We start from the raw sequence: 72089 nt of genomic DNA, 5'->3' as shown, positions 1-72089 counted from the left end.
ATATTGCTTAAGATGACACACAAATGGAAGTTCAAGTTCAAAATGGCCATTTCAGACTCAGCTCAACACTGAACTTGTTACTGAACACACAACCTATGGACTTGCTTTCTCCTGTTAGTGCTGCTCTCCAGTGTTTTCTCCCTGGAAAAAAAGCTGATTGCCTTCATCTGCAGCTGATCAGAGTGAGATGTTTGTTCTTGCTGTGTGCTTGTTCTTGCAGAAACCTGGCTCCAGGACGCATCCCTATTCCATATCCAGATTGGAGTACATCACAGAATCACTTTTGTTTTATAATCCTTTGCGAGCTCTCAGGTCATTTTTTGGATAGACAGGGTCTGATTAGGAACAGTCAACATGGATTTGTGCATGGAAGGTCATGTTTGACAAATCTTATTGAATTTTTTGATGAGGTTATTAAGAAAGTTAATGAGGGTAAAACGGTGGATGTTGTCTATATGGACTTCAGTAAGGCCTTTGACAAGGTTCCACACGGAAGGTTGGTTAGGAAGGTTCAATCGTTAGGCATTAATATGGAAGCAGTAAAATGGATTCAGCAGTGGCTAGATGGGAGACGCCAGAGAGTAGTAGTGGATAACTGTGTGTCAGATTGGAGGACGGTGTGTAGCAGTGTGCCTCAAGGATCTGTACTGGGTCCAATGTTGTTTGTAATATATATTAATGATCTGGATGATAGGGTGGTAAATAGGATTAGTAAGTATGCAGATGATACTAAGATAGGTGGTGTTGTGGATGATGAGGTAGGTTTTCAAAACATGCAGAGAGATTTAGGACAGTTAGAAAAGTGGGCTGAAAGATGGCAGATGGAGTTTAATGCTGAAAAATGTGAGGTGCTACATTTTGGTAGAACTAATCAAAATAGGACATACATGGTAAATGGTAGGGCATTAAAGAATGCTTTAGAACAGAGGGATCTAGGAGTAATGGCGCATAGTTCCCCGAAGATGGAATCTCATGTGGATAGGGTGGTGAAGAAAGCTTTTGTTTTGCTGGCCTTTATTAATCAGAGCATTGAGTATAGGAGTTGGGATGTAATGTTGAATTTGTATAAGGCATTGGTAAGGCCAAATCTGGAGTATTGTGTACAGTTCTGGTCACCGAATTATAAGAAAGATGTCAATAAAATTGAGAGAGTACAGAGGAGGTTTACTAAAATGTTGCCTGGGTTTCATCTCTGCAGTTACAGAGAAAGGTTGAACAAGTTAGGTCTTTATTCTTTGGAGCGTAGAAGGTTGAGGGGAGACTTGATAGAGGTATTTAAAATTATGAGGGGGATTGACAGAGTTGACATGGTTAGACTTTTTCCATTGAGAGTGGGGAAGATTCAAACAAGAGGGCATGGGTTGAGAATTAGAGGCCAAAAGTTTAGGGGTAACATGAGGGGGGACTTCTTTACTCGGAGAGTGGTAGCTGTGTGAAACGAGCTTCCAGCAGAAGTGGTTGAGGCAGGTTCTATGTTGTCGTTTAAAGTTAAATTGGATAGATAGATGGACAGGAAAGGTATGGAGGGTTATGGACTGAGTGCAGGTCGGTGGGAATAGGATAGGGTAAGAGTTCGGCATGGACTAGAAGGGCCAAGATGGACTGTTTCCGTGCTGTAATTGTTATATGGTTATATGGTCATGTTCCGCCAATCTCATAAATTTAAACAATCTCCCTCAAAAGAAAATTTGCAGGTCAGCTTTTTTTTTGAGCTACACTCCTAAACGATGAAATTCAATACCTAAAACTATAAGGAATGCAGACTCAGTTGACATTTTTAAATGCCTGCTCAAAATCTATTTATTTAACCTTGCTTTTAACAAAAGTTTTTTCTGTCTTTTATTTTCATGCTTAGACCTTATCCCAATCATGACTGTGTTGTGTGCTTTCTGTGACTGTGTGTTCTGTGTTTGCACTCTGGATCTAGACGAAGGATATTTCACTTAGCTTTATATATGTCTACGGTTGAATGGCAATTAAACTTCAACTTGAACTTTCACGGACTCTACAACCCATGTTCTCAGTGTTATTTATTTGCTTATATATCATTTGTATTTGCACAGTTTGTCTTCTCTTGTGCATTGGTTGCTTGTCAGCCTTTGTGTGTAGTTTCACATCGATTCTATTTTATTTCTCTGTATCTGCTACGAATGCCCGCAAGAAAATTAATCTCAGGGTAGTACGTGGTGGCATATACAGTACGTATTTTGATAAAATTTACTTTGAACTTTATATGAACATGCTAGTGATGTACTGGAGCTAATTTTCAGACTTAGTAATCCAAAATCCTGAATTTACAGTCCAGGGATGTGGGTTCAAATACAACCATGGTAGCTGTGAAATTTAAATTCATGTCTGAAGGTTAGAAAAGGCTAATTAGTATTAACACAGACTGTGTAAAAAAAAACAATCTTAGTTTACTATTTCCCTTCAGGGGAGAAAACCTGTCATCCTTTCTAGATCTGCCCTAGGTGTGACTCCAAACCCACCAATGAGATAGACCAAAGAAACCATTCAGTTCAAGCGCAGTTCAGGCTGGGCAATGCATTCTGGCCTTGCCAATGATGCTTAGATCCTGAAAAATAACTTTCAGGAAGAATAAAGAATAACTAAGGAAAGTGTGCTAATATTGGGATCAAAGAAAGGAACTTCTGTGTGGAGGTGGAAGATGTGGATAAGCATTGTGATGAAGATGTGGTCATTGTTTTCACAAGAGGGGAAAGAAGTTGGTGGTGAATCTGTGTGAAAAATGGATGGGAACAACACTGAAAAATTTGAGAGGACTTTTTAGTTGGCTGGAGGGATGGAAACGGGCTATAGGGATGAGAATCAGCTTATTGAGGCTGTTGGTTTACAAAGAAAGATCTGCAAAGGGTTTTTTTTCGGTCTAATTACTGATACAGGATATGTGCTGCTGGCTTGAATGAACTAACGGCAGGGAGCAGTACTAATCCTTGTCCCAGGCTTCTCTATCCCCCTCGTCAATACATCCCTTAACAACAGTCACTCTCACACAGAGAGACAATCTTAATATCCACCATACTAACTTACACCAATCCTATTGGCAAAAGAATGCTTGCTCTCTGAGTAATGTTGCTGCTGACTTTGGTTTTATTGGTTTTCACCGAGGCTTGTTTATTTAGTGAAACAGTGAGAAGTAGGGCCTTCCAGCCCTTCAGGCCGCACCGCTCCAGCAACCCACAAACCCAATTGACCCTAACTGATTTCCCAACCCAGTACGTCTTTGGACTGTGGGAGGAAACCAGAGCATCCAGGGAGAGCTCACTACATATTGCACAGGGAGGACATACAGAGACTGCTTACAGAACAGCACCGGAACCGAACTCCAACCTCCGGAATGCCCTGAACTGTAATAGCGACAGGCTACCGTGGCCACCAACTACAGTGAAAAACAATGCCACCTGTTGCGGAGCATCTAATGTGGTAGTGTAGTGGGTAGTGCTTGTCGCTCTCACTTTCAGCTTCCTGGCTAGCAGTCTCGCTTAAAGGAGAGATGAATGTGTAAGTCTCTCCCTGCCATAACCCCTCCAACAAGCCTCAGGAAGTGCCTCATTGCTGGCGATTCATGAACTCCTTTTGGCCCCTGCACAAGGAGCACACAGGCCCACTGGCATGTATACACACCCTGGGCATGTGAACCAGATCCCTAGCTATAGTAAATAGCTCCACGACCTTGTGAGCAGTCTTGGGAGAGACAAGGTATACGGAAGTAAACCCAGACTGCAAATCCGGAGTGGAGCCCCTAAGGCAGCTGGACATCATTGAACATCCTTCCAGCAGCTCCTGCAGCTAACCTGGTGCCAGACATATTGCTTCATAAGCTTTCCTTTGGACAACACCGGTGAGGCTGAGGGAGGGATCTTGACAACTGGGCATCTCAGCATCTCCATACTTGTCCAGGTTTGTGATGGTCATCATCACCCATTGTCCTTTGAGACAAATGGATGCCACACAGATAATTTCACTACAATACGAAATTGAGGTGGTAAAAAGGGAAAAAAAATAATAGAATGAATTCTTACAGATACATAAAAAGTGCAGAGCTAACAGATAAAGTTCATAATGAGGTAGATTGTGAGGTCAACCGTCCATCTCCTTGGAGACAGGTCAATGGTTCAGAGCGATAGAAGTTGTCCTTGAAGTTGATGGTACCTGCTTTTAGCTTTGAATCTTCTACCTGATGGGAGGAGGACAAAAAGAGAATATCCAGGATGGGTGGGGTCTTTGATTATACTGAATGCTTTACTGAGACAGCAAGATGTGTAACAAATGCCTTGTATTTAACTTGTAGGATTAATAATGAATGGTCCACTTTAGGGTTTTTGAATCTGTAGACTGAGGACCTAGATGAAAAAAAAGCTGGACTGTCAACTTCCATGAAAGATTGAATAGACTGAATAATCAGCAACAATAATATCGAGGATGGAGGCCTCCTTTACATCAGTGAGATTAGGGGACCACTTTGTCAAGCACCTTCGCTTCATTTGCAACAAACAGGATTTCCCAGTGGCCAACCATTTTTATTCCAATCCCCATTTTCATTTCGACGTGTCGGTCTACTGCCACGATGAGGCCACTCTCATTTTGAAGGAGCAACATTTCATATTCCGTCTGGGTAGCGTCCAACCTGATGGCATAAACATCGATTTCTCTGACCTGTATTTTTTACTGATCCTTCTTCCCTCTTCCATTCCTCACTCAAGCTCCCCTTTTACCTTCTCTTCTCCTCACCTGTCTATCACCTTCCTCTGGTGGTCTTCTACTTTTCTTTTATCTCAGTCCACTCTCCTTTCTTACAAGATTTTTTTCTTCCTCAGCCCTTTCTTTACCTTTTCCATCTATCACATCCCTCCTCCACCTTCCCCCTCACCTGGACTCACCTATCACCTTCCAGCTTGAACTCCTTCCCCTCCCCTCACCTTCTTATTCTGGTTTCTTGCCCCTTCCTTTCCAGTCCTGATAAAGGGCCTTAGCCCATACAGTTGGCTCATTATTCCTTTCCATAGACACTGTCTAACCTGCCGAGTTCCTTTAGCATTTTGCATGTTGGGAAAGAAAAAAGTTCTTACGGAGGTACAAAATAAGGTAGATGCTGGAATCTGGAGTGAAAAATAAACTACTAGAGGAGCTCAGGCTGAGCAGCAGTTCACAATCATTAATGCCGAGTTCAAGGCCTTGTTTCAAAACCAGAATCAGGTTTATTATCACTAACATGTCATGACATTTGTTTTTTTTTTGTTTTGGTAGCAGTAAAGTGCAAGATATTCTTTGAATTAGCAAGTGGGAGATCGGCATCTTTGCAGGACAGGAGCTACTTGAAATGATCAAGTCTCGTCGGGAGACTGTTTTATTTGAGGCAATAAAGAGAAGGCAGCTGTAAGTAGAGCGGTCATTGTTGGAGTGGACCAGTGTTAGAGTGGTCAGGCTTTGGTTCAACAGTCTTCAGCGAGAACAGGCTCAAAGGTTTCAGAGGGATTTTACAGGTAAGAACATGTAAGCTTTTTTATTATCTGGAAATCTTTAGTCTTTAGCTCAGTTTAGGCAGGATGGTTAAGGCAGTGGAACGCTCCTCTTGTGAGATGTGGAATTTCAGGGTACCTGTCTCCCTGATGAATACATCTGCAGCAAGTGCACCCAACTTCAGTTCCTGACCAATAAGATCAACGAGCTGGAGCTGGATGCACTCAGGAGCATCTGGGAGGCTGAAAACCTCATAGATGGAACTTTAACTGGGGTATGAAGGCTTCAGGTAGTAGATAGGTGACCATCAAGAGAAGTAAGCAGTCAGTGCAGGCTTCCCTGTGGCCTTTCCCCCTCAACAAGTACCGTTTACGTATTTGGACAGCTTGCAGCTCCTGTCCTGCAACGATGGGGTGCTGGGGGAATAACTTATCAGGCCACAGCAGCAGCAGCCATGCCAGTGGCACTGTGACAAGCTCGTAGGCTCAACAAGAAAGGGTAAAGTCAGTCAAAGCGCTAGTGATAAAGAGACTCGATAATTAGGGGGATGGACAGTTGATTTTGTGGCCAAGAAGGAGACCCAGGATAGTGTGTTGCCACCCTGGTGCTTGGGTCCAGGATGTCTCAGAGTGGCTGCAGAATATTCTGAAGGGCGAGGACGAGTAGCCAGAGGTTGTGATACACATTGGCACCAATCACATAGGTAGAAAAGGGGAAGAGGTCCCACTCAGAGTATAGGAAGTTAGGAAAGAGGCTGAGGAGCAGGAACTCCAGGGTAGTAATCTCTGGATTACTCCCAGTGCCGCATGCTAGTCAGGACAAGAATAAGATGATAGTACAAATGAACGAGTGGCTGAGGAACTGGTGCAGGGGCAGAGCCACAGGTTCCTGAATCATTGTAACCTCATGTGGGGCAGGGGGAACCTGTACGAGAGAGAGGGCTTGCACCTAAACTGGAGAGGAGCCAGGTTTGCTGGTGCTGCTCGGAAGGATTTAAACTAGTTTGACGGAGGGATGGGAACCAGAGCACCAGGTCAGAAAGGATAGAGGCAAATGGATGTCAGGCCCACCAAAAATAGGCAGGAGCAAAGTAATAGATACACTAGGATGGCTGGTTTGAAGTGTGTGTATTTTAATGCTACAATATTATGGGTAAAGATGATAAACTTAGAGAATGGATCGGCACATGGAACTATGATGTGGCCAGATAGGAACAGGGGCTTAATGTCCCAGGATTTCAATGTTTTAGAGAAGATAGGGAGGGGGGTTGCACGACGAATCAGTGACAATGTCACAACTGCACTCAACATTAATGAAGGGCTTGTCCCCTGAGTCTGTATGGGTAGAACTCAAAATAGGAAGGGTGCAATCATTCTGATGGGTTTATACTACAGACAACACACACAAAATGCTGGACGAACTCAGCAGGCCAGGTTGCCTTATGAAGGGTTTTGGCCTGAAACATCGACTGTTCACTCTTTTCCATAGATGCTGCCTGGTCTGCTGAGTTCCTCCAGCGTTTTGTGTGTTGCTTTGGATTTCCAGCATCTGCAGATTTTCTCTTGTTTGTTGTCCTACAGACCCCCAGTAGCCACTGGAACACTGAGGAACGGATATGCAGGCGGATTAAGGAAAGTTGTAAAAACAGTCGGGTTGTTGTCATTCCCTAATATAAACTGGGACCTTCCTAATGCAAGTGGTTTAGATGGGGCAGACTTTGTTAGGTACATCTAGGAGGGTTTATTATATTGTTATGTAAATAGTTCAACAAGAGGAGGGGCTGTACTGGATCTGATGTTGGGTAATGACACTGGCCATGTGACCCAACTTTTAGTGGGTGAGCAGTCTGGGATTAGTGACTACAGCTACTAAATTTTTAAGATAGTTAAAGATAAAGATAAGTATGGACATTGTGAGAGAGTGTTAAACTGGAGTGGGGCAAATTACAAGAGCATTAGGCAAGAATTAGGGAGAGTTATTTGGGGACGGCTATTTTTGGTCAAGTCCACACCTGACATGAGGAGGGTGTTTAAAAACCAACTGCACAGATTACAGGGCAGGTAGGTCCCAGTAAGAAGGAAGGACAGGGATGGCAAGGTAAGAGAACCTTGGATGTCACGAAGTGATAAATTTAGTCAAGAAAAAAAAGGAAATGTATGCAAAGCTGAGGAAACTAGAATCAGAGCCCTTGAAGATTATAAAGAAGCCAGAAAAGAACTCAAGGAGGGAATTAGGAAAGTCAGGAGGGGCCATGAAAAGTCAGTCCTTGGCAAGTAGGATTAAAGAGAATTACAAGGCACCCTATAGATGTTTCAGGAACAAGAGGATAACCAGGGTGAGGGTAGGAGTGCTCGAGGAAAAAAGCGGGGACATTTGCTTCAATGCAGAGGATGTAGGTGAGGTCCTTAATGAGTACTTTACATTAGTATTTAACAAGTAGGACATGGAGGATAGGGAGATCAGTGCTGAGGGTATTGATGTGCTCTAGGACATTTTGAAGGAGGGGGTAGTGTTGGGTTTCTTGCAGATCTTTAAGGTGGATATACCCCAGGTTATTGAGAGAAGCAAGTGATCAGATTGCTGGGGCCTTGACAAATATTGTTGTGTCCTGTCTGGGTACAGGTGAGTAGCTACTGTTGTTTCATTGTTCAAGAAGGGAACCAGGGATAACCCTTGAAACTATAGACTCGTAAGTCTTACATCAGTGGTAGGTAAATTACTAGGGAGAGTTCTTAGGGATAGGATTTATGAGCATTTGGAAAACCATGGCCTAATTAGGGAGAGCCAGCATGGCTTTGTGAGGGGCAAGTCATGTCTTACTAATTTAAATGAGCTTTTTGACCAGATGACAAGGGTGATTGATGAAGGTGGAGATGTGGATGTTGTCTACATGGATTTAAGTAAGGTTTGACAAGGTCCCTCATGGGATTAAAATGCATAGGATCCATGGTGTATTGGCCTTTTGGATTCAGAGCTAGCTTGCCCATAGAAAATAGTAGGTGGTGGTCAAGGGTGCGTTTTAGCTGGAGGTCTGTGATTAGGGGTGTTCCACAGGGATCTGGACTGGAATCTCTGCTGTTTGTGATGTATATAAACAACCTGGATGAAAATTTACACAGGTGAATTAGCAAATTTGCAGAAGATACAAAGATTGGTGGTGTTGTGGGTAGCGTAGACGATCGGCAAAGAATGCAGCATGATAAAGATCATTTGCAGCTTATAGGTGGAGAAATCGCAGATGAAGTTTAACTCAGACAAATCTGAGGTGTTGCACCTCGGCAAAGAGACGGTACACTGTTAAGGGCGAGATTCTTAACAGTGTTGATAAGTAGAGGGATCTCTGGGTGATCGGATGGTCAAGAAGGCATATGGCATAATTGCCTTTATTAGTGAGGCATTGAGTTCAATAGTCAGGTTAGGTTAGGTTATAAAATTCTGGTTAGGCCACATGTGGAGCACTGTGCAGAGTTCTGGTCACCTCACTGTAGGATGGATGTTGAGGCTTTGGAGAGGGTACAAATCAGCTTTACTGGATGCTGCCTGGATTAGAGAGCATGTGCTATATGAGAGGCTGGACAAACTTGGGTTGTTTTCTCTCAAGCTGCAGAGGCTGAGGGAAGATCTGATAAAGGTTTATAAGATTGACAGATAGTATATTTTCCCAGGGTTGAAATATAATGATAAGACTCTTGGCAGTGTGGAGAATCAGAGGGATCTTGGGTTCCGAGTCCATAGGACACTCAAAGCTGCTAAGCAGGTTGACTCTGTGGTTAAGAAAGCATACGGTGCATTGGCCTTCATCAATCGTGGGATTGAGTTTAGGAGCCGAGAGGTAATATTGCAGCTATATAGGATCCTGGTCAGGTTCCACTTGGAATACTGTGCTCAGTTCTGGTCACCTCACTAAAGGAAGGATGTGGAAACCATAGAAGGGGTGCAGTTTTAACCAGGATGTTGCCTGGATCGGAGAGCATGCCTTATGAGAATAGGTTGAGTGAACTTGGCCTTTTTCCTTGGAGCAATGGAGGATGAGGGGTGACCTGAGAGAGGTGTATAAGGTGATGAGAGGCATTGATCTTGTGGACAGCCAGAGGCTTTTTCCCAGGCCTGAAATGGCTAGCACGAGAGGGCACAGTTTTAAGGTGCTCAGAAATAGGTACAGATGAGGTGGCAGAGGTAAGTTTTTTTTAAAACGCAGAGAGTAGTGAGTGCATGGAATGGGCTGCCAGTGATGGTGGTGGAGGCGGATACGATAGGGTCTTTTAAAAGACTCCAGGACAGGTACATGGAGCTCAGAAAAATAGAGGGCTATGGGTAACCCGAGGTAATTCCTAAGGTAAGAACATGTTTGGCACAGCTTTGTGGGCTGAAGGGCCTGTACTGTGCTGTAGGTTTTCTGTGTTTCTATATAATATCAGAGGGTACGTATTGAAGATGTGAACAGGTAATTTTAAAAGAGATGCGACAGGCAAGTTTTTTTTAAAGCAGAGTGGTGGATAGCTGGAGTGCACTGCTCGGGGTGGTGGTGGTAGAGACAGATACATTAGGGACATTTAGATCGGCACATGAATGTGAGGAAAATGGAGGGATATGGACATTGTGTAGGCAGAAGTGACTAGTTTGTTTGGCCATTTGATTACTAATATTTTTGGTTCAGCACAATACTTCAGCACTGTGAACTGAAGGGCCTAACCCCACACTGTATTGTTCTATAAAATATAACTGTTACAATTTTTTTTAAGTGCAAATGGGGGAACAGTGAGGAAGTGTTCAGAAATCTGACATCCTCGAAGACCCACAAAAGTCCCTACCCTAAATGAGCCAGCCGTACAGTAGATAGCTGCCCAGGGTCAACCAATGGAAACATCTGTGATGGGTGACCATGGACACTGGTGAATGTGCTGTCCAAGAAACCATGGTGGGAGCTGGGCTGCTTCCCCACGAGGGGCATCTTGATCTTGATCCCCTGTCCTGGTTACATTTGCAATATTCTGTTCCATGTTGGTCACCCTGCTATAGGAAAGATGGTATTAAACTGTAAAAGAGTGCAGACAAGATTTACAAGGATGTTGCCAGGAACCGAAGGACTGAGTTGTGGGGAAAGGTTGGCACTTTTTCCATTGTCCCCATAGGTTAAAGGTGAGAGGGGAGAGATTTAATAGGGACTGAGGAGAAACAATTGAATCCAGAGGTATATGGAAAGCTGCCAGAAGAGGTGGCTGAGACAGATATATTTGCAACATTTAAAAGACACTTGGATAGGGACTGTGGAAAGGCAAGGTTCAGAGGGATATGTACCAAATGGGACTAGATGGGAATCTGGGTCAGCATGGACCAGTTGGGCCAAAGGGCTTGTTTCCATACTACATGACTCAATAGCTCTATACCAGGAACTAGGTGAGCACTGGTGTAACAGTCTGCTGCAGCCAGTGAGCTTAACAGCTGTTTCCTCAAGTTATAGACTTAACTAGGCAGGCTTGCTGTAAAACTCAGTTATCTCAGGTCTATACATTCTCCCCTTTAGCAGGACTCTGATCACTGTCAAGAGGTGCCTGGTAGATGGGATGAAGTGCAAGGTGGATGAGGCGTGTGTGGCTGGTCCTTCCAGACAGAGTCCCCGCATATCACCAATAATGGAAGGATCGGATAGCGTGAACAGAGGGAGGGTGTTTCCACTAGAGATATACAACAAATTTCAGGACAGATGCCAGTGATATTAAGCCCGATTCTACTCCTGGTCTCAACCAATGTCAACAGTTTAGCAAGTAGAAATATACAATTTACCCCTCCCCTCACTTCCAGTGAATCTGTGACCACCTTGGTTTCATTCCTCATGTAATCAAGGGGTGCACTGACTCTAAGTGATGACAAAGAGGAAGGAAAATAATTACAACGTCTAAACAAGAGGATAAAATAATTTTGTTTTATTAGTCTTAATGAAATAACAATGTTAGTTACAATGAGAATAACTAGCAGTCTACAACAGTACAAAGCAAACATTACCTCTAAAATGTACTAAAGCGTACACACTTCCGTTAATCGCATAGCAATTAAGATAACTGGAAAATTAAAGGAAAAATCAACACCACCTGAGATACTTTAAAATACGATGCACAATGGCCCAAATATTGATGTATTTTCTATTAACACCCACATAGAGTATTCCACCTTATACCCAGAACATGTCCATTAACATGGCTAAGAATGAAACAGGCAAGTCAGAACTTTGATCACTGTATGTCTAATAGCTACAGTCAGTAGAATATTTCAAGTGAAGTCAGCCAATCAGATACAGGCCACTGCAGAAGGACATTCTTCTCAGATACCCAGGTTAACACAAGGTCATATTGAATTATCACTAACTTGGAAATATTCAGGCTAAAGTTCACTTTTAAAGAGACACAGATATATCCTCAAAGAGTTTTTGGAACTTCTTGTTAACATTCTCCTCCACAAACATTTTTCTTCCCAACTAATAGGTTTTACACCCTGCATATTGTCTCATTATTCTGATAAATTGGGGTTATAATATATTGAAGGCACACTCCTTTCAGATATTAAACTTATCGGTAGAAACATTCCAAAAATACATTCTAAAAGTTAATTTGACAATGCAGCATATTTATAAACTGCTCTTAAATTTATCATTCGAGACAAAAAGGAATAAGCTGCAAATTTTCTAGAAGTATACTAATCTAAATTATGGTTGCACTTAAAACCAGTGTCACACTGGCCACTGGGGAACTTTATAGTAGCATTAATTTAATAATGTAATCATTAAAAAAATGTTTGTTACTTGGCATTAAGGACAAGTCTTTAAAGTAAATGGCAGCACAGTTTGAATATTAATGACATCAGGCCCAAGGGAGATGATAGCATATTTCTCCCTTTTCCTTTGGTTATGTGAAGAATCATTGCAATCTCATTGCCCTTACAGATAAGAATATTAAATGACTATTATTGCAAAACATGAGAAATTTTGTATGTTTTCATTTGAAATGGCTCTTGTATCAACTCTGTAACAAAGAAAAAAATGTTAACTAGTCTATTCTGATAGGATTACCAAGATCTATATAGGGTTCCCACTTTGGTATTAATTTTCCTTTATAACATAAAATTCTTGACAATTGTATTACATGAAGCAAAAAAATGCTGTCGCAATAGGGACATAATGTATTGAAGTAAAGTTATCTATGATCACAAAGGTCAATATAATCCATTACAAATAACATGGCATTTAATTATTTTCCCACTGACAGATTATATAGTTGAAAGGCTTTGGATATTATAGACTGGTTAACTACGTATTCTCAAAAGCAGTTTGTTTATGGATCAAAGGCAAAAAAAAAAATCAAATTGTATTTAAGATTCAGCAAAACACATCAGATAAGTGTTAGGACAAAATAACCATTAATGTATGTACACAAGTGTAAAAATAGACAATATACATTATCCCATTAACTGTGCATCCTATGTGAAGTTATCTGATCAAGTGCTGCTTTTCATTTTTGCTTCAATAGTTTAGCAGATACTTTCCTTACTTAATCGTAGTTGAGAAATGTTAATTATCCATTTGGCTCATAGCCAAAGTGAGTTCAACTGTGTTGATGTAGCATTAAGGCAACATTACCTGTGGCACAAATTATGAAGCTCACTGGTCCTGCAGATTAAAGCTTTAGAGATCCCACTCAGCAATATTCATTATCATGAGCAAGGTGCATACAAATGATGAGAGTGGTGTAAAAGATACACTTCAGAAATAACAGCATATTTTGATAGGTGCGCTGTTAATCCAGCAATTTGACAGGTAGTGGGTACAATGGATTCTCCATCAGCAAAGGTTCCTGATGGAATGTACCTGGAGGGTGTGGAAAGGTTTAACAAAGCATCAATCCACAGCATTCCTCGTGATTTGACCTCCACATTCCCAGCAAACTGTCAGAAGTTCCTCAGGTAGCTTCCTGTTAAAGCCCATTCAATGGGCAGTTCCCTTCAAAAGAGTCTCTCCACTGTTGAAGCATTTCCTCACCTCAGACAACCCTGTGGAGATAATCTCAGCAGGATCGGAGCTTTAGTTGTGTCACCAACGTTCTTGAGTTTTGGCAACCCCTCACAATACTTCTACATCAAAATCTGTCAGGCTCTGAAGGGCATCATCGAGGAAGTTGCTCCCAATTTCCTGTGACAGGCTTAACGACGTCTGTAGCATATGCAAATTAATATCTGCCCCATGAGCCAGGAGGACATCTACAGTAACTGAATGTCCTGACCTCAATGCCAAGTGCAAGGGTGTAAACCCTTCATCATCCGTCACATTTATATTGACCATGCTGATAAGCAACTCCCTCACCACTTCACTGTGTCCTTTATCTGCAGCCAGGTGGAGAGCTGTTCTCTGAAGAGAAGCCCTGACCTCAACATTTGCCTTCTCTTCTATCAACATTTTTACGGTGGGCAGGTGACCTCGGTCAGAGGCCAGGTGAAGAGCGGTACACCCCTCCACCGTTGTGGCGTCAACATCCACGCCGTGCTTGATCAGAAGCCTGGAGGTGCTGGTGTGCCCGTTTTCGGCAGCAAGGTGCAGTGGCGTTCGGCAGCTCAAGGTCCTCTTGTGCACATTGGCCTTGGATTCCAGCAGGATACGAGCTGCCCTGTACTGGCCCCTCTGGGCTGCCAGATGAAGTGGGGTCCTTCCGTCAGCCGTCACCCCTTCCTTGTTTGCCCTGGCCTGCTTGATGAGAAGCTTTGTGATCATGTGATGACCTTGCCAGGCAGCAAAATGCAAGGGTGTCCAGTTGTCCTTCCCCTTGGCTTGGACATTAGCCCCTCGGCTCAGAAGAACACGCACCACATTCTCATGGCTGTGCTGGCAAGCAACGTGGAGTGGTGTCCGACCCTCAAAGTCCACCTCATTTGTTGAGGCATTCCTGTCTAGGAGAAGCCTCAAGAGAGTTTCTTCGCCACTCTGAGCTGCAAAGTGAAGTGGAGTCCACTGATCTTCATCCTTGGCATTCACGTTCGCTTTCTTCCCCAGAAGCAGCTCCACTATGACCTTCAGGTTCTTCTCGGAGGCCAGGTGAAGGGGTGTTGAGCCTCGCTTGTTGGCAACATTCGGGTTGGCATTGTACAACAGCAGCAACCGGACCGCTTCCTCATTGTCCAGCTGGACAGCGTAGTGAAGGAGGCTCATACCATCGTCCAAGACCAGGTCCACATCTTGAGGCTGAAGGAGTTTCATCAGCTTCCCGACATCTCCAGACACAATGGCTTCATAGAGTTTTTTCTTCGGTATGTTGGAGACTGATTGTTCTGGAAGGAAGATGAGATTACAAGACAAGGATTAGACCTCCTGCTTGAATTTTCATTCAAGTACAGAACAAACATACCATTTTAAAAGTGGAAGGTAGAGAAGGGAGCAATGACACCAAATGTCCTATTCATTGGCAATGAATGAGTGGAAAATACATGCAATTCTCCTGAAGGTATACACTCAGTGGCCACTTTATTAGGTACACTTGCTCATTAATCCAAATATCTAATCTGCCAATCATGTGACACCACCTCATTTCAAAGGCGCTCAAAAGGTTAAGTCCTTGTTCAGACCAAAGTTCAGAATATGGAAGAAATATCATCTAAGTGACTTGTATTGTGGCCGCCGCTGGATGGGCACTCTGAGCATCTCAGAAACTGCTGATTTCCTGGGATTTTCACGCACAGCCATCTCTAGAGGATACAGAGAAAGGCGCGATAAACAAAAAACATCCAGTGACCAGCCATCCTGTGGGCGAAAATGCCACACAAGTGAGAGAGGTCAGAGAAAAATGGCCAGACTGGTTCAAGTTGAAAAGAACAGTAACTCAAATAACCACGCATTACAACAGTGGCGTGCGAGGGGCATCTCTGAAATGCATGTTGAAGTGGATGGGTTACAGCAGAAGATCATGAACATACACGCAGTGGCCACTTTATTAGGTACAGGAAGTACATTTAATAAAGTGGCTACTGAATGTGGATGCAGCAATTTACTATAATTATACTTCCAGAGTAAAGATTTGAATTATATGACCAAGGCTGTAACTGATAATGAATTTAGAAAATCACAGTGTCTTGACATTCCATAGCCACTTCAAATGGTTGGAGCCCATCTGCTAATAGGGCAAAAGTTTCATGATAGAGATTGTTACTATGACAAAATAACAACAGCAACTTAAACTGTACGGTGCAAAGTGGCAGACTGATGAGTGTGATAAGATGACAGCACACACTGACGCAGAGGTCTCTCTGGGTCCAAACAAAGGTGTAATTGTTCACTCTTTATGTCTTTTTCATAATCGTGTGACACTGCTGGATGTTTCCAAGTACTACATGTCTACCCCACTAGTGAGTTGTTTGGTAGCGGTGGAGTTGGACTTGTGTGCCGCGTTGCAACCTGATTCGGCCACACGGGGAACAAGGCGTCAGTGGCAGTGTCTAGAGGCGGCGCACGATTCAACGGACAGTTCGGGGATTGTCTTGGACATTTTTGTTGTGGTCACAAGACTCTGTTGGACATCTGTAATGTAGAATACTGTGAGTCCAATTCACTGGTGAGACCAACGACAGGGAGAGCCGCATAGCCTCAGTTGTAGCAAATTTAGTGACAATTAAACTTGAACTTTTACTTTGCAAAGTCATATTGAGTGTTGCTCTTGGCCCAATGCCCAAGCTGTGAATTGTGCAAAGAAGTTTGCCAGAGCCATGTTACAGCTGTTGATACTGGTAAGAGTTAAACATCCCAAAGCATTAGCTTCCAGTCCTTTCATTTTGCACTGAGATGCTACAAATAGGCCATAGAAAGAGAAAAATAAAACATGCAACTCCAGCATTCAATTATTATGAGTGACCTGCCAAAATACAGTAACATGCTTATGGGCAAAGTGAATTGGCCATTTCCTTTCCAGTTGTCACTTTCCAGAGCAAACGCCAATACTCCTGGCTCAAGAGAAGTTTAGTTTCAGGAAGCAGCGTTCATCTTTGTTGATAATGGCTTCCAAGCCTTCGGTTGTCAGGCAATGCTACTGGTTCTGTCCAATTCATTTTCATCTCCCGATGAATTCACTATTGTGTCTTAGAGCACTGATCTAAGCTTCTGCTAACAAGGGCTTCAGCCATAGTTCTATCCTATGGTGATTCCTAAGGAGATTGAGCAAACAAGGCTCTCCCACTCCTCCGCCCTCCACCACCTTAACTGAATTTTACAGGAGCACCATTGAGAGCGTCCTGACAAATTGCGCCTCCGTCTGATATGGGAGCCGAACATCGGACCAGAAGTCCCTACAAAGGACCGTGAGAACAGCCAAGAGGATCATAGGGGTCTCCCCACCGTCCATCGGGGACATTTATCAGGAGCACTGCACGTGCAGGGCAGTTAGCATTATCAAGGATTTCGCCCATCCATCCAGCATCCTCCGACTTTCTACCATCAGGCAGGAGACTCCAATGCATAAAGACAAGAACGGTCAGGACAGGAAACAGTTTCTTCCCTCGGGCCATTAGGCTTCTGAACCCCCTACTGCATCGCATTCGAAGTGTCACTGGTTAATTTGTTCTGTACCCTACAATATTTAGTTTATGCACTTTATTTATGCGTAATTCATTTTCAGATTTTATTCTTACTTTCCTAAGTTATTGTGTGCTATGTGTACTACTGTGCTTTACACCCTGGTCCAGAGAAATGTATTCATGTACAGTAAATGTACAGTTAAAAGACAATAAACCTGACTTAACTATATGTTTTCGGATCCCTTGACATGCATTAGATGCATGGCCTTGGACATGCAGTTAAATGGTATATTCTGCACACGTTTGGGAATTAAATTTTGTGTAGCTAAGATTATGGCTGCAGAATCTTAGGCACACCGCATGAAAACAGGCCATTTGGCCTCTGAGTCCAATTATATCAATCCTACACTAATTCCATTTCTCAGCTGCACTCAGACTTGAGCTTCAGAGGATAAAATGAACCAACACTGAATACCACGAAAGAAGACCCATAGGAGCAGAATTTAGCCTATCGAGCCTAGTACACAGTATGGCTAATTTATTATCCATCTCAACCCCATTCTCCTTCCTTCTCCCCGTATCAGTTGACATTTTTACTAATCAAGAAGCTATCAACCTCTGCTTTAAATATACTGAGTGACTTGCCCCCCACGGCTGTCTGTGGTAATGAATTCTACAGATTCACCGCTCATAGGAAGTCTGGCTCTGCATAAGTGTTGTAGAATCAAACAAACTCACCACTTCCTGCAGCGTCCTTCCCGAAGGACAATGATATGGACCCCTGGGATGAGAACGCAGAATCGATGGATGAGATGCCCGACAGGCGCTTTTTGCTGTCGCCCATCTCCCCGCCCGATGGGCATTCGTTGCCAGCAGACTCGAAGTCCTGGGAAATGCCAGAGTCTAACTGGGAGAGCAGCTGGGAGAGGCTGCATTCCTCACTGTTGGACACCTGCTTCGACAGCCGCTTCTGAACGGGCTGCTCAACCTCTACCACGGACCCCTGAAATTAAGATAACGACCAAGTCATTTTGTGCATAAAGAAAGTCAGAGAGGCTGCAAATAATAGTTACATTCAACACACAAAAAAATGCCGGAGGAACTCAGCAGGCCAGGCAGCATTTATGGAAAACAGCTCAGTTGACATCTCAGGCTGAGACCCTTCATCAGCCAGAAAAAAAGATGAGGAGTCAGAGTAAGAGGATACTTACAGGGGAATAGTCTGTCTAGAAATAATTATACATAACAGGGCCACTATTTTTTTTAAAAGATAAAATAGACATTACTGATAGCATTGCCATGGTAACATATTTGGACTGCCCCCAGCACATCCTTGAACCATTGACCCAAATGACGAATTTCACTATATGTTCTGATGTATATGTGATAAATAAAGTTAATCTTTTAAATCTTTAAATATCTTAAAAACAATACTAGAATTATTGCTTGACTAAATGATGGAACAGGGATTGCAATTCTTCTGCTGGATGACAGTGTTCAATATGTACTTGTGTTGGTCGACCTATTTCTTAATTAAAATGTTTTGTTCCTCAGACCCAAATGAAACCTTTAAAACTACATCATCTTCTGCCTTATGTAACACAGTATTGTTTAAGCAACACTGTGCATGTCTGAGGAGGGTTGGAGAATAGCTAATGTTGTTCCGTTCTTTAATAAAGGGTCCAAGGATAAGCCGGGAAATTGTAGATAGGTGAGCCTGACATCATTAGTGAGAAAAGTTATTGGGAGGTATTCCAAGATACCAGCTGTACAAGTATGTGGATGGACATGGGCTGATTAGGGATCGTCAACATGCCTTGTGTACTTCTAACCAATCTCCCCTCATTCTCCTACGTTCCAGTTGCTTTATCATTCAAAAGAACTGTTCTCAGAAGACAAAGCCATAATGATTTCACACCTGTATTGTAGGAGATTTAATTCCTAAATTTCTGAAAATTACAGGACAACCCCAAAGGACTGGGAATCAAACGAGGATACGTCTAGGACAACGTGAAACACTTGGCAGCACTTGAATAGACCACATTACCTCTAGCAAACTTGCATTGTTATGAAACTCTTGGCACCCTTACACTCACCAAATCACTTCATGTCTTGCTGCTCTGATATACACTCAATGGCTACTTTACTAAGTACACCTGCTCATTAATGCAAATATCTAAATCAGCCAATCATGTGACAGCAACTCAATGCATAAAAGCATGCAGGCATGGTCAAGAGGTTCACTTGTTGTTCAGACCATACATCTGAAAGGGGAAGAAATGTGATCTAAATGACTTTGACTGTGGAATGATTGTTGGTGCCAGATGGTGTAGTTTGGTTATCTCAGAAGCTGCTGATCTCCTGGATTGTCACAACCGTATCTGCAGTTTACAGAGAATGGTGTAAAAAAAAATCCAGTGAGCGTCATTTAATGAGAGAGGTCAGAGGAGAATGGTCAGGCTGGTTCAAGCTGACAGGAAGACGACAGTATCTCAAATAACCACACGTTACAACAGCGGTGTGCATAAGAACGCACGACCTTGAAGTGGATGGGCTACTACAGAAGATTACACTGGGTTCCACTCCTGTACCAATGAGTGCAATTCACTGCGATCCTGTAGGGAAGTGCAAGTTACTTTATTTAGAGATACAGCACATTAAGAGGCCCTTCAGGTCCAAGGAGATCACACTACCCAATTACCGCTGTGGGACCAAATAACACACAAATCCGTATTGCTTTGGAAAGTGGCCAGAAACAAGAACATGGCGAGGAAATCCGTACAATGATAGGGAGAAAGTGCAAATTCCTTACCGACAGCGGTGGAATTGAACCTGGGGTGCTGGCACTGAAACAGCATTGCCCTAACTGATACGCTACTGTGCCTCCCATCTCCACACCAAAATCCGACACGAGATAATCAGTTAAATAGTCGGAAATGTAGTTTCAGTTTAAAAAAAAGTCTCAGGATACTGGAAAAAGGCCCTGCTTTTCTTCAAAAGAGTGCCAGGAGATTCCCTTTCTGCCTGGCTAAACCAGTTAAATATATTATCCAACAGAATTTTATTAGCACAGTCCCGTGTTGCCTTACTGCACAGTAACAGGTTTTTATTCTGGCTACAAGAAGGGGAATTTCAGGGAAGAAACAGGTCTAACAACACAAATAATCAATGAACTCTTCCTAGTACAACAAGAATCATAATTGCCTTTTCACTACTTCGTCAAGTCTTAATTCCAATGATGTTTTCATTATAGTCAAGGGTAGCTTTGTTTGTGTGGATAGTCAGAGGCTTTTTCCCATGGCTGAAATGGCTAGCACAAGAGGGCATAGTTTTAAGGTGCTTGGAAGTAGGTACAGAGGAGATGTCAGGAGTTAAGTTTTTTTTTACGCAGAGAGTGGTGAGTGCGTGGAATGGGCGATGGTGGCGGAGGTGAATATGATATGATCTTTTATGAGACTCCTGGACAGGTGTATGGAGCTCCAAAAAAAAATAAAGGGCTATGAGTAACCCTAGGTAATTTCTCAGGTAAGGACATGTTCGGCACAGCTTTGTGGGCCGAAAGGCCTGTATTGTGCTGTAGGTTTTCTATGTTTCTATGCAGCTCTTCTTAGAGCAGCCATTTTCATTCAAATTGTTGAATGGTCAATATGCTGAGTTCTGCCAGCATTTAGAGTGTATTACTTTGATTTCCAGCATCTGCAGATTTGTACTTGTTTGCATCTTCAAGGCGTGATGCCTCAAAAAGGTGGCACCCATCATTAAGGACCCCCATCACCCAGGTCATGCCTTGTTCTCATTGCTACCATCAGGGAGGAGGTACAGGAGCCTGAAGACACACTGAACATTTCAGGATCAGCTTCTTCCCCTCTGCCATCCGAGTTCTGAATGGACATTGAACCCATGAACACTACCACGCTACTTTTTTAAATTTTCTATTTTTGCACTACTCATTTAATTTAATTACTAATAATATACTTTTTAATTGTAATTCATGTTTTTCTCATCTCTATCAATATGTATTGCATTGTACCGCTGCCACAAAGTCAACAAATTTCACGACATATGCTGGTGCTATTAAACCTGATTCTGATTAACCTTGCAACCCAAACAGAAGTAACAATTCACTCTGTTACCTCCACTTGCAGAAGATTCTTAGGAATAGGACTTACACTTAGAAGAACATGGGCTAGTTAGGGACAACACACAAAAAGCTGGAGGAACTCAGCAGGTCAGAAGGGAAATGAATAGTTGATACTTTGTGTTAAGACCCTTCATCGGGATTGAAAATGGAAGGGCATAGCCTGTATAAAAATTTGGAGGGAAGGTTTACAAGGATGTTGCCTGGATTGGGGAGCATGCCATGAGAATAGGTTGAGTGAACTCGACCTTTTCTCCTTGAAGCAGCAGAGGATGAGAGGTGACCCGATAGAGGTGTATAAGATGATGAGAGGCATTGATCGTGTGGATAGTCAGAGGCTTTTTCCCATGGCTGAAATAGCTATCACAAGTGGGCACAGTTTTAAGGTGCTTAGAAGTAGGTACAGAGGAGATGTCAGGGGTAAGTTTTTTTTCAAAAACGCAGAGAGTGGTGAGTGCATGGAATGGACTGCCGGCAGCAGTGGTGGAGGCGGAAACGAGAGGGTCTATTAAGAGACTCCTGGATAGGTACATGGAGCTTAGAAAAATAGTGGGCTATGGGTAAGACTTGGTCATTTCTAAGGTAAGGACATGTTTGGCACAGCTTTGTGGGCCGAAGGGCCTGTATTGCGTTGTAGGTTTTCTATGTTCTATGTAAGGGGTTAGAGCTAGCAGGTGATAGGTGAATTGTGGTAAGGATACAATGGTGGTATTCATGAGGCTTTTGCATTCACTCATGGATCTGTGGGATGTAGATGTGTGCAAGCAGAAGGGATGAACTTGAATGGCATCGTGTTTGGCACTGAGATTATGGGCCAAAGTTCCTGCTCTATGTTCTCCCTCAGCCCTCGTGTTATTTTTTACCTCATGCAAGCCATATTAACTCCCAGCTTCCATGGTGGATGAAGTGACTGGGCTATTCTCCTCCAACAAGGCAATGAGAAGCTTCATAGATGAGCAACAATTAGTCCTTGGATCATAGTCCAGGCCATGTGTTATTGGCTGGGCTGAATTCCAGACATTTTGGTAAGATCGATGGAACCAAGAGTATAAACAGCAGCTCATTCTCACACCAGTAAGTGCTATTACCAAGCAAGGAACTTCATTCCCGAGGTATTTAGCTTAAACTCAAAGCATCTTCATTACATCTGACTGTTTTGACAAGAAACAGGTAAACACAAAGAACTAAGCATTTTCAAATAACATTAAATATCCATGTTAGTAAGCTTGCTTACTCTGGGTGCAGGAAAAAATGTTCCCAATCCCAGGTATTGACATAAATATGAATCTAATGTTGAGTGAGCTTGGCCTTTCTCTTTGGAACAAAGGAGAACGCGAAGTGACTTGATAGAGGGTGTACAAGATAATAAAAGGCATAATTGAACAGACAGCCAGAGGCATTCACCCAATGTCAGGAATGACTAATATGAGGGTGCATAATTTTAAGGTGTTTGGATGAAAGCATGGGGGGGTGCGGGGGGGGGGGTTGGCAGAGGTTCTTTTAGTTTCAGACAGAGAGTGATGGGTGTGTGGAATGTCCTGCCAGGGGTGATGGTAGTAGAGGCAGATACATTAGGGAGATTTAAGAGAATCTTAAACTAGGCAAATAGATTATAGAAAAATAGACGGCTATGTGGAAGGGATTGATCTTAAGAGTACTTTAAAAAGTCAGCACAACATCATGGACTACACAGCCTGCACTGTTCTAACCAGACACGGCAAATTATATTCAAGCAGATAAAACTAGGAATGAGAGGAAACCCATAATTTGTTTTGAAATTCAAAAAGCTTCATCAAGTCAATTGGTGAATGATGATTTCAGGTATTAATGAGCTACTCACTGCATGGAGGCCATGTCTGGTTTCCTCCCCAAACATGAAGCAGCATTTTGCAGTCTAAGTTGGTAAGTTCTGGGATTGCTTTCAAATTACACCATCAATAAAATGGCCACTATGTGTATGTTTGTGGCCATCTGCAGCTATAGCCCATCCACTTCAAAGTTCAACATGTTGTGCATTCCAAAATGCTCTTCTGCACACCACTGTTGTTATGTGTGGTTATGTGTGTTACTGTCTAGCCATCCTCCTCTGATCTCTCTCATTGACAAGGCACTTTTGTCCACAGAACTGTCACTCACTGGATTGTTTATCGTACCATTCTCTGTAAACTCTAAACCATGTGAAAATCGCAGGAAATCAGCAGTTTCTGAGATCTTCAAACCACCCCATCTGGCACCAACAATCATCCCACTGTCAAAGTCACTTAGATCATATTTCTTCCATTTTGGAGTTTGTTCTGAACATCATCTGAATCTCTTGACCTCACCTACATGCTTTTATATATTGAGATGCCACCACAAAATTGGCTGATTAGAAATTTGCATTAACGAGTTACAAACGTTTATCTAATAAAAGTGGCCACTGTGCAACAATACAATTTCAGATGTTGCTTTTATGAGCCATTATAACTGGAATCAAACCACCATTTAAAGCAAAAGTTTCAGTAAGCTTTACCTTTCTGGTTGCTTCATGTGTTTGGCCAGAAACTAAAGACTGTTCTGGTTTCTCTTGCGCTATTTCTTGTGGTTTGGTGCTAAGTTCTTCAGTTACTGATGTGATTTCTTTCAAAAGAAAATGATTTGCATCATTAGTCATCATTACAACATTGAAAATTTAGGCACTTAGTGTAAAACATTTACTAATTACAATAGCATGGTTAAAAGGCAGAAATGACAGAGGGATTATTCAAGGAGGTAGAATGGGACAACTTTGTGAATGCCAGGGTACTTTAGAATAGGTTAAAAACTCGGCACAACATTATAGGTCAAAGAGACTGCACTGTGTTCTAATGTTGTATGTCCTAACCCAATCCTCACACACTCACCCTCATACCCACTAGTTTTCACAGACAGCCTCCCCACACTGATCCATTAACAAGCAAGTACCCGGGATGGGAAAACTCAGAACACAGAATAGTTGTGCCAATCTTTTAACTTACTCCAAGATCAATCTAACTCTTCCCTTTCACATATGCACATCAATCCCAGCAAGCCAATGAGCATCACAGGTGGATGTATCTACGAGAACTTAGACCCAGGACCAGGACCATTATAGCCTCAGTGCTCAGCAGAACAGCATTCAACAGGGTTACAACAATGTCCCTTACTGGCACTGGTGAATCTGGATCACAGTGAGTAGCTGAGATTTTGGTAGCAGAAATTGCAACGAAAACATCTGTACAGCAAGGAGTAGACCCTTGTTTTAATTCAGTTCCAGTCTGCCATCATCACTGCAGCATTGAAAAGTGGGATAGCTTTCTCAGCTAGCGTAGAAACTTTGGACCAAAAGTTGTCCTTTTATGTTATAAATCAGCGGTCCCCAACCACCGGGCCGCAAAGCATGTGGTACCGGGCCATGAGGAAACAATACGAGTCAGCTGCACCTCTTCTCATTCCCTGTCATGCACTGTTGAACTTGAACATAGGGTTGCCAACTGTCCCGTATTTGCCGAGACATCCCATATATTGGGCTAAATTGGTTTGTCCCATACAGGACCACCCTTGTCCCGTATTTCCCCCGCTAAGGTAGAGCGTTCCTATGAAACCTTTCGTGCTGAAATGGTGTAAAGTGCAGAAGCAATTACCATTAATTTATATGGGAAAAATTTTTGAGCGTTCCCAGACCCAAAAAATAACCTAACAAATCATACCAAATAACACATAAAACCGAAAATAAATAACACTAACATATAGTAAAAGCAGGAATGATATGATAAATACACAGCCTATATAAAGTAGAAATAACTTATGTACAGTATGGTCGGGAAGATGAAGGCAAAACGGATTTGTGGGGAAAGAAAATCGGCACGTACGCACATGCGCACGACACGCATGCGCACACAGGTGCCCGCGCAAGGCATCATGGTCATGGTAGTCTTTCCTGGGGTAAAGTGTCCCGGGATTTGACTGCTACTTTTGTCCCTTATTTGGGAGTGAAAAAGTTGGCAACCCTAACTGTAAAAGACATGTTGAGGTGAGTTTAACCCTACTTGAACACCCCCCCCCCACCCCCGGTCAGCCGGTCTGCAAGAATATTGTCAATACCAAACTGGTCCATAGTGCAAAAAAGGTTGGGGACCCCTGCTATAAGTCACTGTGCAAGGGGAAGGGACTCCCTCTACCATATGAACAACAGTAAGACTTGAAACACTGAGCAGGTGAGGGAGCATCTTTGACAAGAGTTAATGTTTTAGGTCAGAGACCCTTATGATTATGACTGGCTGACATGCTGCACTTTCAAAAGTCAAAGTTGAGTTCACTGTCAGGTGCACAAGTATATAATGCACAGGTGCAATAATGAACTTACTTGCAGCAGCATCACAGAAACAGCATTCACAAAACACAACAAAATTAAACCGAAAACAGTTTCTAACAAAAAAGAACACATTATCATGTGCCATGTTGTAGGCGATCATGGTCTTGATTGTTCTTAGCAATTTTGTTTTTGAAAAAACAGAAGTGGTTTGCCATTGCCTTTTGGGCAGTGTCTTTACAAGACAGGTGACCCCAGCCATATCAATACTGTTTAGAGATTGTCTGTCTGTTGTCAGTGGTTGCATAACCAGGACTTGTGACCTACTCCCAGGGCATCATATGACCATGATCGGTGGGGCGGGGGGGTGGTTTGCTAAGCTGGTACAACACTTTGCCTAAGGGTGACCTGCAGACAAGCAGACAGAAGGAGTTGCTCTACCAATGGAGGTATAAGGCACATCTCCCACCTGCTACACTAAAGAACACAATTAGAACAAAAGAAAAGGGCCGTTTTTGGTCCTTGTTTCAGATTTCTGGAATTTTTGCTTTGTATTCCCTGCCCTGAGTTTATTCTGCATGCAGTGCATTGCTGTGAAGGACTCAAATGCACATTTGAAAGCAAGTTTTACCTTGAAATGTTGGGCGTTCACTTGGGGCCTCATTCCAGCATTGCTGCATCAGCTTTAGTAAACTCTTACATGCTGGTGGCCTGGGTTTCGGAATTGCTGATAACTCAGGACGAAGTCCACTGACGACTTTGACCATGATGTGCAGAATGTTCGTTTCAGCTGAAAATACAACGGCAACAGTAGTAGGCAAATAATCCCAAATAAAAGCAAATATGCAAGAAATGTTCAGCCGGTCACAAGGTAAACAAGCAAATAATCTTGCATCAGAACTGGGAAAGGTTAGAGATAAAGTAAATTTTAAGAGGTGTATAGATTTTTGTAAATTCTGTTGTATTTCTTTTCTCCTATAAATGCCTGCAAGGAAATGAATTTCAGAAGTCTGGCCACATTTGTGGGCTGAACCCCAGCAGAATTCTCGGTCTCGGTCTGTGTTGGTCACTGACACAGATACATCTCACTCTGTCTCGATGTACATGTGACAAACAAAGCTAATCTTTCTTTAATATATGTACTTTGGTAATGAATTTACTTTGAACATTGAAGAACACACAGAACATTCTTTGCAAGGAAGGAGAGACCAAATGACAAACAAGATAATGATAGCAAGATAAAGAGAAAAGTAAAGAAATAAAATCTGGTTCTATAGTCATAGTCATACTTTATTGATCCCGAGAGAAACTGGTTTTTGTTACAGTTGTACCAACCAAGAATAGAGTATAAATATAGCAATATAAAACTATAAATAATTAAATAGTAATATATATAAATTATGCCAGGAAATAAGTCCAGAGTACATGAGGTGCATAAAAATGTAACAGAATCCTTGTTTCTTTTTGAATTATTGAATCCAAATAAAACAATTGGAATCTACACCAATCCAGAATGCACCCAGTCAAACGATGTTCTGATTGGTGGAAGTGCAGATAAGAAACCATCTCATACAAGCCAGTCATAATAAATCTGATTCTGATACTCGAACTGATGTTGATCTGATTAGGGTCACAGAGATGAAGATGCAACAGAGGTAACGTCTCTGGCATCCCTAAGTAACACAAACAAAATGCTGGAAGAACTCAGCAGGTCAGGCAGCATCTACGGAAAAGTACAAACAGTCAATATTTTGGGCTGACACTTTTCATATGGTCTGGAAAGGAAGGGGCAAACAGCCAGAATAAGAACATGGGGGGATGAAAAGGAATACAAGCTAGTAGGTGATAGATGGTGCCAGGTGTGTGGAGGGGGTGGCGGGATGAAGTGAGAAGATGGGAAGTGATAGGTGGAAAAGGTAAAGGACTGAAGGAGGAATCTGATAGGACAGGAGAGTGGACCATGAGAGCAAGTACAAGGAAGAGGGACACCTGAGGGAGGTGATGGGCAGGTGAAGAGAAGGGGTAAAAGAGGAGTAAGGACAATGGAAGAAGAGTAAAGGGGGAGAGGGAAGAAATTACTGGAAGTTAGAGAAATCGATGATCATGCTGTCAGGTTGGAGGCTACCCAAACAAAATGAGGTGTTGCTCCTCCATCCTGAGGTATCCATAAGCTTGGGACAGTGGTTTGCTTTTTATAATGGTCACCCAGCCAGCATTTGGTGTTCATAACAACAAAACCCCACCCACATTCTCTTTTCTCCCCGTCCCATCGGGCAGAAGATAAAAAAAACCTGAAAGCACATAACACCAGGCTGAAGTACAGCTTCTACTCTCCTGTTATAAGACCATTGGCTCTCCGGTATATTAAGATAGACGCTTGACCTCACAATCACCCCATTATGATCTATAATTTATTGTTTACCTGCACTGCACTTTCTCTGTAGCTGTCACACGCTGTTCTGCATTTTACCTTGAGATACCACGTGGAACAGGCTCTTCCAACCTCACAAGTTGTGCCACTTAGCAAACCATCTGTTTAACCTTAGCCTAGTCACGGCTTTTCACTGTACCTTGGTATTTAATTTATTTATTGACATACAGTTCAGAATACACCCTTCCAGCTGTATGAGCCGCGCCCACTAGTAATCCCCAACTCTTTAGCCAGAGGGTGATGAAACTATGGAATTCATTGCTACGGAAGGCTGTGGAGGCCAAGTCATTGGGTATATTTAAAGTGGAGATAGGTCATTGATTAATAAGGTTGTCAAAGGTTACGGGAAGAAGGCGGGAGAACAGGGTTGAGAGGGAAAATAAATCAGCCATGATGAAATGGCGGAGCAGACTCAATGGGCCAAATGGCCTAACACTACTCCTGTAGCATACAAGACCATCAGATATAGGAGGAAAATTAGGCCACTTGACCCATCCAGTCTGCTCTGCCATTTCATAGAAACATAGAAAATGGGTGCATGTGTAGGCCATTCGGCCCTTCGAGCCTGCACCGCCATTTATTATGATCATGGCTGATCATCCAACTCAGAACCCCGCCCCAGCCTTCCCTCCATACCCCCTGATCCCCGTAGCCACAAGGGCCATATCTAATTCCCTCTTAAACATAGCCAATGAACTGGCCTCAACAGTTTGCTGTGGCAGAGAATTCCACAGATTCACCACTCTCTGTGTGAAGAAGTTTTTCCTAATCTCGGTCCTAAAAGGCTTCCCCTCTATCCTCAAACTGTGACCCCTCGTTCTGGACTTCCCCAACATCGGGAACAATCTTCCTGCATCTAGCCTGTCCAATCCCTTTAGGATCTTATACATTTCAATCAGTTCCCCCCTCAATCTTCTAAATTCCAACGAGTACAAGCCCAGTTCATCCAGTCTTTCTTCATATGAAAGTCCTGCCATCCCAGGAATCAATCTGGTGAACCTTCTTTGTACTCCCTCTATGGCAAAGATGTCTTTCCTCAGATTAGGGGACCAAAACTGCACACAATACTCCAGGTGTGGTCTCACCAAGGCCTTGTATAACTGCAGTAGTACCTCCCTGCTCCTGTACTCGAATCCTCTCGCTATAAATGCCAGCATACCATTCGCCTTTTTCACCGCCTGCTGTACCTGCATGCCCACTTTCAATGACTGGTGTATAATGACACCCAGGTCTCGTTGCACCTCCCCTTTTCCTAATCGGCCACCATTCAGATAATAATCTGTTTTCCTATTTTTGCCACCAAAGTGGATAACTTCACATTTATCCATATTAAATTGCATCTGCCATGAGTTTGCCCACTCACCCAAACTATCCAAGTCACCCTGCATCCTCTTAGCATCCTCCTCACTGCTAACACTGCCACCCAGCTTCGTGTCATCCGCAAACTTGGAGATGCTGCATTTAATTCCCTCATCCAAGTCATTAATACATATTGTAAACAACTGGGGTCCCAGCACTGAGCCTTGCGGTACCCCACTAGTCACCGCCTGCCATTCTGAAAAGGTCCCGTTTATTCCCACTCTTTGCTTCCTGTCTGCTAACCAATTCTCCACCCACACTAATACCTTACCCCCAATACCGTGTGCTTTAAGTTTGCACACTAATCTCCTGTGTGGGACCTTGTCAAAAGCCTTTTGAAAATCCAAATATACCACATCCACTGGTTCTCCCCTATCCACTCTACTAGTTACATCCTCAAAAAATTCTATGAGATTCGTCAGACATGATTTTCCTTTCACAAATCCATGCTGACTTTGTCCGATCATTTCACCGTTTTCCAAATGTGCTGTTATCACATCCTTGATAACTGACTCCAGCAGTTTCCCCACCACCGACGTTAGGCTAACAGGTCTATAATTCCCCGGTTTCTCTCTCCCTCCTTTTTTAAAAAGTGGGGTTACATTAGCCACCCTCCAATCCTCAGGAACTAGTCCAGAATCTAATGAGTTTTGAAAAATTATCACTAATGCATCCACTATTTCTTGGGCTACTTCCTTAAGCACTCTAGGATGCAGACCATCTGGCTCTGGGGATTTATCTGCCTTCAATCCCTTCAATTTACCTAACACCACTTCCCTACTAACATGTATTTCACTCAGTTCCTCCATCTCACTGGACCCTCTGTCCCTTACTATTTCTGGAAGATTATTTATGTCCTCCTTAGTGAAGACAGAACCAAAGCAATTATTCAATTGGTCTGCCATGTCCTTGCTCCCCATAATCAATTCACCTGTTTCTGTCTGCAGGGGACCTACATTTGTCTTTACCAGTCTTTTCCTTTTTACATATCTATAAAAGCTTTTACAGTCCGTTTTTATGTTCCCTGCCAGTTTTCTCTCATAATCTTTTTTCCCCTTCCTAATTAAGCCCTTTGTCCTCCTCTGCTGAACTCTGAATTTCTCCCAGTCCTCAGGTGAGCCACTTTCTCTGGCTAATTTGTATGCTACTTCTTTGGAATTGATACTATCCCTAATTTCTCTTGTCAGCCACGGGTGCACTACCTTCCTTGATTTATTCTTTTGCCAAACTGGGATGAACAATTGTTGTAGTTCATCCATGCAACCTTTAAATGCTTGCCATTGCATATCCACCGTCAATCCTTTAAGTGTCATTTGCCAGTCTATCTTAGCTAATTCACGTCTCATACCTTCAAAGTTACCCCTCTTTAAGTTCAGAACCTTTGTTTCTGAATTAACTATGTCACTCTCCATATTAATGAAGAATTCCACCATATTATGGTCACTCTTACCCAAGGGGCCTCTCACGACAAGATCGCTAATTAACCCTTCCTCATTGCTCAAAATCCAGTCCAGAATAGCCTGCTCTCTAGTTGGTTCCTCGACATGTTGGTTCAAAAAACCATCCCGCATACATTCCAAGAAATCCTCTTCCTCAGCACCTTTACCAATTTGGTTCACCCAGTCTACATGTAGATTGAAGTCACCCATTATAACTGCTGTTCCTTTATTGCACACATTTCTAATTTCCTGTTTAATACCATCTCCGACCTCACTACTACTATTTTCATGATGGCTGATCCAATTTTCCTCTCAGACTCACTCTCCTGCCTTCTCCCTGTATCCCTTCACATCCTGACCAATCAAGAATCTATCAACCTCTGCCTTAGATATACTAAAGAATTAGCTTCTACAACTGCTTGTCGCAAAGAATTCCACAGATTCACCACTCTCTAGCTAAAGAAATTCCTCCTTATCTCCATTCAAAAAGGACGCCTCTGTATTCTGAGACTGGGTCCCCTCGACTTAAAGTCTCCCACCATAGGAAACATCCTCTCCACTTCCAGTCTATCAAGGCCTTTCACCATTCGATTGGTTTCAATGAGGTTCTTCTGGATTCTCGGGAAAACAGGCCCAGAGTCATCAAACGCTCTTCATATGACAAACCATTCAATCCTGGAATCACTTTCATGAACCTCCTTTGAACCCTCTCCAGTTTCAGCACATAAGATAAGGAGCCCAAACCTGCTCACAATACTCCATGTGAGGCCTCACCATTGCTTTATAAAGTCTCAACATGACACCTTTGCTTTTAGATTCTAGTCCTTTTGGAATGAACGCTAACATTGCACTTGCCTTCCTCACCACCTGCAAGTTAACCTTTAGGGAATCCTGCACAAGGACTCCCAAGTCCCTTTACACCTCAGATTTTTGTATTTTCTCTTCATTTGGAAAATAGTCAACCCTTTCACTTCTTCTATAAAACGACATGACCGTACACTTCCCGACACTGTATTCCATCTGATGTTTCTTTGCCCATTCTCCTAATCTGTGTAAGTCCTTCTGGTTCCTCTCTACTTCCTCAAAACTACCTGCCCTTCCACCCATCTTCATATATCAATTCCATCATCCAAATCATTGACACATAGCATAAAAACAATCGGTCCCAACACAGACCCCTGAGGGACACCACTAGTCACCAGCAGCCAGCCAGAAAAGGCGGCCTTTATTCCCACTCTTTGCCCCCTGCCAATCAACTACTGCTTTATCCATGCTAGTATCTTTCCTGTAATATCATGGGCTGTTAACTTGTTAAATAACCTTGCGTGGCACCTTGTCAAAGGTCTTATGAAAAAAAATCCAAGAACACAACATTGACAACCTTGTCTACCCTGTTTGTTGTTTCTTCAAAGAATTACAACAGATTTGTTGGGTAAGATTTTCCCTTGAGGAAACGATGCTAAATACGGCCTACTTTATAGCATGTGTCTCCGAGTACCTGAGACCTCATCCTTGATAATCAACTCCAACATCTTCCCAACCACTGAGGTCAAACTAACTGGCCTATAGTTTCCTTTCTTCTGCCTCTCCCCGTTCTTGAAGTGTGCGGAGGGACACTTGCAATTTTCCAGTCCTCCAGAACCATTCCAGAATCTATTGATTACTATTGGCTCCAGAATCCCTTCAGCCGCCTCTTTGAGAACCCTGGGGTATCCACCATCTGGTCCAGGTGACTTAACAACCTTCAGACTTTTCAGTTTTGCAAGAACCCTTTCTAGTATTGGTAACTTTACATACTTCATGCCCCCGACACCTGGAACATCCACAATACTACTAATACCTTCCACAGTGAAGAGTGATGCAAAATATTTATTCAGTTCATCCACTGTTTCTTTGTCCCTCATTGCTACCTCTCCAGCATAATTTTCCAGCAGTCAGATATCGACTCTCACTTCTCTTTTACACCATGTATCTGAAACTTTTGATATCTTTAATATTATTGGCTAGCTTATTTCCCTATCCCATCTTTATCATCTCAATCACTTTTTGCTTAGCTTCGGTTGGTGTTTGAAAGCTTCCCAGTCCTCTAACTTCCCACTAATTTTTGCTCTATTATATGCCCTCTTTGGCTTTATGTTGACTTTGACTTTTCTTGTTAGCACTGTTGTGTCATCTTTCCTTTAGAATATTTCTACCTCATTTGGATGTATATATCCTGTGCTTTCCGAATTGCTTCCAGAAATTCCAGCCATTGCTGCTAAGTGGTCATCCCTGCCAGTGTTCTTTTCCAATCAATTCTGGCCAATTCCTCGCTCATGCCTCTAGAATTCCCTTTACTCCACTGTACCACTGATACATCTGACTTCTTCTCAAATTTCAGGGTGATTTCAATCATATTATAATCACTTTCCCCTAAGGGCTCTTTTACCTTAAGCTCTCTAATCAATTCTTGTTCATTCCACAACACCCATTCCAGAATAGCTGATCCCCAAGTGGGCTCAACCACCAGCTGCTCTCAAAAGTCATCTTGTAGGCACTCTAGAAATTCTCCCTCCTGGAATCCAGCACCAACCTGATTTTCCCAATCTACCTGCATATTGAAATCACCCATTACTATTGTAATATTGCCCTTTTTGCATGCATTTTCTATCTCCCATTGTAATTCGTAGATCAAATCTTTACTTCAGTTAGACAGTCTGTATGCAACTCCCATCAGAGTCCTTTTACCCTTGAAGTTCCTTAGCTCTATCTACAAATATTCAACACCTTCTGACCCTATGTCACCCCTTTCTGATGATTTTATTTTTTTTTTAAAACCAACAGAGCAACGCCACTCCCTCTGCCTGTCCTTTCAATACAATGTGTATCCTTGGGCATTAAGCTCCCAGTTGTAATCAGCTTTCAGCCACGATTCAGTAATGCCTACATTATATCTGCCAATCTGCAACTGTACTGCGAGTTCATCTACCTTATTCTGTATACTGCGGGCATTTAAATGTAACACCTTCAGTCCTGTATTCCCCCTTGTCCATCTTGTCAGCCTTTTATGTTGCAACTCATCCTGTTGACTGCAATTTTGCCCTACCAACAGCCTCTCCTCACTACCAATTGCCTCTGTTTGCAAACCAGCTACCTCACCTTCAGCACAATGGCCCGCCTCTTCTATGATACTTCTTGCATTGAAATATAGACAGCTCAAGACATTAGTTGCACCGTGCTCAACTTTTTGATTCCTCAATTCGTCTGATGTCTTACCAACATCTGCCTCCACAATCTCTCCGTTAACTGTTCCTGCACTCTGGTTCCCAACCCCCTGCAACTCTAGTTTAATCCCCACCATGCAGCATTAATAAGTCTTCCTGCTAGGATATTAGTCCCTCTCCAGTTCAGGTGCAAACTGTCAGGTCCCACCTTCCCTGGAAGAGAGCTCAATAATCCAAAAATCTGATGCCCTCCCTCCTACGCCAACACCTTAGCCATGTATTAAACTGTATTATCTTCCTATTTCTGGCCTGACGAGCACATGGCATGGCTAGCAACCCTGAGATCACAATCCTGGATGTCCTGCCCTTTTAACTTAGCATCTAATTCCCCGAACTCCCAATGCAGAACCTCATCATTTATCCTACTCAAGTCATTGGTACCTACGTGGACCACGACTTCTGGCTGTCTACTCTCCCACTTAAGAATGCTGACAACTTGATCTGAGATATCCTGGATCCTGACACCCAGGAGGCAACATACCATCCAGGAATCTCGTTCTCATCCACAGAACCTACTGTCCGTGCCCCTAACTAATGAATCCATTATCACCACAACATACCTCTTCCTCCCCGCCTTCAGAGTCACAGGGGCAGACACGGTGCCAGAGGCCTGACCATACTGACTTTCCTCTGTTAAGTCAACCCTCTGCCCCTCAAAGCAGCATCCAAAGTGATATGTCTGTTGTTGAGGGCAACGACCACAATGGTACTCTGTACTGGCTCCTCAACCCCTTTCCCCTTCTTGTCATCCAGTTTCCTGTGTCCTGCACCTTGAGCGTAACTACCTCTCTACATGTCCTATCTACCTCCTCCTCAGCCTCCTGAATGATCTGGAGTTCATTCAGTTCCAACTCCAACTCCTAATGGTCTTATATATAAACAGTAAATGCTGGAAATACTCAGTAAGTCAGGCAGTGATGTTCCATATTTTCTTGCCATATAGGAGGCTATTCAGCCCTTCTCTTACATGCCCACTCCCCCATTAACACTATGAAATCTATTCCTCCCACTTTTCCATTTTATGGGGAAGATGACAAATGTGATCCATGAGATGGCACAGAAGAGTAAAGAGCATGAAGTCTACTGAACTGTCATTAAGACTTAACTGACAAGAAAACTGCCTCTTGCTTCTGTGCCACATTCACACCTAGAGGACTTTTGTGTGTTTTCTGCTCTATTATCAGCATCCATTAGTCTCGTGAGACCATGGATTTGCACCTTGGAAGGTTTCCAGGGCGCAGGCCCGGGCAAGGTTGTATGGAAGACCGGCAGTTGCCCATGATGCAAGTCTCCCCTCTCCACACCACCGATGTTGTCCAAGGGAAGGGCACTAGAACCGATACAGCTTGGCACCGGTGTCGTCGCAGAGCACTGTGTGGTTAAGTGCCTTGCTCAAGGACACAACATGCTGCCTCAGCCAAGGCTCGAACTAGCGATCTTCAGATCACCAGACCAACACCTTAACCACTTGGCCACACGCCAACACTATGATAAAATTAGAATCAGAAATGAGTCCATCCTGGCCTGAAGAAAATGACATCAAGAAAGTAATGCAAGAAGGACTGAAGGCTGCATGTACACTGAAGTGGAGTTGAAATGGAAATGCAGGGAATGGAAAAGCTGGCTGGGTGGTGCCACAATAAAACCTCTCACTCAATGTTAGCAAGCCCAAGAAGCTGATTATTGACTTCAGGTACAGAAAACCAGAGGTCTACATCATCCAGGACTCCCATCACCCAGAACATGCTCTCCTCCCACAGGTGCCATCAGAAAGAAGGTAAAGGAGCCCCAGGACCCACACAACCAGGTTCAGAAGCAGTTATAACCCCTTAACCATCAGGCTCTTGAACAAGGGGGGATAACTTCACTCGCCACAAACTACAGGCTCACTTTCAAGGATTCTTCATCTTATTTTCTCGATATTTATTGCTTTTTTTTCCCCTCTCTCTTTTGTGTTTGCACAGTTTGTTGTGCCCCCTGCCCCCCGCCACACTGGTTGCTTGTCTGTTGTTTCTTGCATTTGCTGTGTATGCCTGCAAGAAAATTAATCTCAGGGTTGTGTATGGTGTATTATGATAAATTTACTCTGAATGGGGAAAGTGTATGGCAGATGACACACAGACCTGGTGCACCGAAGAGCCTCCTATATTGTAAGGAAATACGGAATACAAGCAAAGAACTGAATGCAGACAAATTATTGTCATGAAGTAGGAACCCAAAGGAGTCTGAGTAAAGGTAATAACTAATCTTAAATTAATGAAAAATAATAAAAGGGCTATCAGAGCCATATAACACTACAGCACTGAATTAGGCTCTTCAGCCCTTGCCAAAACTTTATTCTCCTTGTCCCATCGACCTACAGCTGAGCCCTAGCCCCACATACCTCACCCATCCGTGTACTTATCCAAACCTCTCTTAAATGTTGAAGTCGATCTCACATGCATCACTTCCACTAACAGCTCGTTCCACATCACACCACCCTCCGAGTGAAGCATCATCTTTCATCATTTCACCTTTCACCCTTAACTCATGACCTCTAGTTCTAGTCTCACCCAACCTCAGTGGAGAAACCCTGCTTGCATTAAAACCTCCATCAAATCTCCCCTCATTCTCCTACGCTCTAGGGAGTAAAGTCTTAATCCATTCAACCCTTCCCTATAACTCAGATCCTCAAGTTTTGTCTATATCCTTGTATCACTCAAGACACCAAAACAATGAGAAAAGGCACATTAACATAAAGCTCAGTGTTGGTACTAGGATGGCTGATAACATGGTTTACTTAATTATGCTTATTTTTATAAAGCTGATTGCCATGGGTGAATGAAAGGGTCTTTTATACTCAGAGATGCCTATGGGGATTGGGACCCATCCACAATACATACCTGCAAAGGGCTTCTTCTGTGCTAAAATTCCCCAGATGACGATGGAAAAACTGCAACAAATAAAGAGAAAATGATTGGAGAACTCCAAGAAGCACACAGAACTCTTAAGAATTTGGTGTTAATTTACAATCATCGAGGAGGCTCCATTTTTTGACTAGACTGGTGTGTTGTTATTGTACAGCACAAAATATTGTTACATACAAACTAGACAGATGTTATATTTCACCAGCTAAAGCAGAGGTGATCGAGTAATTTCACCATCTGTAAAGCGTGTCAACCATGCCACTGTGACACACAAATTTAACGTTACAAATAGGCTCCATTCCTGACAGTCACTCGTAAGCTGAACTGTCTAAGTCGGCACTGGCCAGAGACGGTGTGTAGGAGAGGATCAGAGAAACAGCTGTGGTGAGAAAGCCAAAGAGTGGCTGCCAGCCCGTATCACTGACCCGGGGAACAAACCTGCTCGGTGCTCCTGACTCCACTCGGCTCGATCCAGCACACAAGTGTTGTGGCTTGGGAAGGGATTAGAAGTGAAGAGGGGAGAGGGAGGTAATGCCCTGTTCCCACACAGCAGAAAATGCCTGCAGCCTCACTGCACCCTGCAAATCCAACCCACTGGTCTCCCAAACATAATTCACAGGTTTGTAATGTGGAAAAGACCTGTCTTCCTAATAACTCTTCATCTGGTGCAGTTTTCAGGAGAAATTAGTCTTGTGACAGGGAGGAGTTACTGTACTACGGTACCATACTTGGACTGTTGTGAGCAGTTTGGGGCCCCTTATCCAAGAAAGGAAGTGTTGGCAATGGAGAGTGATCCAAGAAATGACAACATTAACATATGAGGAGTATTTGATGGCTCTGGTCCTGTACCCACTGGAGTTTAGAAAAATGGGACGGTGGGGGGATGGGGGGGGGCAGGAGAGAGAAATCTCATTAAAACCCATTGAATATTGAAAGGCGTTGATAGAGTGGATGTGGCGAGGATGTTTCCTATAGTGGGGGAATCTAGGACCAGAAGGCACAGCCTCAGAATAGACAGATGCCCCTTTCGATCAGAAATCAGGAGGAATTTCTTCAGCTGGAGGATGTTGAATCTGTGGAATTAATTGCTATGGGTGACTGTGGAGGCCAAGTCACTGGGTATACTTAAAGTAGAGATTCTTAAATAATAAGGGTGTCAAAGGTCACAGGGAGAAGGCAAGAAAATGGTGTTGACAGGGATAATAAATCAGTCATTATGGAATGCCAGAACAGACTTGATGGGCCGAAAAGTCTAATTTTGCTTCTACATGTCATGGTCTTATAGCTTTTTTCACTACTCTTTATATAGATTTAATTTACTCTGTAAATACTTTGTTTGCAATAGAATCCATCTACCTCTAACTCAATTATAGGGATGTCATATAATTAATGGCAGACAGATTCAATGGGCTAAATGGCCTAATTCTGCCCCTATGTATTATGTCTTATAATCTCAAACTAAACTGGCATCTCTCAGTTAATTAATAACAACTCCATAACTTGTTGAGAAAGATTTAGTGGAATTTATGATGAAGTTTACTAAGGCCTACGAACAGACCCTTTGGAAAGTCAGGACCAATTTAAATATCCTTTTATTTGCAGTGGCCCTGCATAGGAGGCCCCTGTTGAATAAGTACTCAGCTCAACTGCAACTAGAACAATGAAGCTGAGACAAAGTGCCAGCACTGACATCCAAAATGCAGGAGAGCTCAGCAAATCAGGCAAAATGTATCGAGGGAAATAAACAGTCAAAGTTTTGGGACAAGACCCTTCCTGATGAAACATCCTAGCCCGAAATGTCAGCTATTTCCCTTCATACATTTTGCCTGACCTGGCAAGTTTCTCCAGCATTTTGTGTGTTGCTTAAGATTTCCAGCTTTTGCAGAATCTCTAGGGTTTATGAGCACTGACATCCAATTTTTGTGACCCACAGGTTTTATGCGTTTGTATAAAAATGTCTCACCTATAGACATCATGTTTAATATCAGAAATCCTCTTCTGTCGGAGACGTTCTGGAGGTAAGTATGCGATTGTACCACAGAAACCATCTATGCTGATGTCCTGTGAGTTAGACAATCCATTCCATCTTGCCAACCCAAAATCTGAGATCTATTCAGAGGAAAGAGATTAATGTATCAGAAAACAAACTCCCCATAGACTTCATAAAAAGTGAATGAAACTCATGGCAATCCTTCGTCATACATGAATGGAACTGGGTCACCCAAAAAAACAGTGATTAGAAAACGATTCGACTCGAATCAATCAAATCTGATCACTTACCTTGACGTGGTGGTGTGCATCCAGCAGTATGTTTGCAGGCTTTAGATCCAAATGCAACAGAGGTGGAGACATACAGTGAAGGAAGTTCATGCCCACTGCTGTCTCATGAATGATACGGAAGCGTAGTTCCCAGGGTAGTATTTCCGAGGCTAGCAACTTTTCCAATGAACCAGTTTCCATGTACTCCATGACTAGTCCCACTGGATCCTTGCAGATACCGTAAACTGGGAGCACGTAGCGGAACTTTGCCATCTCCATTTTCTTGGCTTCCTCCAGCAGTTCTGCATTCTCCCTATCAACACGAAGAGAGAAGAAAAATTGATCAGCAAGAGCTCCAGTGGAATCATGTCGGTAGAGCAGCAACTCACCAATTTTGGACAAAGTGCCAAGCTCCAAAGTCCCAAATCAAACTGAAGTGAACAAGTTTCCTTTGGTTTAACTTGTCTTGGTTAGTTTGGACAAGTACAACCCAGACTGTGACGTTCAACAGACTAACCCACAGGATGTATTGCCCAAAGGATGACGTGACTCAGATTGACTAGGATACTGAAGTCCTAATAGAGAAAGACAGGTCACAATAACATGGGGATACTCCCTAGATTAATGGTTAAGAATTGATCCACTTGAGATATTAAAGACGTTTCAATGACCAGATTGGACAAATGAAGAAAAAAACTCATTCAATTGGTAAAGCAAATGGTAACAAAAGACCTTTCAGGATAAGATCAGATTGCACATGGCTCCTGTGAAGAAATATTTCTTCCTCATTAAATCATTACACCATAGAAAGCAGCCATTTGGCCAATCAGGTTCATATCAACTCCCAACAGTTCAGTCCCATTCCACCTGTTCCAATTTCCCTGTATTCCTGCAATTTATTCTCACAGAATCACGTTTACTAAAACTGACATACACGGTGAAGTGTGTTGTTCTGCAGAGGTAGCACAATGCAATACATAATAAAAATACCACGTTACGATAAGAAATAAATAGTTCAAAAAGACAGCAAAATAGTGAGCTAGTATTCATGGGCTCGTGGACCATTTAGAAATCAGCAGAGGAGAAGAAACTATTCCAAAAATATTGAGCATACACCTTCAGGCTCCTGTACTTTCTTGATGGAGCAATGAAAAGACGGTGGTATGTTCTTCAAGATGGATGCTGTCTCGTTGAAGCATCGCTTTTTGAAGATATCCTAAATGGTGGGGAGGCCAGGACGCACGATGGAGCTTGCCGAGCCTATAACCCTCTGCAGCTTTTTTCAATCCTGTGTATTGGACCTTCATATGAGGAGGGGATACCATTAGTCAGAATCCCCTCCACTGTACACATGTAGAAACTTGTTAGAGTCTTTGGTAGCATGCTAAATCTCCTCAGACTCCTAATGAAGCACAGCTGCCGGTGTGCTTTCTTTGCAATTGCATTCCATACATACCCTTTTTATTCCAGGCAAGTGGCCAAGGAGTCAAAGTTAATTTACAGTGGTTAATTATACTCCTTACCAAGGTTCCGATATTAAGAGAGATTAAGAAAATGGATGCAATGACTTAATTCAACAGCACTAGTAGACACAAAATTAGATATTCTCAATGACACTCCTCTGACAGACTTGGAGGACCTCTTCCTCTACCGCACTGTTCACCATTCAGAGGATCACTGAAAATGTAACGCATGCTGGAATTCATTAATCTGAATGGATTACCAAAGACAGTATTAATTTGGATTTTGTACTGTGTAAACGTGCTTCTACTACAGCATACGTGACCTGTGGCTCATTGGGCAAGTACATTAAGCTGTGCAAAGCAGTGTATTCTCTCTTCTGCACTGGCCTGTGAGGGAATGTTCACTGTCAGGCAGCATTGCCTCTGTCGACATGGGTGCCACGCTAGTCTATCAGCCTGTCCAACGCTATTACAGCTCAGAGAATTGTAGTTCAGAATTCAATCCCGGTGTCCTCTGTAAGTGCTCCCCGTGGAATGCTTGGGTTTTCCTCGGGTGCTCCAAGTTCCTCCCATTGTCCAAAGACATACCGGGTCGGTGGATTGGTCATTGTAAATTGTCCCGTGGTTAGATCAGGTTGTCGGGGATGGCTGGGTGGTACAGCTCAAAGGGCCGGAAAAGCTTATTCAGCGCTACATCTCTAAGTAAATAAATAGAAAGAAAGAATGAGCCACTAAGATCGAAATGACTGTCAGGTCCTCCCCATTTAGGCGCATTCTAGGGGAGGTTAATGCTAGACTCTGCCAAAATATTGCTTACACTACCTTCGATTGGAATTGGTTTATTATTGTCTTATGTACCAAAGTACAGTCTTGTATACTGTTCATACACTACATTGTGGTAAAACAATAACAGATACAGAGTAAAGTGTAACAGCTACAGAGAAAGGGCAGTGCAGGTACAGAATAGGGTGCAAGGTCATAATGAGGTAGATTGTGAGGTCATGTGTATATCTCATCATACCAGGAAACTGCTTGATAGTCTCATAAGAGCGTGGCAGAACTCATCCTTGAGCTTGATGGCACGCACTCTCAGGCTTTGTAGCTTCCACCTGATGGGAGAGTGGAAAAAAGTGAACGTCCAGGCTGGATGAGATCTTTGATTATGTTGACTGCTTTATTGAGGGAGCGAGAAATATAGACAGAATCATGGAGAGGCAGCTGGTTTCTGTGATGTTCTGGGCTGTGTCCACAACTCTCTGCAGTTTCTTGCTGTCATGGGCAGAGCAGTTGCCACACCAAGCCGTGATACATCTAGTATGATGCGATCTACGGTGCACTGACAAAAATTGGTGGGCTCACGGAGACAGGCCGCTTTTCTCTAGCTTCCCAAGGAAGTAGCGGTGCCGGTGAGCATTTTTGACTATGACATATAGGACAAGCTATTAGTGATGTTCGTCCATAAGTACTTGAAGTTCTCAACCCTCTTCACATCAGCACTGTTGATGGAGATGACCAAGATAGATCACTTGGGTATAATACAACACAAAATGGCCTGCTACGTTTACGCAAGGAGACAGTCCCATGGAGTAAGAGAAATCTGTGGAAATTCAGAATGCCTCTCCACATTCAGATCTATTTATTACAACTAAGTAAAGAAAAATTGGTCACTATTTAATAAAACAAAAACAAAAATTGCTGGAAACATAGCAGGTTAGGCAAAATCTGTGGATGAAGCAGAGTTCAAAGTCATAGAACCCTAAATCACAGACACGAGCCCTTTGGCCCATCTAGTCTGTGCTGAGACATTATTCTGTGCTGTCCCATTGACCTGTACCTGGACTGTAGTCTACCGTATCCCTCCCATCCATGAACCCATCTAAATTTCTCTGAAATGTTGAAATCGAACCCACATCCACTATCTCCACTGGCAGCAAGTTACACACTCTCGCTACCCTCTTGAGTGAAGGAGATGCCCTTCATGTCCCCTTAAACATTTCACCTTTCATCCTTAACCCATGACCTTTAGTTCTCGTCTCATCCAACCTCAGTGGAAAAAAGCCCGCTTGCATTTACCCTATTCTATACCCTTCATAATTTTATATATCTCTATCAAATCTCCACGCATTCTCCTATGCTCTATGGAATAAAGTCCTAAACTATTCAACCTTTCCCTATGACTCAGGACCTCAAGCCCTGACAACATCCTTGTAAATTTCCTCTGCACTTTTTCAATGTTATTGATATCCTTCCTATAGGTTGGTGATCAAAACTGCACACAACACTCCATATTCGGCCTCACCAACATCTTATACAACTTCAACATAACATCCCAACTCTTTGATTTATGAAGGCTAATATGTCAAAGGCTCTTATTATGACTCCATCTACCTGTGATGCCACTTTCAAGGAAATATGGACCTGTCTTCAAAGATTCCTCAATTCATGCTTTAGGCAGAAAACTATTCCATAAGTTGGTTTTCTTTCCACAGATGCTGTTGGACCTGCTAAGAGTTTCTAGCATCTGCAATTCTTTCTAAATTTTCATTTCCGTCCCTATTTTATCTTCATAATACACATTCTCCTCAATGAACCCTTGAAAAGAGCAGATAAAGGGAATGGAGTAAAAATAGTGCAGAGAAATGGTCTGTAGGCAGAGAGAACAGCATCAAACCTCCAAGATATTGATTAGTATATTAATCTATAACATTCACAGCAACTGCAGCTGAGCACCAGAGTCAGAGTCTGATACACTCCTTTCATCATTACTGGGTATGTCAATGCAGAAACCTATACATTATCAGCATCTTGTGTTCAAACCTGTTCTGTAAGATTGAGAAAGTTATTCATTCCAATAAAAATATGGGAATGGCTATAACCACATTCCCTTGCTGCATTAACTGCTTGGTTTCCTGTTATGCATGCAATTTATAGAAACGAAAGTGCTATTTATTATCAATAACAATGTCCCCAATTCTCCCTCGGCCTGCCTCACCCTTCCTTTTGTTGCCTGAGGACTTGGCAACTAATCACTTCCCTGGTTCTACTTTAACTAAACAGAAGGTAAAGATTCCAATTACAGGTGTCCCCCGCTTTTCCAATGCTCGCTTTACGAAACCTCGCTGGTATGACAGACCTACATTAGTTACCTGTTTTAGCTAACAGAAGATATTTTCGCTGTTACAAGAAAAGGCGGCGCGCGCCCAAAGCAGCCAAGCTCCTCCCCCAGAACTGCATTCTAGCTGGCATTGCTTAAACACATGCCTGTGAGCAGCCGTTAACAAGATGAGTAGTTCTAAGGTATCGGAAAAGCCTAAAAGAGCTCATAAGGGTGTTACACTTAGCGTAAAACTAGACATAATTAAGCATTTTGATCGTGGTGAACAAAGTAAGGACAAAGTGAGTTTGGCTTGTGGAAGTTGACGAGATGATGTTGAAGAGGTTTTGGCATCCCATGACCAACAACTGATAGATGAAGAGCTGATGCAATTGGAAGAGGAAAGGATAACAATTGAAACCGAATGCAGTAGCGAACGGACCGAAAGTGAAGTCGTCCAGGATCTTAACGTGAAGCAACTGTGTGAGATTTTCGCTGCAATGATTGCAGAAAAGTACGACTTTAATTTTGAAAGGATACGTAGGTTTAGGGCATACTTGCAAGATGGTTTGAGTGCTTACAAAGAACTGTATGATAGAAAAATGCGTGAGGCTAAGCAGTCAAGCATACTGTCGTTTTTCAAGCCTTCCACATCAGCCACAGCAGAGGATGAACCTCGACCTTCGACATTGAGGCCGGCAGACATAGAAGATGACCTGCCTGCCCTGATGGAAACAGACAATGATGAGATGATACCCCAGTGTCCCACCACCCCGGGCCACGGACCGATACATTGCTACAGAGAATGCAGTGGTAGCCAGGACGCGCCCAACACATCTTTAAGAAAAAAGCCAATATAAACAAGCTAATTAATTACGTGCCCGGCAGCACCTAATTAATTAGCTTGTTTATTTTGGCTTTTTTCTTAAAGATGTGTTGGGTGCGTCCTAGCTACCGCTGTACCGCTGCACCGCTGCATGCTTCGCGGATCAGTATCGGTCCACTGCACCACCCCAATCTCCGACAACTCAGCCTAACACACCATCATCAGTGTGCTCGACGCTGTCTTCCCGATTCCCATAAGTGATACTACACTGTACATACATTATTTCTACTTTATATAGGCTGTGTATTTTTATGTGTTACTTGGTATGATTTGGCAGCTTCATAGCTTAAAGATTACTGGAGAGAGTGTTTCTGCTGAGAGCGCTTGCGTGAGATTTTCGCTACGGAGAACAGTGCGGCAATGATTGTAGAAAAGTATTTCTGCTTTATATAGGCTGTGTATTTATCATATCATTCCTGTTTTTACTATATGTTACTGTTATTTTAGGTTTTATGTGTTATTTGGCATGATTTGGTAGGTTATTTTTTGGGTCTGCGAATGCTCACAAATTTTTCCCCATATAAATAAATGGTAATTGCTTCTTCACTTTACGACCTTCCGGCTTACGAACCGTTTCATAGGAGCACTCTACCTTCGGATGGTGGGGGAAACCTGTATTTAAAGATTAACATTATTTGTTACATATATATCGAAACATCTAAGCATAGTGAAGTGCATTGCTTTGTGTCAACAAGAAACACAGTCAAGGACTGCAAGTGCCGCCACAATTCCAGTGCCAAAATAGCATGGCCGGAACTCACTAATCCTGTCCTTGGGATATTGGAGGAAACTGGAGCATCCGGAAGAAAGCCATACAGGCGCAGTGAGAATGTGCAAATTCCTTACAGAGAGCGGCAAGAATCGAACTCCGATCAGTGATGGCTGGAGTTGGAAAGCAATTCTATTAACCATTATGCTAACTCCGCTGACCAGCCCTACCGACACCTAGTCCGGCTTACCTTCATCCCATCTGCTTGTAGAAGCACATTGCCACTGTTAAACAATGCCTTGATTTTAAACTTTGCAACTCGTTTCCAAATTGTCTATGGTCTTAGTCCTCCCAATTCCACATTGTGCTCCAGCTTAGTCAAATATCTGCTCTATTCTGTCCTCCTGATCACTACATTGATGGATTCAAAGTTCAAAGTAAACTTAATGTCTAAGTGCATATATGTCACCATATACAATCCTGAGATTCCTTTTCTTGCAGGCATACTCAATAAATCCATAATGGAATCAATGAAATACCACACCAATGGAGCAACAATGGATTGTTCCTCCATTGGCAGCCACGTTTCAGCCAAAGCTCTAAGCTCAACTTCTTTCCGAAGCATCTCTGCCCTTAAAACTTACTTTGATGATCAAGATTTTAGTCATCAGTATTAATTGCAAGTCAGCATCAAATTTTGTTTGATCAGACTACAGGGAATACTTCTGCGATTACTTCCTTTGGATTGAAAACCCTAACTAAATACCAGTTGGATCCAGAGTCCTTGTTTTAAATGGAAATTATATACAATCAATGATATTTATTTCCTACAAATACTAAACAGTCCAAAATTAGGGACTTACTTTCGAGGACTCTATAACTTGTGTTCTTAATATTATTTATTACTTATTTATCATTATTGTTTGTATTTGTACAGCAGTTGCTTGTCCATCTTTGTTTTTGTATATTTTTCATTGATTCCATTGTATTTCTTTGTATCTACAGTGTATGTCCACAAGAAAATGAACATCAGGGTAGTAAATAGTGACATATATGATCTTTGATAATAAATTTACTTTGAATCCTGAAATTCCACAAAGATAGAAATGGCGATTCCATTATCACCCCCACACCAACTACCCCAACGTTTCCAGAATTTGAATCTCAAAGGTCAAATTATAATTTTCCCTTTAATGGCACTGATGAAAACTCCAGCATATTAAACCAATCTTTCATGAACAGGAGCAGTCTGTTTAAACACCCTTGAACTTCCCTGAATGCCTGGTTGTTCTGCTATCATACATTCGGCTTAGTTCAACATTACGTAAGAGTGTTTAAATTCTCATCCTTGATTTCAAATATTTCCAGGGCCTTGCCAATGTGTAACACTAATCTCCTCAAGATTCTGAGGGAAAATGGTCTTCTGCTGATGTAACCCATCCATTTCAAGGTTCAACGCGTTGTGCATTGAGAGATGCTCTTCTGCACACCACTGTTGTAATGCATCATTATTTGAGTCACTGTCACCTTCCTGTCATCTTGAACCAGTCTGACCATTCTCCTCTGCCCTCTCTTATTAACAAGGAAATTTCATGCACAAAACTGCCATCCTACAGTTAAAGTCACTTAAATCACGTCTTCCCAATTCTGATGTTTGATCTGAACAGAACTTGTTGACCATGTCTGCATGCTTTTATGCATTGAGTTACTGCCACGTGATTGACTGATTAGATATTTGCATTAACAACCAGGTGTACATAATAAAGGGGTCACTGTGTATACACTTTTTGACTGGACAGTTTAAATCTACTACCCTCCTCTGATGTTTTCTACAAAGGGCAGACTCAACTCAGGCTGAAATTATGAAGCAGACTAGACTATGCCACACATGGATCCTTGCAATAGTGGGTTCTGTTAGATATAATGTATAACCAAGAATGATTTTGCTTTGTTTGTAATACGTGCAAGAACCAACTAAAAATTTAAATTAAATAATTGAAGCCACTCTTCAAATCAGAAACATAATCTTCAAATGAATTTAATGAATCAAATTAATCTTTATGATGGTACTAGGTTTGCTGACCACGAAGTTCTAAACTCAGACCTTAAGCCCTATCAGATATAAATCGCCATGTGTATTCTCACTAAACGGAGATAAACTAGTCTTTGAAGAATGGGTAGTTACAGTATTAATTCCCTGTTTATTCTCCATGGTGAGCTTAACTGCCAACTCCCAACATTTGAGTGGTAGGACCCCTCTCCCTACCAAGGAAAATATACAAAAATGAATACTTGTGAAAGGTTTTATTGGGAAAATTTATAATTTACTATTACAACAGTATAATTATCCTTTACTTAAGATTAAGCAAGATTGGGAAATAGAGCTTAACATGACCTTGCTAACAGAGGATTGGTTGCAAATTTTGAAGTTGGTTAACTCTTCTTTGATTTGTGCCAGTCACTCTCTAATTCAATTTAAAATTGTACATCGTTACTATTTGACAAAGGAGAGACTGTCTAAAATATTTCCTAACATTGATAGTCAGTGTGATAGATGTAAAACTGAGACGGCTACATTGACACATATGTTTTGGTCATGGTCGTGTTCTGTATTGAAAGAGTTTTGGAAATCTATTTTCTCTATAATTTCTAAAGCTTTAAAATTAATTTACAACCTAATAAATTGTTAGTTTTGTTCAGTATAATTCCTCAATATATTCATGGTATTTCTACATCAGACCAACATGTAATTGCATTTGTTACATTATTGGCCAGAAGGGCTATTTTATTGAAATAAAGATGCCTCTGCTCCCACTTTGATACAATGGTTCTCTCAGGTGATGTTATGTCTTAGTTTGGAGAAAATTAGAAGTTGAACTTTTGATCCTCGATTTGACTTTGAGAAAAGGTGGGGTTCTTTTGCCCGCTACTATCATTTGATTTGAGTTAATTAAGATGGTCCCCTTCTGATTTTTGTTTAAATGGATTTGGTTGGCGGATTGATGTTTTTCTTTTATGGAAGCTTGTATGGCGTATAGCTCCGGGGTTGTGCTCCCAATGGGTTTTTTTTCTCGTTTTTTTTTTGTTTTAGTTAGTAGAGGTTCTTTTTCCCTTTTTTCCAAAAAAAAGTTTTAACATTTTGTTTTTTCTTATTATTATTGGTATACTGTTTAGCTTGGTTAATCAGTTATTTGATAGTCTAACTCTTATTGTACATATTGATATGTTAATTTGACTACTTTAATGTATTTTTTGTTGGTTTTTAATAATAAAAAGATTTAAAAATGGAAAATATACTGTACTTTCAGCTAACAAAGTAATTTAAAACACAGTTCATTTCTCAGTGATAAATACTCAAATAAAAAAAAACATTCTTAAAGCACATTTAAAAATCAGAGGATTTTCATCTTAATTTCCAAATTATATACCATTTCTAAAACACAAAAGATTTCCAAAACACAACAGGTTCAATTCCTGTAAACTAGAAAGACATGATAATGATTCAGACAACCGATTCACCCAACACAGAAACTGAAGCCAGAGGAATGGATTCTAGCTCACCCTGTGTTTGTTTCATAGCTTCTTGATGCTCCTTGCACCACTAAGCCTGAACTGCCCTCTATCCAACTTGGGTGACTTCACACCTCATTTCCTCAGATGCCCTTTTTACACAAAACATCTAAAAAAGCATCATAGAGAATATATATAGTGCAAAGTCTTAGTAACTCTAGCTCTATGATATTTGTGACAGGGGTACAGACACACCGAACCGCGAGTCTCCAGACAAGGTCATTTGATTCCAAACAATTACAGATCATTACAAAATGTCTCTCAGGTGCTTCCCACACCCTCCCCTCTTCCTTCCCCTTTCCCACTCTCAGTCCAAATAGAGACCCATATCAGAATCAGGTTTATCATCATTCATCTATCATACTTGTTTTTTTTGTGGCAAAAGTGCAATGCAATGCATAAAATTACCATGTTGCTGTGCAAAAGCCTTAGGCAACCTAGCTATTTATATGTTCTTAAGACTTTTGCACAGTACTGTACATAAGTCTCCAGCATTAATTGATCAATTATTTGATACTAAATGATATTATCCACCTGGTCTGCAAGCTTCTTTGAAACAAGCAACATAGTCAGCTTTGTCTGTTTTGAAACAAGCCAAATTAAACAACCCCGTTGTCTTATACCACACTCTAGAGCAGCAATAATTCAAGTGGTACTGAGCAACATCCTACTTCACACAGACAGAGCTTGTTTGCAAAGCTATGTTTTCAACTTCAAGCTGATTACTGCTTGCCATTTACTTTTTAAGGACTGAAGACTGAATCCCATTTATGACCAGGAAGTTAAACACCATATTGGTTGGAAGTTTACTTCCAACTGTTTTTGATCATATTAGTGTCAGCTGCTACGTTTAAAAAGCAAGCTTAGCAACCATGAGCAAGGGGCATAAGAACTGAATAACCATCACAATTCATTTCTCATATTATGGCACGAACTTGATAGATTGGTGTGCCAGTTTTGCTGCTGTAGCATTCTGGGAACTTATGACTCTATATTTAATTTGAAAAGAGTGAGAAGTTCAAAGTTCTGTTTGCTGGGCCTGGAAGTGGAGCCGCTGAAGCCTAAGGCAAGGATCTGCTGGAAGAAGTCAGTGGGTCAGGAAGGAAATGGGCAGACAATACTTCAGATGGAGAACTTTTATCTGGAGCACAGGGTTGAGAGAGATAATAGACAGCCATGAATGAATGGCAGAGCAGAATGGGCCGAATGGCCTAACTCTGCTCCTGCATCTTGTGGTCTTACAGTTTAACGAGACTCAAAGAAAATGCACCTCAGTGACAGGTCATCCCAGATCACTTGATAGCACAGTCACTGAAACACTTTATGAATTGCAGTGTCTATTGTAGGAAACTCAGCAATTGGTGTGCACACATCGAGCTCTTTAAAAACACAAAGTTACCAGGTATTGATTTCTGTGATGCTGGCTGAGGAATGAAGGTTTGATATCACTCAATATAGTGACACTGTTTTCTTTACATGCATTCTAAGGCAGAAAACGGGGGTCAGGTTTAACATTCAGCCAGACAACAGTTCCTTGCTCTTAGTTGGACCAAGTGGCCTAAATCTGCTATGTCTTAACATCTAAATGAAGAACAGAATGACACGAAGAAATAAGAAAGAGCATTGATTGTAGGTGATCAATCCCAGGTGTGATGCTCAGAGGCTAGATGGTACGTGATCCAGTTCTATATCCAAGGACATTATTTCTCTAGCCCTGGACTCAGTGGTCACTCCAGTCATGAGTCATGCTTCTGCGTGCGTGCTTTTATGCACTGAGTTGCTGCCGTGATTGGCTAATTAGCTATTTGCATTAACAAGGTGTACAGGTGTACCTAATAAAGTGGCGACTGAGTGCAAGGTACCAACCCAGCCTGAACACAGGAGACTGCAGTAAACCCTCCTGTCACCTTACAGCTCCATCTGTGTTACACAAACATCTTCCCATTACAAAAGAGGATCAGCCACACACGCATCCCACCCACAAGCAACTGTTGCCACGGGCAGGTCAGGAGTATTGCAGAATCTGATGCAATTGCCTCTAATGGCTTTTCAGAAATACGCAAGTAGAGCAGTCAACAATAGTCACGCACACACCGACAGATTTCCTGCTCCAACTTGCCCACTCTCTCAATCATTCCTGTTAAGTGTTGGCTGTGGTTTCCTTGACTCAGTGTGGGTGGGGCACGACTTCACCATAACCAGCAGGGACTTGGTGATGAGGTGCAAGGTACTTGTGTTATTACACTGTGCTATTGAATTCTGGTCCATTTCCAATAAAATCTTTGTCACAGTCATGGGAGAGACCTGCCACATAGTCTGCAGATACAGGTCAGATGCATCTGGAAAGAGAGAAAAAAAAATCGAAGTGGGGTGGTGGGGGTGGGGGGGGGCAGTTTTCCCAACATTGCAACAATCTTCATGGCCATCTTTGTATGGGTCTCTCTCAGGAGTGCACACAACACCACCATGCAGCAGGAAAACATTGTTAGGCTGAGATTCTATCCACCATCCATTACAAAGAAAACCTGAGCCTAACTGGGCTGGTTGAACATACTCACAATATCCTGACAAGCTGGACTATACTTACAGCAACATACAAAATGTTGGAGGAACTCAGCAGGACAGGCAGCATCTACGGAGGTAAATAAACAGATACTCCATCACACTGAAACATTAACTGTTTCCCTCCATAAATGCTACCTAACATGCTGAGTTCCTCCAGTATTTTGTGTGTGTTCCTCAAGATTTCCAGCATTTGTGTCTGGACTAAATCTCCTCACACTTTCCAAGTGAGGCCACTCCTAGGGAGCAAACCTTTCAAAACAATCCCAAAGGATTGTCAGTTCAAGGTGTATTCAGAATATTTCGGAGGGAGAAGAGGATGGACCCAGTTGTCTTTTCCTCATCCAAATGGCGAATGCCATTTTGCAAAGCATTTCATTGTCCAAACAGTTGAATGGGTACAAGGACACAGCTTGGAGCTGGCAGAGTTAATCCTCTGCAGATTTTGGCACACACCTGAAGACTCAAAATCACCATGAACAAGACGGTCACTGTGCCATTCCTCTGTCCAAATTAAATTAGCAAGGGATAAATATAGGCCAGAATACAGGCAGAAGATACAAAAGACTAAAAGTCTTTACCACCATGCTCAAGGACAGCTTCTATCATACTGTTGGAAGACTACTAAATAGTTACCTAGTACGTTAAAATGGAATCCTGATCTCAATCTTCCTTCTTATAATCATTCATCTTATTGTTTACAGGCGCTGCACTCTCTCAGCTGTTATTTTACTCTGTACTGTTTTACCTTGTTCTATCTCAACACACTTTGTAATTACTCGATCTGTATGAATAATATTCAAGGCAAGCGTTTGACTGTATTTCGGTACGTGACAATTACTGTGATGATTATTCACTTTCCAGGGGCCGAGAGGCTTATTGGTAAACTCAGCTTTCTAGTACAACTGCATAACCTTCCCAAGGGTCAGAGTTGTTGGTGATAAAGTTAAGTTTTTAACAAATGCTCTTTGCTCAGCTTTTTGTTGTACAATCAATCCCAAGTTCATAATGTAAATTGCAAGCAACAACCAGTTTAAAGTAAGAGGCACAGCTTTGTAAAGTCAAGTGATCAGGAGACTTGTCTCTATTAGCCAAATTTAAGACAATAGGAGTTATGTCACTTAGCACAGTGGTCCCCAACCACCGGGCCGCAAAGCATGTGCTACCAGTTCTGTGAGGAAGCGATATGAGTCAGCTGCACCTTTCCTCATTCCCAGTCACGCACTGTTGAACTTGAACATAGGGTTGCCAACTGTCCCGTATTTGCCAGGCTAAATTGGTTTGTCCCTTACGGGACCACCCTTGTCCCGTATTTCCCCTGCTGAGGTAGAGCGTTCCTATGAAACCTTTCATGCCGAAATGGCGTAAAGTGAAGAAGCAATTACCATTCATTTATATGGGAAAAATTTTTGAGCGTTCCCAGACCCAAAAAATAACCTACCAAATAACACATAAAACCTAAAATAACACTAGCATATAGTAAAAACAGGAATGATATGATAAATACACAGCCTATACAAAGTAGAAATAATGTATGTACAGTGTAGTCAGGAAGATTAAGCCAAAACCGATTTGTGGAAAAGAAGAATCGGCACGTATGCATATGTGCACGTCACACATGCGCACACAGGTGCCCGCGCAAGGCTTCATGGTCATGGTAGTCTTTCTCGGGGTAAACAGAAGTATCCCGTCAACACACACAAAAAATGCTGGTGAACGCAGCAGGCCAGGCAGCATCTGTAAGAAGAGGTACAGTCGACATTTCAGGCTGGGACCCTTCGTCAGGATTTGACTGCTACTTTTGTCCCTTATTTGGGAGTGAGAAAGTTGGCAACCCTAACTGTAAAAGACACGTTGAGGTGAGATTAACCCTATTTGAACACCCCTCCCCTCCCGCCGGTCGGCCGGTCCACAAGAGTATTGTCAATATTAAACCGGTCCGCAGTGCAAAAAAGGTTGGGGACCCCTGACTTAGCACATCAAACATAGTAACAAGTTGGGATGTTACGCAGGGGGTCAGCCCTCACAGCATTAAGTGTGTATACTTGGGATCTCTCTCACAAGAAGCCCTTAAGACCATCTATGTAAGTTACTTTGTCCTAGTAAAGGTATCTGAAAAGTAAAACATGCAGATTATGTCATCTAGTAGAAAATAGTTTTAAGTATCAGAAAGACAGGGGGATTGTTAAGAATGACAAGGAGAATGACAGAAAGGAAAACTAGAATTCATTCCTCAACCTTTGCCATCTGCGACAGGCAACTTGTTGGTATGTATGTTATTCTACTTCATAAGAATTGTACCTGTGTTTGGAAATCTTTTGTAGTTTGTAATTCTGAAATATTTTATAAATTAAAAATCCTCTGGAAGTGTTAAATGTGTGTAAAGAATTATTTGTCTGAATTAAAAATAAAACAATCTGTGTTTAAACTACTTTGTTAGCAGGAACTATCTCCTTCTTGGTGGGGGGGGGTGTCTTCACTCAAGCTGTGAGTATTCACAACTAAATCTACCCGTAGATTTGAACCTACAACCTACTGCCACAAAGCCACAGCTTTATTTTTAATCAATTTTCAGGATCATTGGCCAGGCCAGTGTTTAATAGCTCTATTTGTCCTTGAAAAATTGATAAGCTATCACCTTGCCCTGCTGCAGTCTGGAAGGTGAAGCTATTTGCAGAGTACTGTTATTGTGAGCTCTAGGAGTCTGAACCAATCCCCGTACGCACGTGGTATATTTCCAAATCAGGGTCAAGTCAGGGGAGGCACAGTGGTGGTGTAGTGGTTAGCACAACGCTTTACAATACTGTACCAGCAACCCGGTTCAATTTCCACCACTGTCTCCTCCCACAGTCAAAAGTACTGTCTGTAGGTTAAATGGTTATTATAAATTATCCTGTGATTAGGCTAGCATTAAATCAGGGGTTGATGAGCGGTGCAGATCAAGGGCTGGAGGGCCTATTCCGTGGGGCGTCTCAATAGGTAAGTTTAATGTCATGTGCACACTGAGGTAACGGGTCCAATGTAAAACTTGCAGGAAAACCATAGGCATCTGATTGTTCGAGGGTTTGGTTAGTGGTTAATGTTTGTACACTTTTGCCTGTCTTTTCTGAGGGGAGGGCTTGCAGGTTTTAGAAGCCGTGCCACATGGAAGCTTTGGTGTGTAAGTGCAGTATGTTTGCAGAGAGCAACAGTGCAGCCATGAATGCAAAAAAAAAAGGACTGCAGATGCTAGAATCTGCAGAAAAATACAATAAACTCCTGTTAACTCTCAGGGGTTAAGCAGCAGCTGTAGTGACAGAGGGTTGCTCGATGTGTCAGGTCAAGACCCTGCATCAGGGCTGAGGACATAGAGGGAAAGTAATCGATATATCGAAGTGAGACGGAGGCGTGAGACAGAGGGTGGTAGGTAAAAGGTGAAAGGTGAACCAGATTAGGGAGGTGCAGCCAGGAGAGACAGGGAAATGGCAGGAAATGTGAAGCAAGAAAAAAGAAACCCCTGGGTTGTGTATGCGGGTGGTGGGCATATGGAAGTAGCTGGGGGGGGGGGTGTAAAAAGGGAGGAATGGATGGAAAAGGAAACAGAGAGACACCTGAGGTGGGAGTGGGAAAGAAACAAAGGTTCCTAGCAACACACATAAAAGTTGCTGGTGAACGCAGCAGGCCAGGCAGCATCTCTAGGAAGAGGTGCAGTCGACGTTTCAGGCCGAGACCCTTCGTCAGGATTCGTCAGGTTCCTAGCAGTTTATTTGCCAAGGAAAAAGTGTGTAATCTGGCACTGTAGGAACTACAACTTGTCCTGGCAATTTATTTTGCCTTAAGAGATTGAGAATGAATTGGAATAGAGCAAAACAAGGTTAAATATTGCATACAACAGGAATTCTGCAGATGCTGGAAATTCAAGCAACACACATAAAAGTTGCTGGTGAACGCAGCAGGCCAGACAGCATCTCTCGGAAGAGGTGCAGTCGACGTTTCAGGCCGAGACCCTTCGTCAGGCCTGAAACATCGACTGCACCTCTTCCTACAGATGCTGCCTGGCCTGCTGCGTTCACCAGCAACTTTTATGTGTGTTGCTTAAATATTGCATACTATGCTTTTCTCAATGAGTTCTGCTCAATTCTCTGACTTCCTCAGAGCAAGAGTTCGGAGTGTGAACTTCATATCATGCAGGGATAGGGTCATCTCTGGGACTAGTGACAATCACATTGAGGGAGAGGAAATAATGTTCTAGACCTATCCTTTCCCCCAATCCCCTCAGCTTGTGTTTGGCTGCAGCACCCTGTGCAGAATCAACACTGTGATGCCTGGACTGTACAAGGATATGGACCTTTTTCTTCTGTATATATTTTAGTTTAATTTAGTGGTACAACATGGAATAGGCCCTTCTAGCCCAGCAAGCCGCACCACCCAGCAACCCACTAGCCTAATCACAGGACAATTGACAATAATTAACCTGTGCATCTTACCGGAGCACTAGAGGAAATGCACACGATTGATAGGGAGAGCATACAAACTGCTTACAGGCGGTACCGGAATTGAACTCTGAACTCCGATGCCTCAAGCTGTAGTGGTGTTGCGCTAACCCCCCCACTACTGTGACGCCCGCTGTACACATGTGATAAGATGAAACGATGGTCTGTCTTTCCCTGTCACCTTCTGAAGTCTGCTACCAGTAAATTTAAAAGCTCCCCCACCATTACTCGGAATATTGTTCTTTTCACATTTTAGGAAGGGTATGGAAGTTTTAGAGAGGGTATAGAGGAGATTTACCAGGATTAGGGAGCTTATCTTTGGAGGGAGGTAGAGTGAGCTAGTGTTTTTCTCTTTGGAGCAAAGGAGGATGAGATGTGACTTGATCTCATGCTGTATAAAATGACAAGAGGCATTAATAGAATGGCCAGCTCATACAAGAAAGCATAATTTAAAAGTGATTGGAGGAAAGTATGGGGGGAATGTCAGAGGTACATTTTTTGTTACAGAGAGTTGGGTGCATGGAACACACTGCTGGGATGGTGGTAGAGGCAGATACATTAGGGATATTTCAAAGACTTTTGATCGGCACATCAATAAAACAACACTACAAGACTACGTGGGAGAGAAGGGCTAGATTGATCTTGGTGTAGGTTAAAAGATCAGCACAACATAGTGGTTTTGCACCTTGGTCCCAAAGAAACATTGTTCCATTTAGCTGTATACATGTAAATGGTTGAATGACAATAAACTTGAACTTGAACACATGGACTACAGACAGCAGTAATCCCTTTTCTGTACACAATCTCTCCCCAGGTAATGAACAGTTCCATATTTTATAAATGCCTTAAGTTGATTTTGTTCATAAATCAGAAAATATACAAAAAAATACTTGATATCGTAAATCACATGTCCACAGTATTGTAACGGCGACAAAGAACGAATATTTTTCTAAAAGTGGAGACAAAGAGGAAAATAGGTCCATCATTTGTAGGAATAAATGTGTGGACGTACATTGGACTTGTGAATTTAATAATATTACAAGAGCTCGATTGTATCTACAACAACTTTGGTATAACGTGTGCATATATTGGAGATTTAGACTAATTGTGGTAGGCACTTCAAAGCACTGGAAAAATAACACAACACTGCTTCCAAAATGAATTCCATCCATAAGAACCTCCCAATCTACTAGAAGGATTAGAAAACTAATCTTAGTGTCCACTTCAAAGTTCAAAGTAAATTTATTATCTAAGTACATAGAGTGTATATCACCATGTTACGACCCCAAGATTCACACAAACCTCCCTGGCACTGAACCCTAATTACATTTAATGAGCTCCAATGGGCAGGCCACATGGTTCACATTCCCAAAGCTAGATTACAAGAAAAGAGATTACCAGGTAGACAGAGGAAAATTTTCATGGATGCCCTTGAAGTCTCTTTGAATAACTGCAACATGCTGACTGCCTTGCCCAGCAAGCTAACCATATCTGCCTGCAGTTGGCCCATAGCCCTCTTAACCTCTCCTACCCATCCACATACCCATCTAGATAGCTGTTAATTGTCTCTAATGTGCCTGCCTTAACCACTAATTCTGGCACCTCATTCCAAATACCAGCAGCCTTTGCATAAAGTAACTGCCCCTGATCTCCCTCTTAACTCTCTCACTCCTGATCTTAAACTATGCCCTCTCATTTTTAGCACCCCTCCCTGGGAAAAAGACTATGTACCTCCACCCTGTCACTGGCCCTCATGATATCATATCCAGAGACTACAATATAAAAGCAAGGATGTGAAGCTGAAGCTTTGCAAGGCATTGATTGGTCAGACCACATGTGGAGTATTGTGAGCAGTTTTGGGCCCCATACATGAGAAATGAGGTGCTGATGTTAGAAACAGTCCAGACAAGGTTTACAAGAATGATTCCAGAAATGAACAGATTAACGTATGTGAAGCATTTGATGTCTCTGGGCCTGGCCTGTGTGCACTGGAGTTTGGAAGAATGAGAGAGGATCTCATTAAAACCTACTGAATATTGAATGGCCTGATGGAGTGGACAGGGAGAGGATGCCTCCAATTGTGGGAGAGTCGAGGACGAGAGGGACAGCTTCAAAATGGAAGAACGTCCCTTTAGAACAGAGATGAGGAAGAATTTTTTTTAGGTAGAGGGTGATGAAACTGTGAAATTCCTTGCCACAGGTGGTTGTGGAGGCCAATTCATTGGGCAGTTGATAGTAAGATCGTCAAAGGTTATGGGGAGAAGGCAAGAGAATTGAGTTGAAAGGGATGATAAATTAGCCATGATCAAATGATGGGTCAGATTTGATGGGCCAAATGGCCAAATTCTGCTCCTATGCATTAAGATCTTATGTACCCCTATGTTTACCCGTCAAACCACACACAAAGAAGGAGGGCCTTGACAACTGGGAATCCCTGGCCCATGTTTGCTCCAAGAGAAGGAACATTTTGGAAAGCACTAGGAACACGCAGGAGTCCAGTGTCAATGCTGAAGGGAGCAAGAATTTTCCAGTCCTCATCAGGTACCTCCTGTCTCATCTGTGAAGAGTTCATCAGCCATCTCAGAACCCATAAACCATCCCAATGTGCTGACAAAAAAAAGAGTATAGCTACACAGGTAGAGATGTGGGTCGAGTCTGTCAGCACTGATACGGGTAGACTCTTCTCCCTCTGTGACAGACCATCCCTCAGTCTGTCCAGCTGAAACACCCTTCCGTTTCTCTTACACCCTGCCATTTTACCCCTGTCCAAGCACTGATCGGTCCCCTCCCTCTTTCTTCCCCCTCCCTTCTTTGTGATTTTTCACTCCTCTCTCACCCCTTCTATTCTCCTCACCTGCCTATCGTGTCCCTCTGGTTTCTCTCCTCCTTCCGTTTCTGCCATGATCCACTGCCCTCTCCTATTGGATTCCTTCTTCATCCTTTTACCTTTTCTACCAATCCCATCCCAACTTCATGCTTCATTCCCCTCCTCCCCTACCTACCCGCCTTACCCCACACCTGGTCTCAACCTGCTAGCTTATAGTCCTTCCCCTCTCCCCACCTTATTCTGCCTCCCTCCCTTTCTCATTCTGATGAAGAGTCTCAGCCTGAAACAACTGACTAGTTATTCCCCTCCATAGAAGCTGCCAGATTACTGAGTTCCTCCAGCAATTACTCAGGATTTCATCATCTTTATTTAAGTGATACAGTACGGATTAGGTAGGCCCTTCCATCCCTTCCAGCCAGGCCGCCCTAGCAGCCCAACAACCCAAACTTAACCCTAACCTATTCACGGGACAATTTACAATGACCAGTTAACCTACCCAGTGCACCTTCAGACTGTGGGAGGAAACCAGAGTACCCTGGGAAAACCCACACATTCCATAGGGACGATGTACAGAGACTCCTTACAGACAGACGGTGCTGGAACTGAATTCCAAAATCCTGAACCCCACAGGTTGTAATAGCGTCTTGCTACCCACTGAGCTATCCTGTGCCCACTTCTGTAGAATCTCATATTTATGATTTGCCTCTCTGTCTTTCCCTCTCCACACACCTCACCCCCCCCCAACTCCATCAAAACTTTCCACAGCCCTAACCAAAGCCGTGAGTGACAGCTTTCAATAAGGAAATATTCTTGGCCTAGTATCAGCCTAAGGTGACATACCCATCCCAATTTCCCCAATTCCCTCCCTCATCCCAGCCCCACCATCCCCTGAAATTTCAGCCTACAGATCCCAGAGCTGGCATTCGCTCAGCAGCAGTATGGAAAGGTGACCAGGTCTATCAGAAATCCACCCGTTTACTTTATACTTTATTGTCGCCAAACAATTGATACTAGAATGTACAATCATCACAGCGATATTTGATTCTGCACTTTCCGCTCCCTGGATTACAAATATTAAATATTAAAAATATTAAACATCAGTAAATAATCAGAAGTTAATAACTTCTGAAATGCCCGGTTCGCTGCCGCTACTGTGCGATCGAGAATAATAATAATTAATAAATATTAAAAATTTATATTATAAATGATAAATGATAAATAGAAAATAGAAAAATGGAAAGTAAGGTAGTGCAAAAAAACCGAGAGGCAGGTCCGGATATTTGGAGGGTACGGCCCAGATCCGGGTCAGGATCCGTTCAGTGGTCTTATCACAGTTGGAAAGAAGCTGTTCCTAAATCTGGCCGTAGGAGTCTTCAAGCTCCTGAGCCTTCTCCCGAAGGATAGAGGGACGAAAAGTGTGTTGGCTGGGTGAGTCGTGTCCTTGATTATCCTGGTAGCCTACCTGCCTATAGCTAATTCTGGTCACTGAATTCAATGTTCATGTGGAGATAATCTTCTGAAAATGAGATGGTAACTTGATGCAATTCTCACATACTTGCTTTCCTGTGTTCTATTTTATTGTAAAAACTGGTAGTAATTAATCCCATTATTGGGCTCTCTCTTCACATAGAAGCCATTCTCTTCGAATAGGTCTACTTCACAACACTAACTGTTCCCACTCCTCACACCCAGTCCTGATCCTCTTGTCCCATCCTCCTCCTCACCCACACTCACTGCTCTCCACCTCTCTCTCTGTGCCCATTGCACACACCACACTGCTGACCCTCTGCTCCCGCTCGCATATCTACCCCCCAAAACCAACCCGACACTCCACCCAGATCTTCTCCACACCAGATATCAAACTGTCTCACCCATCACACCCCCTAATTTTAAGGAACCTCAAACAGAGGCACAAGAGGCTTTAGACCATAAGATGTAGGAGCAGAATTAGGCCATTTTGGCCCATTAAGTCTGCTCTGCGGGAGGCGGGAGGAGAAGATGGTGGCGCGATGCAGCACGCGCAGCTCTCCAGTGAAATGATATCGTATTTGTAAGTAGAATGCTGCGCACAATTCTGATTTGATGGAGACAGACATGAGAAGCACGGAGGAACACCTGGAGAAACTTCTGAAATGCCTGGTTCGCTGCCGCTGCTACTGTGCAATCGAGAATCTCCGGAGGGAAGGCCCCAAAATCCCCGGCTTTGCCTGCTGCTGGCAACCAAGGCTGAGGTCGAAGCGTTCGGATAGAGATGGTGCTCGGTACTCGGTGTTGGAGGCTCGAAGTTTTCGGACAACTCAGAGTCAGACTGTGGTCGGGCATGGCAGGGAGTGTTTTCTTCCTTCTCCCGTCTGCGTGAAATGTGGGATTTTTGAGAGACTTTTGAACTTTTTTACTGTGCCCATGGCCTGTTCTTCATCAAGTTATGGTATTGTTGCACTGTTGTAACTATATGTTATAATTATGTGGTTTTTGTTAGTTTTTCAGTCTTGGTCTGTCCTGTGTTTCTGTGATATCACACCGGAGGAATATTGTATCATTTCTTAATGCATGCATTACTAAATGACAATAAAAGAGGACTGCGTGTCCTCATAATCTAATCTAATCTCTCATGGCTGATTTCTTATCCCTCACAAACCCATTCTCCTGCCTTCTCCTCATAACCTTTGACACCCTTACTAATGAAGAACTTATCAATCTCCACTTTAAATACACTTGGCTTCCACAGCCGTCTATACCAATGAACTCCACAGAGTAAATCCAGCAAGAGGCTAGAATTAGTAGGAACCGGAAAAATCAGAGGCTGCATGAGGCCATGAAGGTTACATTGGCCAGAAAGGTTAGACCTTGCATGCAGAGAGATCCAAAAGAAGAATGGAAGATTTGTTTCCTACTTTGCCCAACACGTGCTCCATCATTCAATATTGGATCCCGTGCCAATATCAGTACCTATCTCCCTCCCCATTTCTGTTAGTATCCAAGAAAAATTATCAACCTGGTCTGGAATATATGGATCTGAAGGGACTGTGGGAAAACTCAGCTCAAATTCCACTGTACATGGCTCCAGCTAGAGCACATGTTTAGCCCAGGGTGGGACAGGATTCAGCTTGCCCGTGAGCCCCTTTGTGGCTGAATATCTGATTAATGCTCATTGCCTGAGCTTGTGTACAATAATGCTGTGCAAAAGACCTAGAGTGGAGAAGTGCAAAGGTTTCTGCAGGAAATGCTGGCAATTATAAAGGAAGGAATGACAAGACCAAACTGAATTTCCCTTGCAGAGCAGATTTGAAATTATGATGCTGGTGATTATATTTATTGTTGTATACTTTTTACAACATGAGCTCCATGCCAACAAGGAATTTCACTGCACCCTGGTGTACAATCAGTGGCCACTTTATTAGGTACACTGTACACTTGCTCATTAATGCAAATCTAATCAGCCAACCACGTGGCTGCAACTCAATGCAAGCTGACATGGCCAAGAGGTTCAGTTGTTGTTCTGTCCACACATCCATACAGGGAAGAAATGTGATCCAAGTGACTTTGACCATGGAATGATTGTTGGTGCCAGACAGGGTGGTTTGAGTATCTCAGAAACTGCTGATCTCCTGGGATTTTCATGCACAGCAGACTTGATGGGCCCAATGGCCTAATTCTGCTTCTGTGCCTTGTGGTCAAAAATGAAAATTGTCAAGTCTTTCTTTCATACACAGTGCAAATAATAAAGCAATGTTCTCTCCCAGTATGAACCCCATTAAACAAAAACTTCCCCAATTCTTCAATGTTGTGGATTGAGAAGAAGTAAGTAAAGAAATTATCTCTCCATTAGCCTTAAGGGAAAGAATACAAGTAGAAGCAGGGGTAGGTCATCAAGTCTACACACTCATGACTGCACTTATCTTCTGAAAATCACCCCTTCAATCTCCACAAAAAAACACTAAGAGTTAACTGGAATTATCTGCAATAATTTCTACTCCCTACCTGTCCACAAAAATATATTCAGTGGCAACTTTATTAGGTGCCTCCTATACCTAATAAAGTACCGAAGTGTATGTTCATGGTCTTCTGCTGCTGTGGCCCATCCACTTTAGATTCAACGTGTTGTGCGTTCAGAGATGTTCTTCTGCAAACCACTGTTGTAACTCGCCATTATTTGAGTTACTGTCACCTTCCTGTCAGTTTGAACTAGTCCGGCCATTTTCCTCTGACCTCTCTTATTGACGAGGTGTTCTCACCCACAGAACTGCTGCTTATTCAGTGTTTTTTTGTTTTTCCACAGCATTCCCTTTAAGCTCTAGAGACTGTTGTATGTGAAAATCTCAGGAGATCAGTTTCTGAGATACTCAAACCACCCCGTCTGGCACCAACAATCATTTCACGGTCAAAGTCACTTAGATCGCATTTTTCCCCAATCCTTATACTTGGTCTGAACAACTGAACCTCTTGACCATGGCCGCGTACTTTTATGCATGGAGTTGCCTCCACGATTAGCTGATTAAATATTTGTACTAATGAGAATGTGTACCTAATAAAGTGATGACTGAATACATTTATTCTTAAAGAAATAGTGTTAATGTCATTGTTATTAGCAGTATGAATGTTTTGACATACCCTTTTCATTTTTAATGAGCTGTTTATCTTTCTGAAAGTCATGAACATGAAAAATTAATATAACTAAATATTGATTTAAACCTACAAGAAATTGCTCAGACTTTAGGAACACTTTATCAAAACAAACTGGGTTGTTGTCTGAGAGAAGAGGATGAGAAAATATATTTGCATTAAGATTTGCCAACATGATGCAATTAACCCTGACATCGCAAAGTTCTTGACCAGACATAGATAGACAGCCAGTATTTTTTTCCCAGGGTTGAAATGTCTAATACCAGAGGACATACAGTAAGGCAAGATGGAGAGTGGTGGTGGTGGGAGATATGCAGGGCAAGTTATTTTTAAAACACGGAATGATGGGTGCCTGGTATATGCTTGCTGGGGTGGTGGAGGTAGATGTGGAGGCAAATACGAAAGAGGAATTTAAGGCGCTCTTAGGTAGGCATGGGAAATGCAGAGGAAATGCAAGGATGTGGCCATTTTTTCGGCAGAATAGCTGGGAATTTGTTTGTAATGTGAACGGCCGGTCCCCGTGTTCTATACCAATGTCCATCATTGATACATTGATAGATATTGCAGTATTTTACTGTTTCTTAAGAAACAGCAAGATCCCACAACACAATGGGATAATGACGAGATAATTCATTGATATTAATTTAGGGATAAATATTGGCCAGGATGCTGGTGATGTCTAATTTGCTGTTCTAACCTCTAGTTACGGTTTCAAAAAGGATCTCGTGTTTTCCCAGCGTATATGATGAATATGCTCTTCTTGGGCTTCCAGCCGGGTACAGGTATCACTTTTAACCAACGTTTCAATGACAATCTCTGCCATCTTCATCCTGATGAAAATACAGAGATTGTCATCGAAATGCCAGTTTAACAGCCCATGCGAAAGACAGAACTGTGGTAATGCAGACTTTGCTCAGATTTTTTTATTGTAGACTCTGGAATACAACATAAATCCATCCTTGCCTTCCAAGGTGAATGCATTTTTATATATCAAAATATACTTTATTTATAATTTTGAAAATTACAAGAATGAACGGAGCCATGCCTTTCATTCTTACGCTGAGACTTGGTGCATTATACTGTGTACTGTTCGGTTACAGTCCTTAATGTCTCCACTCATGCAGCCTCCTGGAGTGGTACACTACCACAATCGAGGGGCTTTCTCGCCCAATCTGGCCCCTCACTCTCCAGTAGCGGGACAACCCTATACAGCGCCCTCCCCCACCAAGCCCTTGCAGTGTGTTCCTCAGCAAATACTCCTGCAGCTGGAATGTGCCAGCCGGCAGCATTCCCCCACGGACATCTCGACATGCTAGCAGAACAAGTGTTACCACTGTGCTATGGCTTTTTGACAAACATTTCCCTTTGGCTTCTCCTGACTTTCAAAGGCCTCCTTTGTTGCCTGCACAACATTCCTAATCCTTCTCCCCTTCACCTGGGATTTCCTTTATTTAGGATGTATTGTCATGAAAAACCAAGAGCCTGAAGTGGTAATGCTCACTGGAAAGGTTAAACCGTAAAATATAGCAGCAGAATTAGCCCATTTGGCCCATCAAATTCTCTGCTGACTTATTATCCCTTTCAGCCCCATTCTCCTGTGTTCTCCCTGTGACCTTTGATGCCCGTAATAATCAAGAAACTATCAACCTCCACTCTAAATATGGCTAATAACTTGTGGCCTCCACAGCTGTCTGTGGAAATGAATTCCAGATTCACTTCTCTGGCTAAAGAAATTGCTCCTCATCTCTGTCCTAAAGTGATGTCCTTTTATTCTGAGGCTGTACCCTCTGGTCCTATATTCACCCATTATATGAAACATCCTCTCCACGACCACGCTAAGCCTTTCAATATTCAATAGGCTTCAATGAGATACTTCCCCCACCCACCTCATTCCTCTAAACTCCAGTGAACACCAGAGCCACCAAATATTCCCATGTGAACCTTTTCACACCTGGAATCATTCTCATGAAATTCCTCTGGACCATCTCCAATGCCAGCATATCTTCTTAGAAATGGGCCCGAGATAAGATAAGACCCAAGAAATAGCAGATGCCTGAATCTAGAGCAGGGGTTCCCAAACACATTTATGCCATGGACCCCAGGTTGGGAACCCCGATCTGAAGCAACAAATAAAAATCTGCTGGAGGAACTCAGCAGTCAAGCAAAATTCCAGACTTCAGATGAAATTGAGAGGGACATATAAAGCTAAAACTGGGGGAATGCAGACATTCAGAGGGTTGTAGGGCATTTAAAGAGAGGTGCCTTCTTCCAACTTTTTTTTTCGAAATTTTAGATTTGATCAGAAAGTCTTCCTTTTTTCTGGTCGTACCCTCAAAATGGACTGCCCAGTCCTTTTTTTGTGTTTTTTTAATATAGTATAGTGTGTTTTTTCTTCATTTAAAATTCAATGTTTTTTCCTCCCTTTTCATGAACTGATAAGAGGAGAATCACTGGTTTCTTTTTTTATTATGTATTTTACACTAGCTTAACAATATGTATGATTTTGATAATGTCTATCTTAATCTTGGTTTGTATTGTTATTGATATTATATTTGAGATAATTCTCCTCTTGTTTGTACTTAAGTTTCTTTTAATTCAATAAAAAGACTAATAAAGAAAGAGGAGAGGGTGACTTGAGTTTAAATAAAGGTTAAGAGTTTAAAAATCAGTGAATCACCAGACTATGATAGAATATAAATTACTTGGAGATGGGTCATATCAAATCATCAAAATTGAACAAGAATGGGCACCTACTGTGTACTTTCTAGTCATACCAGCTGGGGACGAGGAAATGGTAGAATACATGAGTTTCCACCCCAGTGAGAGACAATATCTTATGGTGAGAAAACATATTAATTTTTTTAAAAATCTTCTGCACAATATTTAAGAATCTTTAAAAGGATTAATCTCTATAAAATTAATTTCTGGTGATGTTTTAAAAATTAGGTCAATGTATATTTCCATAATCACAAATTCCACATTACAGAATTGCAATGGATGTATATTCTTTGATGCTGTGCAAGCATTTTTATCCTGTAACAATTATTTATTCAGCACCTCAGTGTGATGGTAATTGTCCAAGGGACTTAGAACATCAGACATCGGAGCGGAATTAGGTCATTTAGCCCATCGAGCCCACTTCACTATTCCATCATGGCCAGTGTGTCCCTCACAACTCTATTCTCCTGCCTTCTTACCATAACCTTTTGTGTCCTTATTAATCAAGAACCTGTCAACCTCTGCTTTAAATATACCCAATGACTTGACCTCCACAGCCCCCTGAGACAACAAGCCCTACAGATTCACCACCCTCTGGCTAAAGAAATTCTTCCTCATCTCTGTTCTTAAGGAATGTTCTTCTATTCTGAGTCTGTGTTCTCTGGTCCTAGACTTCTCCACCGCAGGAAACATCCTCTCCACATCTACTCTGGGCCTTTCAATATTCAATAGCTTCCAATGAGATTTCCCCCAACCACCACCGCCCCCTCCCCCCCCCCCGCGGTATTCTTCTAAACTCCGGTAAGTACCAGACCCAGAATCATCAAATGCTCTTCATATATTAACCCTTTCATTACCAACATTTTTGTGAACCTCCTCACTCAGAAGGTAGAGTGTGGAATGAGCTGCCAGTAGAAGCTTAACCCTAATCATTCTTGTGAACCCTAACTCTAACCCTAAGCCAGTGGAAGATGTGACTTTGATTTCAGCATTTAAGGGAAGTTTGGATAAATACACAGATGGGAGAGGTGTGGAACCCATCTAGTTTGTGCTGAACTATTATGCTGCATGGACCCAAAGTGCAAATTCATGGGGGGGGGTGGTGGAGACGTCGACTCAGACCATGAGAGGCCTGCGTCGGGCATTTTCATGCCTTACAAGGCGCAGATTGGAAGTCTGTGTGGGGCGCCACTCCTCACACAGACACTACAGCAATGTGTGGTTAAGTGCCTTGCTCAAGGACACAAACACACTGCCACAGCTGAGGCTCGAACTAGCGACCTTCAGAACACTAGACGAATGCCTTAACAATTTGGCCACATGCCCAACTCTAACTGATGGGACTAGATAGAATACTATTTCAGCATAAACTAGATGGGCCAAACGGCCTGTACTATGCTGTACTGTGACTCCATAAAATGACTAAGGGCCATGTGAAACCAGAATGAACAATTTTCATTGCTCTTGGGAACTGCTACAACGTTTTCACTTGCACCAAATCTGGATTTATTCCTGTTAAACTATAGGATCCATTGAACTGAAGTCTCTGAACTAACTTTGATATAAACAGAGGCAAAAAGCAAAGTAACCCAGTAAGGTTCTGAAAGGAGCTTGAGGGCAGGGAGGCTGCCACATTTCAATCATGCCTGTTGACCAGGATCTCCATCACAATACATTCTGTCTCACACTGTCTGAAGTTAATAGATTAAAATGGCTGTTGTCCATAAATCCCTGGGAAACTAATCTGACTGAGACAAATACGCATTTGCGAGATGTTCATTCAGCATACACTATTACAACAAGGAACTGCCCACCCAGATCAATAACACTTACACCTAGGGCAGGGACAAAAGTAGCAATAGAACCAAAAATAACAAGCAGGAAGGGAGCAGTTTAAAAAGCCAGGTGAAGTAAAGGGCAGGCACAATAAAACAACAACCTGCACTTATACAGCACCAGGAAACTGAAAAAACAGAAGCACAATCAAACATTGCCACCAAGCCGCACGAGTGAAATTATTGTAAATGATCAAAAGCTTGGTGAAAAGGCTAGGTTCCCAGAGGCGCTTCATCCCACCTCTCAATAAGGAACGATAGTCAGGCTCACAAAGGCAACTCCAGAAATTCCGACCTAAACAGTTAAAAATATGGCCACCAGATATGTGTAAGACCATAAGACACATAGGAGTGGAATTAGTACGCCAGTGCCTCTAGTTCCTCAGGAGACTAAAGAATTTTGGAATTCACCCTTTGGCTCTCACCATGTTGAGTTAGAGAATTCAGCCCAGTACATCACAGGTTTTCCAACCAATGAGCACATCAACATGAAACGCTGTCACAGAAAAGCAGCATCTATCTTCAAAGGTCCTCACCACCCAGGCCATGCTGTTTTCTCACTGCTGCCATCAGACAGAAGGTACAGGAGCCTCAGGGCTCGCACCACCACATTCAAGAGTAGTTACTGCCCCTCAACCGTCAGGCTCTTGAACAAAAGAGGACAACTACACTCATCTGTTGACATGCTCCCACAACCAGTGATCTCACCTTACGACTATCTTGTTATTTTATGCTTTTGTGACTTATTTATAGTTGCATTTCGATAGTCTGTTGCCTCTATGCTCTTTCATTGGTCCTGTTTACAGTTACTATTCTATAGATTTGCTGAGTGTGCCTGAAGGAGAACGAATCTCAGGGTTCTCTGTGCTGACATGTATGTATTCTGATAATAAATTTTACTTTGAACTTTGACAGATGGGCCATGGATCTCATTTGGATTCAAGACTTTGTATGGCATCTGCTTTGCCCAAGACCGCAAGAAACAGCAGAAAGTTGAGGACACAGCTCAGCATATCATGGAGACCAGTCTCCCCTCCATGGACTTTGTCCTACTTCACGCTCCTCAGTAAAGCAGCCAGCATAACCAAAGCCACAACTCTCTTCTCCCCACTTTCACTGGGCCAAAGTTGCAAATACCTGAAAGTACACACATACTGCTCTGCTTAAAGACCGATTATTTCCCGCTGTAGGTCCTTAGATATGGAACTGGATCAGGTACCATCAGGCCTCTGAGCTTTACACCAGGGATGGATCACCTACAACAGATGCTTTATTTCTTCATTTCACTCTATTCTCGATTTAGACCACAAAACACAAGAGCTGAATTGGGCCATTCAGCCCATCCAGTCTATTCTGCCACTCAATCATGGCTGATTTGTTATCTCCCTCCACCCCATTCTCCTGCCTTCTCCCCACAACTTTGCCAATCAAGAACTTATCAACCTCCACTTTAAATACACTTGGCCTCCACAGCCGTCTATAACAATGAATTCCACAGAGTAAATCCAGCAAAAGGCCAGAGGTAGTAGGAACTGGAAAAATCAGACTGCATGAAGCTGTAAAGGCTACATTGACCAGAAAGGTTAGACCTTGCATGCCGAGAGATCCAATAAAAGAGCGCAAGATCTGGAAGCAGAACTTGTCTCCTACTTTTCCCAATGCCTGCTCCATTATTCAATAAATGTTAGCGGATCCCATGCCAATATCAGTACCCACCTCCCTCCCCATTTCTGTTAACATCCAAGAAAAAATTTCAATCCTAGTCTGGGATATATGAATCTTTAGAGACCGTGGGAAAACTCAGCGCAAATTCCACTGAGCATGGCTCCAAGTAGAGTACGTGTTTAGCCCAGGGTGGGACAGGATTCGGCTTGCCTGTGAGCCCCTCTGTGGCTGAATATCTGATTAATGTTCATTGCCTGAGCTTGTGTACAATAATGCTGTCAACGGCGCCCAATGAAGCAAATGTAAACTTATCTGAGAAGGAGCCAGCCCTTTTGGGCAGGGTGGTGTGAGAAAGTGTGGAGGGAGTGCGTTTGCAGATGTGGGAACCGATCAGCTATCATTAATGGGATCGACTTCAAATCAAATCCCACGGGAAACCATCCTTTCTGTGAATTTCACTGTCAGAGGGAGCTACACCACAAAGACACGGAGACTATCATACACATATATACATATAAATAATGTGTGTGTGTATAAGTCCTTAAATCGAGTATAGAAAGTATATATAAATAGGTGATCGTGTATTAAAGTGAAAGCTAGCTTTCGCACTACCTTTCCGTACAGCCTTCTCACTTAACTACATCGATTTAAAGACTACGTTTTTACTTTACAAAACTGCGCACCCAAGGTCAGGAATTTTCGTCCTTCAAACTCTTTACGCGGCACGTAAGGCTTATGACTTACTTCTCATCCACATGAAGGCTCGGGGGACATTTGATAGCCAGCCATGTTTTCCAATGAACGTGACGGACCTTGTAAACCTGTCCAAATCCACCGGATCCAACTTTTTCCCAGCTCGCAAACTCGTCAGAGTCAAAGGTCTTGAGCAGGCCCATTCCCCACGTGGGCTGCTCCTGCTTCTCCATAGTTTTGAAAAGTTTCTTTTGACTTTCCTCAGAAAAATGTCTCCCCTTCGCCTTCGTTGTGTGTGTACAGTCTCCTATTTTCACTAACAGCTGCACCACGATCTGTCTGGTCAGGTGCTCAAGGTGTGTTCATTAACTCAACGCTGACATCATTTCCTATTGCAACATGAAGGTTAACCACCCTTTCGGAATTCGCAGATTTTTTTCACTGTTCTCTTACTTTGCCTGCTCGTCGCCGGTCTTAACGCACAACTCAGTAACGGATGACGCATTCCCGGTGCAGGACCGGCACATTCACCACTAGGTATACACAGAGTCCAGTTCACCATCACTGACATGTCGTGAAATGTGTGGTTTTGCCACAGCAGTGCAGTGCAGCAGATAAAAACTACAAATTGGAGTAAGAAATGCATATTAAAATTAAAGAAGTAGTGCAAGAAGAGACATCAAAAATAGTGAGGTAGTGGCTCACTGTCCATTCAGAAATCTGAAGGCAGAGGGGAAGAGGCTGTTCCTAAAAAGTTGAGTGTGTGTCTTACTGGCTGAATTTCTCCACATTACAGTGGATCCGATCCTTCCATCTCATCTTCTTCAATTCTTCAATCCTTTCTTCAGTTTTCCTTTGCATGCCGCTATTTAGACGGCAAGGTAGCAGAGCAGTTTGTGTCATGCACAAAATTTGCTGGAGGAACTCAGCAGGTCAGGCAGCATCAACGGGGGAAAAAGTACAGTCAATGTTTTGGGCCAAGACCCTTCAGAAGGACTGGAGGAAAAAAAGTAGATTGAAAAGGTGGGGGAGGGGAGAGAGAATCACAAGGTGGTGGGTGAAGCTGGGATGGGGAGGGATGTATCGCTTTCACCAATCAACTTCCCAGCTCTTTGCTTCATCCCTCCCCCTCCCCAGTTTCACCTATCACCTTGTGCTTCTCTCTCCCGTCCCCCACCTTTTCAATCTACTCCTCATTTTTTCTCTCTCTCCAGTCCTGCCAAAGAGTCTTGTCCTGGAACATCGTCTGTACCTTTTTCCATAGGTGCTGTCTGGGCTGCTGAGTTCCTCCAGCATATTTTACGTGTGTTGCTTGGATTTCCAGCATCTGCAGTTTTTCTCCTGTTTGTGATAGCAGTTAGTGCAGTGCCTTACGGTGCCAGAGACTGGGATTCAGTTCCTGCTGCTATCCTGCAGGGAGTCTGTACATTCTCATCGTGATCATGTGGATTTCACCCGGGTGCTCCAGTTCCCTCACACATTTCGAATACAAGTGGGTGAGAAAGGATTAGTAAATTGTGGGTATGCTAGGTTGGCACTGGAATGCTGGTGACTTTTTACGCAGCATAGGGAGTGATGCCAATGATATACTTCACTGTGTGTTTCAATGCACATGTAACAAACAAAGCCAACCGCCTTTTAAAAAAAGTATTAAAAAGTTAAAAAAGGGTTAAAGTGAATTGAAATCTCCTACAGATTCAAGAACCCTTTTGTTTGAGTTCAATAAATTTATTGTCAGAATGACGTTGCCAAGCCGCCATCATTCCACACCATGAGCCCCTGGAAGATCCTCCATACTTTCTGGACAAGAAGGATCTCCAACCATGCCCTACTCCTTCAGTGCTCC

General features: G+C 42.6%; 1 protein-coding gene across 1 annotated transcript; it reads right to left on the bottom strand.

The window, feature by feature from the left end:
- Positions 1-11417: 11417 nt before the first annotated feature.
- Positions 11418-70695, bottom strand: ripk4 (receptor-interacting serine-threonine kinase 4). Its single transcript, XM_063050431.1, has 8 exons — positions 70295-70695; positions 39148-39439; positions 38831-38976; positions 36844-36893; positions 26101-26259; positions 23673-23779; positions 17761-18025; positions 11418-14790 (listed from the first exon to the last, which is right to left on the bottom strand). The coding sequence occupies exons 1-8, from the start codon at positions 70474-70476 to the stop codon at positions 13592-13594; spliced, it is 2400 nt and encodes a 799-aa protein (XP_062906501.1). The 5' UTR covers positions 70477-70695; the 3' UTR covers positions 11418-13591.
- Positions 70696-72089: the final 1394 nt, after the last annotated feature.

Source organism: Mobula hypostoma, chromosome 6, assembly GCF_963921235.1.
Source record: "Mobula hypostoma chromosome 6, sMobHyp1.1, whole genome shotgun sequence".
In the NCBI taxonomy this organism is placed as follows: domain Eukaryota; kingdom Metazoa; phylum Chordata; class Chondrichthyes; order Myliobatiformes; family Myliobatidae; genus Mobula; species Mobula hypostoma.
Note: the sequence above shows the minus strand (reverse complement) of the source record. Positions and strands in the feature narration are given on the sequence as shown.

Coding starts and splice junctions, on each gene's coding strand:
- ripk4 (XM_063050431.1), bottom strand. CDS start 70,476: ATGGAGAAGCAGGAGCAGCCCACGTGGGGAATGGGCCTGCTCAAGACC. Junction 36,894..38,830: donor ATTAAACATGATGTCTATAG/GTGAGACATTTT, acceptor TATTTGTTGCAG/TTTTTCCATCGTCATCTGGG. Junction 26,260..36,843: donor ACAGAAGAAGCCCTTTGCAG/GTATGTATTGTG, acceptor TTGTATTTTCAG/CTGAAACGAACATTCTGCAC.